Source organism: Cupressus sempervirens, chromosome 4 (genome assembly GCF_028749045.1).
Source record: "Cupressus sempervirens isolate cs-2001-9-10 chromosome 4, ASM2874904v1, whole genome shotgun sequence".
NCBI lineage: Eukaryota > Viridiplantae > Streptophyta > Pinopsida > Cupressales > Cupressaceae > Cupressus > Cupressus sempervirens.
This window is the reverse complement of record NC_143121.1, coordinates 121,563,548-121,635,636: the sequence shown is the minus strand read 5'-3', so window position 1 is coordinate 121,635,636 and position 72,089 is coordinate 121,563,548. Positions and strand designations below refer to the sequence as shown.

Below are 72,089 nucleotides of genomic sequence, written 5' to 3'. Positions count from 1 at the left end.
TAGGAGAAAATTCATAATTAATTATTCATTTGGAATAAAAATACCCAAAAATGTGTGTCACATTCGAGAATGAGTCTACGTCTTATATCTAGAATCTTATTAAAAAATATTGTCTTTTGATTTTGATTAAGGTGGTCAAACATACACCTACTTATTTTTGTCCTGAAATTTGTTTGCTATTGCATTAAAATTCAAATTTTGACCAATAAATTTTTTCTTTCTTTAGATAAGGACTAGTAGTTCAAAAACTAAATTCAATTTCCTATAGATTCTTTTCTTATAAATTTTTAATTGAAAGTTCATAACAAGTTTAAAATTTCACATCAAGTTGACATAACCCTAATTTTCTAATTTGCCACTTAAGGGCATAGTTTGGTTGACCATGATACTGCACATACTCTACAATCACTAAGAACAATCAAGAGACCTTGGTGACACATATTGTAAACTCTTTGAAGAGAAATTGAGAGATTAAAAAAGTATATTTACAACATTGGTCACTTCTAGAGAAGCATGATGATGCATCTGTTGGATACAATTGTCTAATTGTGTGTTGTCTTTGATGTTACACAAATGTCATATTAGTTGTTAGTCAGTGCTTATTGAGCTTACTTGGTCAGCAAGACAGTTTTCCTTGTCTACCGAGCATTCCTAAAGATTACTTTGTGGAAACAATGTTAATCGAGTTCTCATGGTTAGCATAGGAAATTGGACAAAGTCATTGTTCACTCAATTGCCAAAGGATTTTGCAAGTTTGCAGTGATAAACAAGTTGTTGTTGGTTAGCACAAGAAATCCTCTCAAAACCAGTGTTTATCGAGCAGGGTCGGCCAATGAAGGATCTTGTTGTTTTGACATAAAAAGCTTAATTATTTTAAGTATTGTTTCTAGCCAACTATGGTAATGATTATTGGTTATTGTAATTTGTAATTGAGCCAACTTGACAGTCTAGATGGTATAAATGAAAGGTCAAGTTGAGATTTTTTAAAGTGTGTGTGCTAATGTGCTGATTGAATTGAGAAAGAAAGAATAAGAGAAAAATTGAAGGATAAACAGGTATCCTTGTGGAGCAGAAAAGTGTTATACAATCAAGAAGGGTCAAGTATGAAGAAGAATAGAGATTTTTAATCAACAATTCAGTTACATCACAATCAAGTCATTTCATTGTTACTTTCTTAACATTGTAATAGTGATCCAAAATCTCTTAACAAAGTTGGTTTAATAGCTAGTTGTAAATCCTCTAACAATGTGACAATTCCATTGAATTGTTTTAAGACCTCTTGCAAGGCCACTCCTTACAAGGTGATTAAATCCTTTAACAAGGTCACACCTAACAGTGTGTTTTGTAACTTTTAACTAGGTCGGCTCCTAACAGGGCTCACTTCAGAAGAGTGAAATTAGTAACTAGTTACATTGGTGGTTTTCCCATATTGGGTTTCCATGTTAAATTTTGGTGTCTCATGTGTTCGTGCTATTTCTCTTATGTTTGCAAATTAATAATTGTTAATGTTTTAAGACCAGCTAAAAGTAAATCACACTCTGTATTTACCAAGTTACATCACTTTCTATGTGCTTACTGAATAACAATAGCAATCAATTTTATTTGACATCTAAGGGATCTGAGATATATTTTAGTGGTAACTAATTCACCCCTCCCCTCTCAGTTACTCCTATATTTCCAACAATTGGTATCATAGCTTTTGGTGGTTACAGGAAAGGTTTCAAGGACCTAAGCCAAAGGTCAGGATGTCTTACAAGAGAGAGGTTCCAAAGCTTAACAGAGATAACTTTTTAGCATGGCAGAGACTCATGAGAGGTCATCTGGCTTCCATTAGTGATTCAGGCTTGAAATACCTTGATGAAGAATACACAACTCCCACTGGTACACTATCTGTTGGAGACATTGCTGAGAAAAAGAACCATAACACCATGATGATTGATATTGCATCTGCTCTTAGCTATGATGAATTTGATGATATCAAGGACTGCAAAACTGTGTTTGGCATGTGGAACAAGCTAAAGGACATCTATGGTGGTGATGAAAATGTAAGGAGAAGCAAAGTAGAAAGCCTTAGAGGATAGTTTGATCAAATGAGAATGAGAGAAGATGAAAATATTTCTAAATATGTAGAAATAATCAAAGCCAGTGTCAGTGCAATCAGAGCTTCTAGAGGAGCAATCAAGGAAGAAATTGTTGTAAGTAAAGTTCTCAGAACATTACTTCCTATCTATGAAATTAGGGCATCTACTATTCAAGAAAAGAGGTGTGAGACAAATCACAAGATAACTTTGGATACCTTAGTAGGAAGATTGATAGCTTTTGAGCTAGACAACTATGAAAATTATGTTCTAGCTTTCAAAAATATTGAATCTGCATTTGAGGCCAAAATTTCACTTAAGGAGAAAGGAAAGAAAATAAAGGATACCCAGTCAAAAAGTGAAGAAGAATCAGAAGAAAGTTCTGATAGTGATCTTGAAGTTGTTGAAGCTTTACTTGGAAGGAAATATTCTAGAGGCAGAGGAAAATACAAAGGTAAAGTTCCTCTAATCTATTTTTCATGTGAAGAAATTGGTCATATTGCTGCCAGGTGCCCAAACAAAGAAAACAAGAATGAGAAGAAAAGTCAGAAGTGCAATGGCAAGAAGGATTTCAAAAATACAAATCATTTAGGGACAAAGGTAAGAAGACTTGTTTTATGGCTAAAGATTCTGATAACAATGAATATGAGATAGTATACATTGTTGTGAAATATGAATTTGATGAAGAAGAAGATAAGATGGCACTTATCTCTCATGTCAATAAAAATGACATGTGGATCATAGATAGTGGATGTTCACATCGTATGACTGGAGACAAAACAAAGTTTGAACACTTTGAAGACTATGATGGTGGTAGTGTAATATTTGAGAATAATGAACCCTATTGTATAAAAGGGAAAGGCTGAATCTCATTAACCAAAGAACTTGTATGTGACAATGCCTATTGGGTTGAAGGACTAGAGCATAATCTACTGAGTGTAGCACAACTAATCAACATTGGGTTCAACGTGGAATTCATGCATGGCAAGGCAAGACTACTGGATAACAAAGGCAATCTAATTGGATCAGGCAAACAAACAAGAGGTAACCTATTTTATCTTGATCTTGGTGATTGTTCATGTTTTATTGCTCAAATGGAAGAAAGTTGGTTATGACACAAAAGATTATGTCATGTAAACTTTGATAATATGGTCAAGATAAGCAAATTCAAAAAAGTAAGAGGTATTCCTAGTTTGAAGAAACCAAATGTTGGTTTATGCAAGAATTGTTAGATTGGAAAAATGGAAAAGACTAGTTTTAAGAGTAAAGACTATTAGTTTGAAGATGTCTTGGAAATTGTGCATACTGACCTATGTGGACCCATTGGAATAGAAAGCTATAGTGGAGAAAAAATCTTTATTCTTTTTGTTGATGACTATTCAAGAATGATGACTATTATGTATCTTAGAGAAAAGTCAGAAGCATATGAGAAATTCAAATGGTATCTAACAAGAAGAGAAAAGGAAACAAGGAAAAGATTGAAATTATTAAGATTAGATAGAGGTAGTGAATTCATATCCAATGAATTCAATAACTTTTGCATTGAAAGAGGAATTAAAAGATAGGTATCAACCCCTGGTACTCCTGAGCATAATAGAATAGGTGAAAGAAGAAACAGATCTATCATGGATTGTGTAAGAACTCTAATGATTGAAAAGAAGGTTGCTATTAAATACTAGAAGGAAGCTATCAACATTGCAGTTCATACTTTGAACCAAGTACAGTTGAAAAAGGACTCATATAAAACTCCCTATGAATTATGGTATGGCTATAAACCCAATGTAAGCTACTTGAAAGTATTTGGAAGTAAATGTTATATCTTGAAAGAATCTAGAAAAGGAAAGTTTGATGTGAAAGGTGATGAAGGCATATTCTTAGGATATTCTTGCAGAAGCAAGGCATATAGATGGTTGAATTTGTCTACTCATATAATCATAGAAAGTGCACATGTGAGAATTGATGAGTTTGTTGAAAGGACTGAAGAAGAACGCAAAAAGAAACTAGAAGATTACAGGAGATTTTTTTACATTGAACCTAATATATTTCTAGACACTCCTATCAATAAGGAGACTTCAACTCTTGAGTCTTCCTTAGTTACCAAGTTGCAAGAAGTTCAAACCAAGTCACAAGGACCTGGGTCACATTCTGAAGCTATCGAGCCAATGCCTACCAAGTTTGAGCAACCAAAGCTAGAAGTTGAAATTCAAAATGAAGAAAGTGGAATTCATTCAAAAGGCAAAGAACTTGTATTGGCTAAATATGTTAGAAAACATCATGTACTTGATCAGATTATTGGAGATAAATTAGAAGGTACTATAACAAGAAGTAAGCTAAAAGGTACATGTTTACTTGCTAATTTTTAACCTAGAAATGTTAAAGACGCATTGGAAAATGAAATTTGGATTGAGGCCATGAATGAAGAAATAGAGTAAATAGAGAAAAACAAAACTTGGACCCTTATTCCTAGGCCTAAAGATAAAAATGTGATTGAACCAAAATGGGTATATAGAAATAAGCTGAATGAAGATGAACAAGTATCAAGAAACAAAGAAAGATTGGTGTGTAAAGGATATTCTAGAGAAGAAGGAATTGATTATGGTGAGGCTTTTGCTCTTGTTGCAAGATTAGAAGGTGTTAGGACTCTTCTTGTGTATACTACTCACAGAGAATTCAAAGTATATTAGATGGATGTTAAATCTACATTTCTCAATGGTATTATTGATGAAGAAGTCTATATTGAGCAACTGGAAGGTTTTGTTAATCCAGACAAAAGGGACATGGTTTGCAAATTACACAAAGCATTATATGGTCTAAAACAAGCTCCTAGAGCATGGTATGAGAGGTTGCACAACTACCTTATATAGATTGGTTTTCAGAGAATTAATGATAATAATAGTTTGTACATCAAGGAAGGACCAGATAACAAGATTGTATTGGTAGAAATATTTGTGGATGACACTCTATTTATAGGGAATGATGATCTATGCAAAGAATTTTCAGATTAAATGAACAAAGAGCTTGAAATGTCCATGTTTGGTGAGATAACATTTTTTGTTGAACTTTAGATATAAAAAAGCAAGAATGGTATCTACATTACTCAATTTAAGTATATCAAAGAGATACTTAAGAAATTTGGAATGGAAGATTCAAAACCAGTTGGAACCCTCATGTGTACTGGACTAAAGCTTACCAAAGATGATGATTCAAAAGAGGTAGATCAGACCTTATACAAATCAATGATTGAAAAATTATAGCATGTAGTTCATACAAGGCTTGATCTTGCTTTAGTAGTTGGAATAGTGGCAAGATTCTCAGCTAAACCTAGAGAAAATCATATGATGGCAATCAAAAGAATTTTGAGATATCTGAAGGTACTGAAGACTATGGCTTATGGTATAAACTTGGAGGAAACTTAGATCTAAAGGTATTCACTGATGCTTATTGGGCAGGAAATCTTGATGACATAAAGAGTACAAGTGGTGGAGCATTCTTTCTTGGTAAAAGGTTGGTATCTTGGAGAAGCAAAAAGCAAAATTGCACATCCCAATATATAGTAGAAGCAAAATAAGTTGCAATAATAGTGAACTATTCTGATATTGTTTGGTTTAAATAGTTGTTGGAAGGCATGAAAGTTAAGATCAAAGAACCAATTGTCATGTATTTTGATAACACCAGTGCAATTAACATATCAAAAAACCTAGTGATGCATTCCAAAACTAAGCACATTTCTATAAAATATCATTTTGTCAAAAAATTGGTGCAAGATAAAGAAATTAGATTGAAATATGTTCATACAAAAGAATAGATTGCAAATATATTCACCAAGCCATTACCTAAAGATGCATTCCTGTATCTAAGAGGTAAGCTAGGGGTCATTCCCCTATCTAAAGCTCACTAAATAAAGTTTTAGTGATGCATCAACAAGAACCAAGTAGAACATCAATCAGTTGATGCAACATAAGAAAATATTGCATATGAATCAATACTCAAGGTACATTGATACTAATTTGGTATGTGTTGTCTTTGGCATGTGTTGTCAAAGAGGGAGAAGTTTACTTTCATATCTATTTGAAATTTGTTTTGAGAGAGAAGTACACTATCTTAGAAGTTATGTAATTCCTTCGTAGAGGGAGATTACTGCATAAAAGAGAAGAAGTTTTTTGTAAAAATCTAAGAGGAGAAAACTTTCTATTAGAGAAAGTCTCGTTTTGAAATTTCATTGTGCTATGACATGTTGTGTTGCCATCAATGCCAAAGAAGGAGATTGTTGGATACAATTGTCTAATTGTGTGTTTTCTTTGATGTTACACAAATGTCATATCAGTTGTCTGTTAGTGCTTATTGAGCTTACTTGGTAAGCAAGACAATTTTCTTTGTCTACCGAGCATTCCTAAAGATTACTCTACGAAAATAGTGTTAATCAAGTTCTCATGGTTAGTGAAGGAAATTGGATAGAGTTAGTGTTCACCGAGTTCACTTGGTTGCCAAAGGATTTTACAAGTGCGTAGTGTTAACCAAGCTTATGTTGGTTAACACAAGAAATCGTCTCAAAACTAGTATTTACTAAGTAGGATCGACCAATGAAAGATCTTATTGTTTTGACATAGGAAGCTTAATTATTTTAAGTATTATTTCTAGCCAACTATGGTAATGATTATTGGTTATTGTAATTTGTAATTGAGCTGATTTGACAATCTGGATGGTATAAATGAAAGGTCAAGTTGAGATTTTTTTAAGTGTGTGTGTGAATGTGCTGATTGAATTGAAAAAGAAAGAATAAGAGCAAAATTGAAGGATAAGTAGGTATCCTTGTGGACCAGAAAAGTGTTATACAATCAAGAAGGGTCAAGTATGAAGTAGAATAGAGATCTGTAATAAGAAATTTAGTTGCATCACAATTAGGTCATTTCATTGTTACTTTCTTACCATTGTAACAGTGATCCAAAATCTCTTAACAGAGTTGGTTTAATAGCTAGTTGTAAATCCTCTAACAAGGTGACAGTTCCATTGAATTATTTTAAGATCTCTTGCAAGGAAACTCCTTACAGGGTGATTAAATCCTCTAACAAGGTCACACCTAACAATGTGTTTTGTAAGTTTTAACTGGGTTGGCTCCTAACAGGGCTCACTTCAAAAGAGTGAAAATAGTAACTAGTTACATTGGTGGTTTTTTCCATATTGGGTTTCCATGTTAAATCCTGATGCCTCATGTGTTCATGTTATTTTTCTTATGTTTGCAAATTAATCACTGTTAATATTTTAAGATTAGTTAAAAGTAAATCACACTTTGCATTTATCGAGCTACAACATTTTCTGTGTGTTTACCAAATAACAACAACAATCAGTTTCATTTGAGATATAAGGGATCTGAGATATATTTTAGTGATAACTAATTCATCCCTCCCCTCTTAGTTACTCCTTCTATATTTCTAATAGCATCGAGGGATGATTTAGAAGTGAATGTGTTGCTCCTTAATAAGAAACTTTGTAATAAGTTTAGTTGTGCTTCATTTGTAATGTAGCCAACGTATCTACATTAAAAGAAATTCAGAGTTGATTCTTTTTGTGGATATTTTTGACAAAATTAGAAGCATTTTAAATAAAATATAATTAAATTTATAATATATTATGTTTTTTATTTTCTTTACCTCATTTCAGTTCTATAATAGACAATAGTCAGATCGATTACATGTCCCTGCATGGAAAAAAGAGTCCATCTCTATCAAGCTTCTACAATATACAACTACCATGTGTAAAACAATAGAGTATGCATGATAGATTAACATGTAAGAGAAGGGATGAGAGTATGGATGATAGATTGATGCATTGTAAGCACATAATCTCCCTTTTGACATAGTGATTACCCAATTGAGATTTATGATGCAGGAGCATCCAGAGGTATAAGGGCAATCCTGTGTCACCCAAAAAAATGTACTTAGACTTAGTTTCTATTTCATGTGTTTTCATTTTTGGACACCCATTTGGGTCAAATAAAGGTTCCAACTCTCACAGTTCCACTATCAGTGTGCTAGTAAATTCCAAAAAAATAGGAGTATGTAATTAGGCCATCATTTTGGTAAACTAGAAGGTGTGAATTTGCCAGATGAATGTAATTGTGATTTAGAGCATTTCAGAAAAAGAATTAGGTCAAAAGGCCCCACAGTTTGAAAGTTATTGCAGTTTTTTGAGTTTTGGAGACCTCCTAAGAATGCTTCAAAGTCAGGTTAGAGGGATTAAATGACCTCGAAAAGGGCCAAAAAATGGGGGATGAATGAGGCTGGTCCATAGGGCTATAGAGCGCTTTGAGAGCTTTTCGAAAATGTAAACGGTTCGTCAATCGGAGCTACGATTCAAAAGTTATGCCTCCCGAAAGTTGGTTACCATTTTTGGATTCTTCTAGATTTGCGCCAACTTCTAACGCAACTTCTGGAGCCTTCTATTTGGTCGGTGGATGCCTACTAGCACTTTTGAGAATGTATTCCTAGTCCGTAACCCTATGGGGTCTATTTAAGGAGATTCTTGGCATTGTAAAAGGCAGTTCAGAGTGGAGTCTGAGAGGAGAAATTATCTCCACATTTATGCTATTGTAAGCCCTTAGGGAATGTTTTGAAGTTTATTTTCTCTATACTGAATGTACTAGCTTATTTTTTAGTTAATACAATTTTTTTTTTTTCTGTTGTGTCCATTCTATTCTTGGTTGTGTCCCCATCAAGTGGTATCAGAGCTGGTTTTCCTGAGTGTGTAGATAGAGCGCCGACTGTGAGGTAGTTTGCACTAGGACTGTGTGGTTGTGGGTTCGAGTTAGAAGATGCCTCCATGAAGAGAGCATGGAAGAAGGGCCAGAGCTATTAATCTTGAGGAGGTTAGAGCCTTCTAAAGGCAGGTACAGGTATTGCAAGAGGAGCTCCGTAGAGGAGCAAATGTTGCCGTAGGTGACGACAGTGAGGATGACAATGAAGAAGAAGAAATGGGACAAGAAGGGGAATTTGACAAGGAAGTTCTGAATCATGCAGAGGAAAGGATTTTTAGGGCCATTACTAAGTTTGGGAAAAGACCTACAATTGAAGTGGGTGTATTTTCAGGAAATCTGAAACCAGATGAGTTGATTGATTGGATCAATGAACTGGAAGAATACTTTGAGTATGAGGATATCAGGGACCTAGATAGGGTTAAGTTTGCAAAGGCCAAACTGAAAGGCCATGCCAAAATCTAGTGGCAAGAGGTTCAATTAGAAAGAAATAGAAGAGGAAAGGAGAAGATCACAAGATGGGATCGCATGGTGGACAAATTGAAGAAGCAGTTCATTCCTGTGGACTACGAGCTTGATTTGTTTAAGAAGATGCATGGGTTAAAGCAAGAAGGAAGATCAGTCCAAGAATATATAGAGGAATTTTACCAACTCTTGATTAGAGCGGGGCATGCAGAAGAAAATAAGGAGAAGGTTGCTCGTTATATTAGTGGGTTGCGACCTAGGATCCAGGAGGAATTAAGTTTGGTAAGAATGACCAGCATTGAAGAGGCATACCAGTTTGGCCTACAAGTTGAAGAGAAGTTGAATAAAAGGTTTGAAGGAAGACAAAGAGGGTGTGGTCAAGGAGGAAGGGGAAGCGATAGATCATTTGGAGGCCACAATGAAACCCAAAAGAAAAATGAAGATGTGGGTACTAGCAGGAACTAGAGGAATGAGAGTTTCAACCGCTCCCATGATCAAGACTTTGGAAATCAGAGAGGAAGAGGTAGAGGACGTCGACAAGGAAGAGGAGGCTTCTGTGGTACCTGTTTCCATTGCAATGAAGAAGGTATTGTGCCTTTGAATGTCCTCAACAACAAGGAAGGACAAATAGGAGAGCTGAGGGCTAAGCTAGGGTTGCTCATGTGGATGAGGATGCACAATCATCACATTCAGAGGATGTAGAAAGAGGAGAGACCTTGGTAAATGAAAGAGTCCTACTAAGTGGTGAGATTGAACCAGGACAATAGAGGAGTTTGTTCTATACCAGATGCAAGTGTGAGGATAAATGTTCTGACATGATCATTGGTGGTGGTAGCACTGATAACTTGGTATCAGAAGAGATGGTCTCTAAGTTGAAGCTCAAGAGGGAGAAACATCCCCAGCCCTATCAGATTGCTTGGGTAAAAGATGATCATAAGGTCCTGGTAAGTGAACAATGTTTAGTGAAATTCAAAATTGGGAGTTACCATGATGAAGTTCTCTGTGATGTTATTCCGATGGATGTTTGCCATCTATTGTTGGGTAGACCATGGCAGTTTGATAGACATGCAATACATGATGGACATGCAATACATGATGGACATGCAAACACATACTCTCTGACAAAGGATGAAGTTCACCACAAATTGAAGCCCATGAAAAAGGAAGGTGAAAAGGTATGTAATAGTGCTAGGATTTGTCTTGTTGATGGAAGGAAGTTTTTAGATGGCATGAAACATCAGCATATGTGCTATGCTTTGATTCCTAGGAAAGATAAAGAAGGTTGTAGTGAAATACCACTTGAAGTTTCAGATTTACTAGGGGAGTTTGGAGATATTATTTCTGATAATGTTCTAGATGGATTGCCACCAGTAAGGCAAATCAGTCATCAGATAGATCTGATTCCAGGAGCTAGTTTGCCTAACAAGGCTGCTCACAGGATGACTCCTACTGAAACAGAGGAACTAAATAGATAGGTTTAGGAGCTGTTGAGGAAGGGCTTGATTTGAGAGAGCCCGAGTCCATGTGCAGTACCTGTAGTACTCGCACCAAAGAAGGATGGAGAGTGGAGGATGTGTACAGATTCTCAAGCTATAAATAGGATAACCATCAAGTACCGATTTCCTTTGCCAAGGATGGATGATCTTATGGACTGGTTGAGTGGAGCTCAGTACTTCACAAAGATAGATCTCAAGAGTGGCTATCATCAGATACAGATTCAAGAAGGAGATGAGTGGAAAATAGCCTTCAAGACCAAGGAGGGTCTTTATGAGTGGTTAGTCATGCCCTTTGGATTGACGAACGCCCCAAGCACCTTCATGCGGCTCATGAATGAGGTACTTAAGAAGTTCTTGGGAAAATTTGTTATTATTTATTTGGATGATATTTTAATTTTCAGCAAGACTTTGGAAGAACATTTATTGCATATTCATAGTGTCCTTGAAAGGCTAAGGGAAGAGAAACTGTTAATTAATCTGAAGAAGTGTATCTTTGCAAAAAGGGAGTTAGTCTATTTGGGGTTTGTTATATCACCTGAAGGTCTCAAAATGGATCCAGAGAAGGTAAAAGCCATCTTGGAATGGCCTACTCCAAGGTCTGCTACTGAGGTAAGATCATTTCATGGTTTGGTTAGTTTTTATAGGAAGTTTATTAAGAATTTCAGTGGCATATGTGCACCCCTAAATGATACAATAAGAGGGGATAGAAAAGAGTTCAAATGGACTGCAACAGCTGTGAGAAGTTTTGAATTGCTGAAGAAGAAGGTAATAGAACAACCTGTGTTGGCACTTCCAGATTTTAGAAAGGTTTTCCAGGTGGATTGCGATGCCAGCGGTAGCACTATTGGGGTTGTATTAAGCCAAGAAGGTAAGCCTATTGCATATCTTAGTGAAAAATTGAATGATGCAAAGAAGAAGTATTCTGCTTATGCTCAAGAGTTCTATGCAATAGTTCAGGCCTTAAAGAAATGGAGGCATTATTTATTGCCAAAGGAATCTGTTTTGTATACTGATCATCAGGCATTATAGTACCTAAATAGCCAAGGTAAATTGAATCAGAGGCATATGAAGTGGGTAGAGTTCTTGCAGAGTTATACATTTGTGTTGAAGCATAGAAGTGGAAAATCTAACAGGGTTGCAGATGCACTAAGTAGGAGACAATTGTTGTTTACAGTAATGCAGGTTGAAGTAGTTGGGTTTGATGAACTCAAGAATTTGTACCCCGAGGATCCTGATTTTGCTGAAGCATGGAAAGCTTGTAAAGCACTTGTTGCTATAGATAGAACCAAGTGGTTAGACTATTTGATTTAGGATGGCATGTTGTTCAAGGGTAGTCAATTGTGCATTCCAAGGAGTTCCATGAGGGAAAATCTGATTAAGAGAAACATAGTGGACGGATGATAGGACATTTTGGTCAAGATAAGACCATTTCCATTCTTAGAGAACATTATTTTTGGCCTCAAATTTCACAGGATGTGAAGAAGTTTGTACAGAGTTGCCAGGTTTGTTAAGCTGCCAAGGGGTTTAGTCACAATACTGGCTTATATCAGCCATTCCCTGTTCCATCAAGGCCATGGGAGGACATAAGTATGGATTTTGTTCTTGGATTGCCAAGGACACAAAGGGGTAATGATTTAGTATTCATGGTGGTTGATAGGTTCTCCAAAATGGCACATTTCATTCCATGCCACAAAACTCATGATGTTGTCCATATTGCAGACTTGTTTTTCAAAGAGGTGGTAAGACTACATGGTCTTCCAAGGAGTATAGTTTCTGATAGAGATACTAAATTTGTGGGGTATTTCTGGAGGACATTGTGGAAAAAGTTGAGAACAGACTTGAAATTCAGTTCCATGCATCACCCACAAACTGACGACCAAATAGAAGTGGTAAACAGAAGTTTGGGCAATTTGCTAAGATGTTTAGTTGGGGATAAGCCCAAGGGATGGGATTTGATTCTACCACAAGAAGAGTTTGCTTACAATAACTCTATAAATAGGAGTACTGGAAAATCACCATTCCAAATTGTATTTGGGAATAGCCCAAGGACTGCACCAGAATTGAAGAAGATAGAGCAAGGGGAGAGGACAAGTGCTGAAGCAGAAGAATTTGCTGAACATATCAAGCGTCTACATGAGGAGGTTCAGGCACACATTACCAAGATGAATCAAGAGTATAAAGCTAGGGCTGATCAAAGGAGAAGACATAAGGAATTCCAAGTAGGGGATCTAGTCATGGTGCACTTACGAAAAGAAAGATTTCCAGCCGGTACTTACAACAAGCTAAAAATGAAGAAATTTGGCCCCTGCAAAATTTTGAAGAAACATGACTCAGGAAATGCATATGAGGTGGAGCTGCCAGATGGTATTCACATTTCTCCCATTTTCAACATTGCAGATTTAACAGAGTATCATGATGATGGTGCAGATGAGGAGCTGGTGTTAAAGCCATGTTCGATTCCTACTTCTAAGAAGGAGGAGATAGAAGACATTCTAGATCATCGTGTGGGTAGGATTACCAAAAATAGGCAGTATGAAGAGCATTTGGTCAAATGGAAAGGACGATCGATCGAGGACTCAACTTGGATTTCAGCAGCTGAGGTTTCCCATTTGGGATTTCCTCTACCATTCATAAAGTGACAGGGTCACTTTTCAATCTACCCTGGGTGTCTGATGCAGGAGCATCCAAAGGTATAAGGGAAATCCTATGTCACCCAAAAAAATGTACTTAGACTTAGTTTCTGTTTCATGTGTTTTCATTTTTGGACACCCATTTGGGTCAAATAAAGGTTCCAACTCTCACAGTTCTACTATCAGTGTGCTAGTAAATCCCAAAAAATAGGAGTATGTAATTGGACCATCATTTTGGTAAACTAGAAGGTGTGAATTGGCCAGATGAATGTAAGTGTGATTTAGAGCATTTCAGAAAAAGAATCAGGTCAAAAGGCCCCACGGTTTGAAAGTTATTGCAGTTTTTCGAGTTTTGGAGACCTCCTAAGAATGCTTCAAAGTTAGGTTAGGGGCATTAAATAACCTCGAAAAGGGCTGAAAAATGGGGGACGAGTGAAGCTGGTCCATAGGGCTATAGAGCACTTCGAGAGCTTTCTAGAAATGTAAATGGTTCGTCAATTGGAGTTGCGGTTCAAAAGTTATGCCTCCCAAAAGTTCGGTTACCATTTCTAGATTCTTCTAGATTTGCACCGACTTCTAACGCAGCTTCTGGAGCCTTCTATTTGGTCGGTGGATGCCTACTAGCACTTTCGAGAATGTATTCCTAGTCCTTAACCTGCTGGGGTCTATTTAAGGAGATTCCTGGCATTGTAAAAGGCAGTTCGGAGTGGAGTCTGAGAGGAGGTACTAAAAGGAGAAATTATCTCCACATTTATGCTATTGTAAGCCCTTAGGGCATGTTTTGAAGTTTATTTTCTCTATACTAAATGTACTAGCTTATTTTTCAATTAATACAATTTCCCTTTTTCTGTTGTGTCCCCATCAATTTAGAAGTTTGAATGAAATTGCAATCAGAAAATAAAGTAATGGTCATTTCAAGGAAGCTATTTACAAATCTCTAGTGGGCAATAGATATGATGGTGAGATTCTGCAATTCTTCAGTTTCACCTTTGCATGTGTGATGTGTGAGCTTATCTATTTTTTTAATGTTTTGTTTTAAGATGATGACACAATGAGACCACAATTGTGTAATGATGGTGAAGAGATTCATGGTCAATCCATTCCTAGTGCCCTAGTTATGAATATGGGAACATAGAAGAGGTAATTACAATGAACTTTCTATTGGAAATATAAGGTAGGCTAGCTTACTAAGATAGGAGGGGTGAATCAAGAACCAATAAAACTTTATCTTATTTCACCAATTAATCCTGCATATATTATTATGATCTAATTACATGCATGAAAGAATGAAAGAAATAAAACATTCATAACACTTTGACACAAGATATGGTGACCCAAAAACCTTCCAATTAGAAAGTAAAATTGAGGTGGGGATGATACCGACAAGCTTTAGTACTGCAGTATAAAGTTAACCTATTAAGGCTTACAATTGACCACTTCTGGTGATCTACCCTATTAGGAGCAATAAGGACTATGAGGTCCACCTTTTTAAAGGATTTACAAACATACAATGAAGTATGCACTCTGTTAGGAGATTTAGTAGAACACTATTAACTCTACCCTATTAAAAGATTTGACTAATGCACCTGTTAGGATGAATTAGTGACTGATCTCTGATATGCAAATCTACTTTGTTGAATGAGATTCCTTGTATTACAATCATCACCTAGCTATGATAGATAAATCTCTACTCTCCCTTATACTGCTTGTAGGCTTCTTCAATTCATACTCATATACTCCTTATTCTTCTTCACATTGTTATTTGGATATGATACAATGCATTATATATATACCAGTCCAATTCACTACCGTTTGGAGTCGACTACAATACCAAAGTCATCATAATTCACAAAGTCGGCCCAACTTTTGCAACTTAGGTTTTGAAGAAAAACTTTGTGATGTTCTAATACACAGAAAACACTATCAACACTCAACAAACTCTGGCACTTAGTTGAAGTTGAAGCTCAGTCCACCAAAGTCGGCCCAACTTTTGCAACTTAGGTTTTGAAGAAAAACTCTGTGATGTTCTAATACACAGAAAACACTATCAACACTCAACAAACTCTGGCACTTAGTTGAAGTTGAAGCTCAGTCCACACTGATCACTTTTGAGTAGCTCGAACTTGGTTGGAATTGTGGGACTCGATGAACACTGAGAAACTTAGTAGTTGTTGAATCACTCAGTTGACACTGCATGACTCGATCAACACTAGATTCACGAACTTAACATTGTGAGCTCAATAGACACTGTAGAGCTTGGTTAACACTGGAGTCTTCATCACATTCACTACATAGCTTGATAGACATTGCTACACTCGGGCTATACTGAAAACTATCTCTGATGCTAAGTACATGCTATGTAGCTTAGCATGAACTTCAAACTGTGTATTTAGCTTGGTAGCAACTGAGACACTTGATTAACTCTGTTTGATGAATGAAAAGCTCGGTAGCATCTGTAGAGCTTGGTAGAAAAGTAACCAACTGACTAAGTGTTGAGTCACTAATAAAAAAATTGATCTTAATGTCAACTTTGAACTTGCTCAATATGGGGTGAGGTTAATTGGTTAGGAACTAGGTTATTGAGATTGACACTGCTGCTATTATTAGATCAAGAAGACCATTCAAACTTCTAATCAAACAATTAATGAGGATTTAGTTTACTAATTCATGCATATATTCATAGGAGTTTTAATAAAAATTATAATCGCAAACTCATCCATTTCTACACATTTCATTAGTTTACTCCATTTCCAAATTCTAAATAATAATACCAGTTTTATGTCATTGAAGGTGAACAATTATACTTTTGTTAGCCTTTTCCTTTACAAAAGGGTGACACAGGTTTGTGCTTTTACTACTTAATCAATTTAAGGATTTAATCTGTGGACTCAGTGGAAAAATAAATAGATTAAATGTAATTTGTATTCAGTTTTTACAATTAGCCTATAATAAAATATACATATTCTTGAGATAGAGTTCTAAAATATTCCAAGATTTATTTAATTAAAATAGAGCATCCTTTTTTTTCACTATTGGAGCTTTCTTTTTTTCATGTTTGTTGCTGATTCATTTTTACATCTATAGTTTGGCCAGGCAAAATACCTACATTCTATATGATTTTTGGGATTTCAATTTGAGTGAGTGGTCAATACTGTAATTTATCACTTTACTAAACAATTGGAGGAGCTACAAGCCTTGCCTAAGATATCTTTTTAGCACATTAATTTCATACCAGAACAAAACAAAATCCAACATGCCATCATAATTGGAATAAAAACTAGCATTCTAGAACATGGCCACAACGATCTACCTTCATCATGAAATATTAGGAAAACAAAAATGAAATTAACTAAATTGCAAAAAATATTTTCATAATCTAACTTAAATAAAAATTCACCATTTGAGAAGTATGTCTTTAAATGAATGAAGGAAAAGAGAGTGAAAGCACCATCTTTAAATGAAGGTAGAGTGAATGAGCTCTAAAAAATAGATTTTTTAAGCAGCACAAATTTGTTAACCTGTAAAATATAAAGTACTCAGATTCAACACTGCTTTTAGAAAAGATTCATTTACCTGAATTTTATTCAAGACCTCAAAATTTCCATTAAAAAGTCCCACATATAGGTGGAAAGTCTAGAATTTTCTAAAGCTCAATGCTAAGTGTTCCACACAAAAATCTATAATTTTCTTAAAGTACAATGCTAAATGTTCTCCACAAAAATATGAAAAATCTAGAATTTTCTTAACTTGTTCTCTCCTTCAAAAGAACATATATTTAATGCAATAACTTTCCATTAATGTAATAATTTCTATTATGAAGGATATTTAATTCAATAACCTTCCATTACATTGGCTTTTAAAGAATTGGATCACTTTTTTTTCAAATTTTCTTATCTAAATTTTTTCTATTCGAACCAATAAAACATTAGATAAATGCATTTTTTTACCTATTAAAAATAGATTCAAAATTTAAACTTTGGACTTCAATTTCATTGGACAATAAAAAGTTGTTAATAGCTTTTATAGAATTTAATGATTCCATAATTTTTCCTGGCAACAATGGGAACTAAAAAAATATCTTCAATGAAACTATTAATATTTAAATAAAACACACTTAACCAAATTACTATTTAATGAAATTTAATTACTATTTAATGACATTTCGGTAATGATTTTTTTTAATAAGAAGTTGATATGAATTTTATAAAAATGAACCACCATAACCTTTATAAATAACAAATTTCCTATCTCAAAATTTGAGTGTCTCATGTTTCAAAATTTTGTGCGCTTTACAACTTTCCTGATCTTTTGGTGTTTGAATTTCAATAAGTTGGGGTGGCCCCCTTTAGGAGGGCCAAATCCCTAGGATTTTCCCTAACCTACAACTAGTTTTGAACTCAAGTGGGAGAACCTAGGTAGTGGTGGATCTTGAGTTCTCTATAGGTGGGGACCCTGTTATGTTATATCTTCTCTCTAGGGATCTTTTGGAGAAAACTATGGCAAGCTCACCCCCCAAGGTCCAAGCTTGGAAGGATGTGGTCCTCAGGGAGAAATCGATGCAACACTCCTTGGAAGTCCCCAAGGTGATCAGTGGAGTTGAGGGGTTGGAGATTGTTGTCCCTAATAGCTTGGTTGATAATTTGTTAGCTAACCTAAGGTTGTGTCTAGTGGGACATTTTGTGGCCTTCTTCCCATCGATTGAGATGATTAGGAAATGGGTGAGTTAGAAGTGGAAGGTAAGAGGGAGCATGGTAGTTTTAGTGATGCTTGGGGGTCTCTTTTGCTTCAAGTTTACAGTGGCAGAAGATATGAAAATGGTTCTGGCTGGGTCTTCCAGTACTATGGTAAATATAACCTTATGGTGGCTAAATGGCACCTTGTCTTGGACCCAACGAAGGAGCTGAATAGATTGGTTCTAGTCTAGGTCAGGCTCCTAGGCCTCCCCTTAGAGTTTTGGAATGAAAGGGTACTCAAGTCGATTGGGATTTCCTTTGGGCATTTTGTTGTTGCAGATTTGGTTACCATTCAAAAGTCTAGGATAGTTTTTGTGATATTTAGTATGAATGTAGCAATTGGTGCTACACTATCTGAGTCCATCATGTTGATTTATAAGTGGGGGAAGAAGATTTAGCCTATAGTTTATGAGAATGTGGGGTTGTTCTACCAGAATTGCTCAATGTTTGGACATGTGATTGTGGACTATATAAGGAATAGTAATCCTTCTGAAATTGGAGGAGAATTTGAGGGAGAAAGAAGTAGTGGACCCACCTAATGAGAAGGTGTAAGAGGAAGTTGGTGGGAGGGTAAAAAAGGACTCTGCAACTCCAGAGATTAACATGAACAAATTTCCACAATTAGTCATTTTTCTCCTCTAGCTCTTTACATCTTGATGATGGACCACAAAGTGTGATTCGAAAAATCAATGCAAAAATATGGCACATAATAGAATCTAGAATATGCATCTCTCAACTTTGGAGATCCTAGATATGGGTAATGAGGAGGTGGAAATGTTGCTCACTAGTTCTCATGGGGATGGGCTATGGGTTGAGGAGCCCTTTATGCTCATTGAGAGTCCTCTAGAGGTGGGAGAGTCTTTAGGTGTGGTGGAGGAAGGAGAGATTGTTGACATTGATGGGGGTGATCCTTTCCCCTTCCTGCAAGGAATACATTATCTTCTAAAAATCTGATGCGAAATAAGGTGATTGAGGAGGTTTGTGGGGAGTTAGAGGGAATGTGCAAGGAGATTAAGGAAGACAAGGGGATTGAGTTGGTAGACAAAGAGGTGGTCCATATTCTTAGTTGGAATGAGGAATCCCCCCTTGAAGCCAAGCAGGTGGAATCAATGATAACTTCTACATTAGCCTTTGACTCCCCTCTGGGAATATATGAAGGAATATGACAAACCTCAGAAGACAGACTAGAGTGTCAAAGAAACTAGAGGTGGGGAAGGCAATGAAACTGGATGTAAGCAAGATGACGAAGCAAAATATAAGGACAAAGAAGATGGCAAGGGAGGTGGCTAGTGGCAGGCAACCAACCCTAGAGGCTATGATAAAGTGTAGGAAATGATTGTCATTTCATGGAATATGAGGGGTTGAATATTCCTCAGAAGTAGTTTGCGCTTAAATAAAAAATAGCTAATACTAGGATAGATATCCTATTGATTCAAGAAGTTAAAATATCCTTGGAAAATATGGATAATATTGTGGTTTATATTTGGTCAGAGGATAGTTATTGTTATAGTGAAGCAGAGGGAGCTTTGGGAGGAGTGGCCACCTTTTGGAACCCTAGTGTTGGGAAAGGGAGATTAATTCACAATTCTAAGTGCTACCTTATCACTGAGCATAAGAAGGATTAGGAGATCTGGAATTTCATTAATGTGTATGCCCCAAACTCAAGACAAGGAAGATGCCAACTCTGGGAGGAGTTGTTTGAATTCCTATCACATTCTAGGAACTCCTTTTGTATGGTCGACTTCAATTCTCCATTTTACCCCTTGGAGAAGTCTGGAGGAGTAGTTAATTTTACTAATAGTATGAAGGATTTGGCCAAATTTATAAATACAAATGACTTGATGGATTTGGAGTTGAGAGGGTTCAATCTTACATGGTCAAATAATAGGAAGGGGGAAGACCTCATTTATGTCAAATTTTATAAACTCCTTGTTCTGGTTGGTTGGAATGGGCTGACTTCTTCCACTCTCATAGGACTGCCTAGGACAGTCTCAAATCACACCCCTATCTTTCTCAATTGGAGAGAGGAGGTGCAGGGGAGCCCAATGCCTTTTAGGTATGAAATAATGTGGCAGTATCACCCAGACTTTAGAAAATGTGTAGAGGAGTGGTGGAAATATATATATATATATATATATATATATAGCGAGAGAGAGAGAGAGGGTACTGCAATGTTCAGGCTCTCAACTAAATTGGATAATGTGAAAAGGAATGTTTGACCTTGGAATAAGAGATACTTTGGTGATATATTTAAGATCAAGGGGGTGGTTAGCAAGATAATCTCCAAAAGATGATGGGGGATGGTTCAGCCTCAAAAGTTATGATTATTGAAGAGGAAAAATGAAGGAGGATGTGGAAAGACACAATGAATAGGGAGGAAATGTTCTAGAAACAAAGATTGAGAATCCTGTGGCTAAAGTTGGGGGATAGGAATACAACATTCTTCCATAGGTTTGCCTCTAATCATAAAAGGAGAAACATGATTGACTCTGTGATGGATTACCACAAAAAAAAATTGATAATGATGGAGGAGATTGGTAACTGGGTGAGTAGTTAGTTCCAAAATTCTTATAAGGAGGAGCATAGGGTATACAATAGGGAGGATATGAAGTGGTTAATTGACTCCATACGTAATGTGATATTGATGAAGGAGAATATTATATCTTTCTCAATAGGTCACAGAGGAGGAAGTGCATAGGTCTATTTTCTCCATGAAGGCATATAAATCTCTAGGCCCTAATGGATTCCCCCTAGGACTTGTGTATTAGAGCACAATCTAGTTGGGGAGAGAGTGCACAACTCTTATTGTGATGAGAATGTTGGAAATGGAAAGGAGTAACTAAGAGAGGCGAGGTGAATCAGTTACCACAAAAACAGATCCAAAAGTCTCTTTAAGATGTCAACATAATATAAAACCAATAACTTGTAACTTGGTTAACATTGCATATTCTATTATAACCTGGTTAACACTGAATATATTACTATCACTTGGTTAGCATTGAACATGCAAATATTAAGATATTTCAATGTGATTAACCTTACTTAACTTAGTTGCAGAAACATAAAAAAAATAACATGAACACATGAGACACCTAGATTTAACATGGAAACCCAATTTGGGAAAACCATCAATTGTAGCTAGTTACTATTTTTCACTCTTCTAAAGTGAGGCTTGTTAGGAGCCAACCCAGTTAAAGGTTCTAAAAACACGTTGTTAGGTGTGACCCTACTAAAGGATTTAATTCACCTTGTTAGCAGTGGCCTTGTTAGAGGTCTTTAGACACTTCAATCTAGAAATGCCACCTTGTTAGAGGATTTGGAAAATAGTTTTTAGGCTAACTCTGTTAGAATATTTGATTCATTACTACAATTATTAGAGAGTAACAATGAATTTACCTTGTTGTTGATGAAACTATCTTTTCTGATTTTAGATCTCTATTCTAGCTTGAATACTTGATCCTCTTTTATTAGAATGTTCTTTGCATCTTGGTCAACTTGGATACTCTGATATCCATCTAATTCGCTTCCTTAATTTATCTTCTTCAATTCCATGCTTCACACTCTTCAATCCTCAACTTGACCTTATACTTATATGAATAGACTTGTCAAGTCAGCTTGAATATACTTTTGAACAAGCAATTTTCATCCCTTAGGTTGGCTAGCATTAACTAATAAATTAATCAAACTCAATATGCTATCAGCTAGCTAACATTGTCATGCCTGACCACTACTTTGGTTTTACTGCATATTAGGAATTTGTGGTTATAATTTTTTCTCTGATATTATGTTCTTTTTATCTGTTGAACTTGGTGATAATGTCCTTGGGACATGTGTTTTATGTCTGAATATTCAGCTTGTCTCAGGATTCTATATTTGAATTCTCTGATTTTACGATGCACAATATTTTGGATTAATATTAGAAAGTTTTACTTCAGTTGTTTTGGCGAAACTAATTTGTAAACATTGCGAGTTATTTATTGGCCAATGTTAAATTTAGGATATGCTATATGAATTTTCTTTTCCTAGGTATAATTGTTTATAAAACAGTTCTATTTGATGTTATCAGCTTAAGGAAATATATACACTTATTCATTTTTCTCTTTTACTACTGAGCAGTCATTCATTTAATTATGCTTGGGGATTATAACCTTGGGTTTAAATTTATTGGTGACTTATGCAATAGGTAGGGGTATTCTTCTTAATATGTTTTGTAATCTTATATTAGTAGATTACCTTGCATATATATATATATATATACATTCTTTTGTTTTTATAAGGGTTTTTAAAATATGGCATCAATATGTTTTATGTTGTGTTTTTGAATGGGGCTTAAACCCATGGCTATTACCATACTCTAGTGGATTAGGACATATCAAATTGTTTTATTGATGTTATGAAATGAGGTTTAAATAACATAAAACCTAATGGGTTTTGCATGCATTAATATCAAAGGGATATTTGCTTTGAACATAGCCAAAACATGGCGGAGGTAGTGGAATTGCTGTATACTTGGCTTTGTGATGAGTAACAGTGCATTGAATGCATGTTAATGAGGATTTAAGGCACTTAAGTCTTTATCGGCCAATTTGGTTGTGAGTTGAGTTTTGTTGTTGAATTTGGGCCAAAATATTGGCCGCATTGCTCTGTTTGGTTTAACATCTGTGACCCTTGTTGCAGGGGTATCGACATTATGAAGGGTTTTGTTGAAAGTGAATTCGTGCTTATGAGGCTGAGCATCATTTAGTTGCTCACAACCAGTCTATTTGTTACATTTCATTTGGATTTTGTTGTTGATTATCATATCCTCTATTGCAAGCCAATATTTGGGTCTCTGCATTTTGGAAGTGTGGTATTTAAATTGGGTTTTGGCTCTCACGACGAGTTGCTGAAGTTCTTGGTGCTGAGCATATACCCTCTACTATCTCTCAAGTAGGGGCAATTTCTTACCCTATTCTCCCTCTCTTTATAATTGCATTTGTATTTTAGTATTTTTTTTATACACGGTTATTAGTGATATGTAGAGTATCTAACACTTAAGCATGGGTATATGCAAAGCTGGGCTCTATGTATCTCACAGCTCTGTATATATCCATACTTAAATGTGAGGTATGGTGATATATTATGGGATTTTCTATATGCATATTTCTACTGTATACTTGTGACTGTACATCATTGCATGGACCGAGGGTTAAGTCATAATGTTAAATGGTTATCTACAAAAACCTAGGAACAGTCATTACATCAAATAGTTTGCATGAATTAAAGTTTAGATGTTAAATAGACTTTGTTGGCTTAGTAGATATAGGGAAATTTGGGCTCAACCATTAAATGGATTGCAGTCAATACTTTTGGGATGAGAAATCTGTATAGTATCGATTTCAGTACAAGAATATTTAAGAATGTTGACAATCAGTAGTAAATGTTGACATCGACATTTTGGTAAACAGTTAGCATGAACTTGCAATTTCATGAATTTTTGAATGAACAGTCGGGTCTTAATTGATATGTGATGTTTAAAAAATGAGTTGCAGCTTATCATCGATTTAGGGGAGATGTGTTTTGGTTGTGGTAGCTAATAAGGAATTATAGACATTGAAATGTTTTGAATTTATTATCGTAAAGTTGAAACAACATGCTTTCGAAATATCCATGTTCTTGGTAGCAAGATTTATTAGATAACAGCCGTATATTTCCTGATTTGAATAAGTTATAAAACTGTACATATCCAATTTTAACAGTCGCATTAAAATGTGGAAACTTTAGTTATCTATGGTTATCAAATGTCAATTAGTAAGATTTTGGTTAATCAGTTTATTTAGAATTAATAATAAGCTATGCTTGTTTGACAATAACCGACTCCTTGGATATTTTTAATTCACTCTTTTATATTTAGTAAATTGATTAGTTATTATAAGGCAAAAGAAAAAGAAAAATAAAAGAAGTTGGTCTTTGTAATATGAAAATGTTAAATGATGTCGATTGATGATGTTGTAAGTTTTAAAAGGGAATGTTTTCATATGGGGAAAACATAGTTCCAGATGTTAGTTACCTTGTGTAATGATTTTGTTGTTAAGGTTTTGTAAACCCGAAAATTTGATTGTGATTAGAACTGAAATCACAGTAGTTTAGATGTATAGTTAACATGAGTGGCAACAATTGTTATTGACCCTTTTGTTCAATCAAGGATTGAATTTGATTATGTAGAAAATTGTTTGTGGTGATAAGAATTTGTTACGAAGTATTCTAATTCAGTTAAAGATTGAAATGAATTGAAATTCTCTTACTTTAAAAGTTATACTCTATTATTTATTGGGTATCAGAACTGTTCTCCGGTTACTATTGATATGGAAAGTTGATTTCAAATTAAGTTTCGATTATGATATATGTTGATGAAATTCATTTTAAAAAAAAAAAAAACAAGAATATTAGCTGTACTTTGATCTTACTATCTTGCTATTTCAAAGGATAGATATAGATTGTTATGACAACATGGTTAAATAGTATAGTACTAAGATCAATAAATATCATTAAATTTATGTGTCAGTTTAATTGTATTTACGAGTTCTTACTATTATAGTATTTGTTTCTGTTGTTATAGTAGTCTACATATACCTTGGAAATAGGCAAAGTTAAGATGTGTTCGAATAGATTAAAGGATGTAGTATCATGTTGAATACTGAGTTATATCTATAGCATGAACATTCTTAGAAAATTTGTTTGATGTGTATTTTAAGAATAGCTGTGATGAACATATATCGGGGTGGCTGAATTTGGTTTATCCTATTCAGTTAATTAATTTAGTGATAATTATAAAATGAATTGGGTGGGTTAATTACATATAAAAGATAGTTGGCCTTACCTATGACTTAAACCTATATGGTTAAGTACGGAGAACAAGGCATATCTCTATTCTGTCTTTGACAAGTATAATAGAGAAACCCATTATGTGTTGACTATGAGCATACCATACATGGATGCAGTATCTTAGTGCCATAACGATGACACCTCAGTATATATATGTTTCATTTACGTGTTATTCTTAGTGCGAGTTTAATTTTGCACTGTTAAGTAAATGTTTACTTCTTGCATATTAATTTTGAAACTGCACTATGTTAAGTGGATCATATATCTACATTATGGATATATATATGTTTATTCTAACATGTATGCAGGTGGATTACACTTTTCAACTCAGTGTGTACTGAGCCCCTTTTTGTGTTGTGTTGTATTTCTGTGTGTTTTACAGGAGTTTCAAGTTGTTTAGCAAGTAGCTAAAGATAACTGTTGAAGTTACTTCTTAAATCAGTATTTAGAGTCCCTATATTGGACGTAGGTGATTAGAAATGAAATTGTACTTCATTATTGTACTAAATTCTTTATGTATTCACATTATAATGGATATGTTCTTGGATGATATCATCTTTCATTTTGAGGTTTTCAGAATGAGACTGATTCAATCTGTGTATTTGTTCTTGTATTAAGTGGAATTAAATTAAAAAAATATGTTACGTTTATGGTTCTTGTTCTTTGTTTTTAAGTTTTTGGTTTATGCTTAGTGTAGCATTACAAACATAGAATTGAGTGCTTAGTCAACTCAAAGAAACTCTTCATTAACCGATCCAATTTGGTCAATATTGATTCTAAATTGACTTTTGTTTGGTAATCGAGTGAACTTGGTCAACTCAAGACCCATGCCAACTTTCCTTTGTTAATTGAGTGAAATTGGTTAACACATCATCTTCCTTCAAAATCTTACACTCCCATTCCATCATAGTGTTCCAAGTGCTCAAATTTAGATTTATCACCAGTCATGTGGTGAGAATAACCACTATCAATAATCCATGTGTCATTCTTGCTAATATGAGAAATGAGGGCCATATTATCATTTTCATCATCTGATTCATCTTTTACAACAATTTAAACCATTTCATCTTCATCACTACTATCAGAATCCTTAGCCATGTAACAAGATTTCTTACCTTTCTCCTTGTAGTCTTTATAGCTTTAGATTTCTTTCTTTCCTTTGTACTTATCATGCTTCTTTTCTTAATTGCCTTCTTTGTTTGGACACCTTGTAACAATGTGACCAACTTCTTCACAAGAAAAAAAGATTAGAGGTATTTTACCTTTGTACTTTCCTTTGCCTTTAGGGAATCTTCTTGCAAGTAGGGCTTTAGTGACTTCAATTTCATCATCAAAATTGTCTTCATCTTCAGTGTCAGACTTTTTTCTTTTAGATTTTCCACCTTTCTTCTTGAGTGATAGCTTAGCTTGAAATGCAAACTCAATGCTCCTAGATTTAGGAACATAATTATCAAAGTTATCTAACTTAGAGATTGTCAACCTTTCCACTAGTCATCCAAAGTTATATCATTTTTAGGATCACATCTCATCTCTTAAAAAGTTGAGATTATAATTGCATAAATAGGAAGTAGAGTTCTATGTACCATGTTGACTACTATCACATCATCTATTTTCCCTCTCGAGGCTCTAATTGAACTTACACTTGCATTGATTCTTTCACTATATTGTGCACTATTTTTATCTTCTCTCATCTTCGTCTAATCAAATTGACCTCTTAGACTTTCAGCCCTAGCTCTCCTCACATTATCATCTCCTCCATAGATATCCTTCAACTTGTTCCACATTTCATGAGCAATAGAACAATCTTTGACTTCATCAAATTCAACATAATTGAGAGTAGAGGCAATGTCAATCATCATTATGTTATGAGTCTTGTTTTTCACAATTTGATCCATAGACAAAGGTCTAGTAGGTTCCACATAGTTGTTATCCAAATATTTCAGGCATGTGTCTCCAATGGTTTCCAAATGTAGCTACATGAGTTCCTACCATGCTTGGAAGTTATCTACATTCAACTTAGGAGTCTCCCTTCTATAAGCCATCTTGATCTTTAGCTTAGGTCCTTGAAACATTATCTACAAGCACCAAATGCTTTGATACCAATTGTTGGAAATGGAAATGAGTAACTAAGAGGGGAGGGGTGAATTAGTTACCATAAAAGCAAATCCAAAAGTCCTTTTAAGATGTCAACACAACATAAAACCAATAAATTGTTGTAACTCGATTAACACTACATATTCTATTGTAACTCGGTTAACAATGAATATATTACTGTCACTCGGTTAACACTGAACATGAAGATCTTAAGATATTTAAATGTGATTAGCCTTACTTAACTTAGTTGCAAAAACATAAAGAAAATAACATGAATACATGAGACACCAAGATTTAATGTGGAAACCCAATTTGGGAAAACCACCAATTGCAACTAGTTACTATTTTTCACTCTTCTGAAGTGAACCCTATTAGGAGCGAAGCTTGGTTAAAGGTTACAAAATATACTGTTAGATGTGACCCTGTTAAAGGATTTAATTCACCCTTTTAGGAATGGCCTTGTTAGAGGTCTTTAGACACTTCAATCTAGAAATGCCACCTTGTTAGAAGATTTGGCAAATAGTTGTTAGGCTAACTCTGTTAGGAGATTTGATTCACTTCTACAATTATTAGAGAGTAACAATGACTTGACCTGATTGTCGATGTGACTATCTTTTCTGATTTTAAATCTCTATTCTAGCTTGAATAATTGATCCTCTTTGATCAGAATGTTCTTTGCAGCTCGGTCAACTTGGATACTCTAATATCCTTCCAATTCACTTCCTTAATTTATCATCTTCAATCCTCAACTTGACCTTATACTTATATGAATAAAATTTTCAAGCCATCTTGAATTTACTTTTGAACAAACAATTTTTATCCCTTAAGTCAGCTAGCATTAACCAATAATTCAATCAAACTCAATATGCTATCAGTTGGCTAACATAGAATTGAATACTCAGTCAACTAAGAGAAACTCTTAGTTAACTAACCCAACTCAGTCATTATTGATTTTGAACTAACTTTCCTTTGGTAACCGAGTGAACTCAGTCAACTTAGGATCCATGCCAACTTTCCTTTAGTAACCGAGTGAACTTGGTTGACACAAGATCTTCCTTTGATACAAGAATGAGATCAATTAGAACTAACTCTGAACTTGGTTATGACTAGAATGCTTGGCATACATAGGAAATTGTATTCAATGCTCGAGTGAGCTCAACAATCTCTAACTTGCTTGGTAAGGCTTGACTTTTGTGTAACATCAAAGACAAAATAAAATTGCATAATTATTTTCAATAGAGAAGTCTTCAAAAATTAAGTCAATTTGATTGATATTATCTTAACATTGAGAAGATCAATGACCAAATAAATGTATGTTCACATGGACTTTGATTAGATTATCAGTAATTATCTTTCATTTCTAGAATCCATATAGAGTAGAACCCCAGGGTTCCATAAGACATTGCTTTTCTAAGTCCAAAAGAGCACAAGTTTTAATGGAGAAATGTGGTTTCTCAAAAGGTCTTAGGTCATGTTTTATAAAGTTACCTACTTGGTTTTCTAATGTCACAACTACCTCCAAATCTATGAGTTCTAGCAGAGATCAAGTTAGTGAAAACTAGAAAGAGACAAGCTAAATACAATTAGTAGAAGGATCAAATGTAGAGCACAACGAAGAGAATGAAGACCAAAGTCTATCATAAACTAGTTTTTGTGACTATGAATTAGATCCTTCTCTATCTTATATGAAAAAATCATAATGGAAAAACCTTTCGTATTGTCATCATAGGATACTTTATTAAACTTTGACCAAGAAACATAACACCATTCAAGAAGATTTGAAATACAAGGTCCAATTCCAAAAATTACATATTAGTGCTCTATTAGAGAACTTTGAGACTTGGGACAAAAGGATCTTTTTGGGAAATGTTAATCTCAAACTACCATTCTCTACAACTAGCCTAATATTTTAGTAAATGACACTTTTGATGGACCACTACCCAATCGATGAGTATTTTTATTGGAAGAAGTATTTTCACTGCTTACTCTTCTTTTGTGATGATGATGCTTCTTGGGAATCTTCCTAGATGTTTTGTTGAAAATTGAATGGCCACTAAACATCATAGCATCCTTGGGGAGAGGCAAAGTATCATGAAACTCTCTCACATGAGGCACTTTCCATGAAACATGGATACTTAAAGATTTCCCAGCACTAGGTATTCGATGGGCCTCCCATTTAAGAAAAAATTTATTTGGAAAGGATAGAAAGACACAAAAAAATCGAGGGAAAAAAGGAGGAGCACCCAACACATTTGGTGTAGAAGAAAAATGATGAGAAACCTCTAAGACAGACCTCCCCTAAATGGGATCTCTAGAAATCCCTGGTGCTCCTTTTAGTCTATAGACATTTATTGATTTCTTAATTTGAAACACAAATTGAGGGAGCTATGTCTCATATTGAATCCTTGCATCTAGATGTTTTGCATGTTCATGAAATCAAAATTTGAATTGTGGTTGCAAACCTTGCTAAAATAGAGATTTCCATAAGTACTTCTCTGATACTGCTTAGGGTATCCAAACTTGGTTATATTAAGGGTACTCTCTAGTGCTCACACATTGTTTGTTAAAAAAAAAAAATCTTGCAATAAGGTCAAAGTTGATTCTTAACATGAGAATGTATTATATTTTTTAAAACAATAATAACAAAGACATGATAAATTAAAATTATCACTAGATAAGAAAAAAGAGATCACATAAATTGGACTTGTAGAACTTAAGTCAATGTTTACAGGAAAAAAATCAAATTCAAACTCAAATCACACGATGTTAACTTAGCCTATGTTAAGTATTAGGATCCACTTGATAAAAGCTTTTGTCAAAATTTGTTTATTTCAATCTTTAAGCTTGTGGACTATAGGATTTTTTGTTATCAAAAGACAACTTTTCACTCAAAGATAGCGTTGTATAAAATATGTATATTTCAAGCCTTTCATTTTTATATTAACAAAGCTAAATAATTCATATATTGTGAAGTTTGGTTTTTGAAAACAAAAAGGGATCTAGTGAGCTGAATATGAATTATTATTTGATTAATTTAAAATTTTGTAGTTCTAGAAAATTACACCTTTTGAAGGTAATGAATCAACTTTATAGAACATTATGAATGGTTTTGCATGGAATATTGTCCAATAATTTAGGGGATTTATGATTTGAAAGTTCATAATCTAGGAACTCAAGATTTTAAACTAAGGAGCTACACTCTACCAAGGGTTTTGAGAAAGCTTGAAGGTGTGTACTTAATTCAAGATATTTATGTAAGGAAATGTAAAAAATATGTATTTGATTGTGTCAATTAGTATACTTTGTATGTGAAATGTAAATTGAAAAATAGACAGAAATATTATGATTCACATTGACAGAATTACCGTAATGCTTTTTAATTTAATAATTAATTATTATTTTTTTTGTTGAAGGTTCAACCTTATGGCTAGGCTCTTCATTTAAGAATCAAGGATTGAGGGGTATCCATTCTGCCAAATTCGTCAGGGGCAAGATCCTGGCCTCATCCCTTTTGATGTTGGGGGCCTTGCACTCAACAAGACTTAATCCCTCAAGGGTTCTTTTTGAGTCATTCAACTTCACTAGTAGACCAAGGGCCCTTTGACAATTAATTATATTTTCATAAGATGATACTAGAGAATTTTTTTTTTGAATCTCTATATCATAGTGTTATTGTTATCCAGATTCAACTGTGTAGTTTTTTAGTCAAACTCATTGACCTGTGTTTGATAAGTAGTGATTCACAATAATCCGTCTCTCATGAGAACATGAGAATTAATGGAATACTTTGAGTGTATGTAGGTGATGCTCACAAAGACACTTAAGAGGTCACTTTTTTCAGAACTACCCCAACTAAAACACATTTAACTATAGAATTTTCTCCAAGATTAATCCCACTTAATTTGCAAAACATTGTACAAGTGTTCCATCTTATGAACTATTTACTATAGAGTCCATTTAGACTTTGTAAAAGTCAAATTGAAATACATTTCTACTTCTTGTTGGTCAATTTTGTCATATTTGAATTAATTATATTATATATTTGAATCAATTGTATATTAGTTCTCAAACCTATAATAAAAAAAAATTTCCATACATAATTTATTCCAACTTTATTCAACAAGTGTCATATAATGGCTTAGTACTTGTCTATAAATTTTAGTTATATATATATATATATATATATATATATATAGATCGGTAAATGCCGAAGCCTAGCTTAATTATCATTTGTTGGAATTAATTATTATTAAATGTTAAGTGAAGGTAGATTCGAACCCAAGACCTCCCACATGAGAGGCTCGCAAGTTACCATTGCCTTGTAGGCTTTTGCCTAAAGATTGTATAACATTAGTATATATAATATTTTTAATTAAATGGAAAAAGTTAATTTGTAAAATATAATATTAAAAATACAATATTAAAAATCTTTAAAAGTATCAAAGTTAAAATGATATGTCACATTATTAAAAATATAACTCCGGAAAACTATAATGTTTTACAATTATAAGAATTAAAATTGTAAAAGTATTTTATAGAAATTATTAAGTAAAAAATCTTGCACCTAACTATGAACAATGTATTATTTTATAATTAAATTTAAAATTGATAAATTTAAACTATTTGAAAAGAAAAGTTTTTAATTAGTATCACAAGATTACTTAGAGCAAGTAATAATTAGGAGAAAAATTATTCACTGGGATCAGCAAACTGAGAATAAGAAAACCTTTATCATTCATAATAATATCTTCTACTTTGCTTCCAAAGCAGTTTTCCGATTACATGAGCCATTTAAGCCGATACAAAACTTATTTGGCAGTCCTTTTAGACTTTTGAAGTCATGTTTCTTATTCGAAACTGTACATACTCAGTAGAAATCTAGCATTTGGGAAGATCATTCGGGGGAGGCAATATGGATTGATTGGGTCCCTTCCCATTCTCTACCACAAAAGCCATCTTCAATCCCCAAGTCGTGTGTACTTCCAGATGACAATGCATAAACCACACCCCTGCAAAAATACACCAATTCATCCATCAGATGACAGAATTATATGCAAAATGTGAAGGAGATAAGGGCAAAATGAAAGAATTCGGTGCATACCCACCTGGATTATCAGCTGTAAATCTTATGGCGCTCCAACCACCTGTTGGAACAGCCACTGTATTACGCTCCGGAGGATCCACCAAATTAAAGCTCGCTGGGTCTTTAATGGGGTCATAATTGCCAAACCCCGATCCAACAATGAAGAAATTGAAGCCATGGAGATGAATCGGATGGTTTTCTGTCGTCAAAACGCTGGTGTCCTGAAGAATCAACTGCACCGTTGAATTGTATGATAATCGAGCGAGTCTTGTTCCTTTGGATGCAATCAGATTCTTCGGCGAGCTGCCCGTGTAATTGAAGGGCACGGGAGGTTTGTCTGGGAAATCTGTGGTAAAAACCCCATTGATGTTGTTATAATGTGCTTGCAGAAGGGCAATTTTGGGCATCACAAAGCTCACATTGTTGATTGCTGCAGAAATGCGGCTGCCATTAGCACAAGTTGAGCATGAATCCATTGCAAGACCGACTGTGAAGAACAGAGTGCGGTTTACTTTGCGAGGCACCTTTGCTGGGAATTGGGGGGAATTGAGGCTTCTGATGGCTTTGCTGAATTTGGTGGCGGATGAGGTGTCGTTTGGGAAGGGGATTTGGGGCATTTCAATGGAGTTGGAGGAGAGAGATGAATTGGGTGTGTTGATGTATTGGAGGATTGCAGTGGCCATTCTGTTGTCTGTGGGAACAGGGGCGTCCATGTAGGTGCGAGCCGCCATGAAATACCTCCCTGGTTTCTGGTTTGCTTGGAGTAGAACGTTTGTGGTCTGTCCCGGAGCAATTACTACGGATGTTGTGTCGAATGGTTTGGTGTAGGTGGCGTCTACCTCCACTACTGTGAGTTTGTGACTGGCAACATCAAAGAAGAGCTCGTCGTTCAGGGCAGCATTGATTATTCTTAGCAAGTAGGTCTTTCCCTGCTGCACCGGAAGCACAAAAGTATCTGCATATGACAAGAGTGTTTTTGGTTATATAACCCACTTCATGTGCATTGTTGTCAAAATTTATCTATGGTTGAGGTGAGGGACATGAGTTTATAGCATTTCAAAATGTAAGAGCAATACAAGACATATATATAATTTATATTCATATATATTCTTTTTGGTGTAGAATTTGAACTTGGGATTCTTTCCAAGAATTTGACATCTCCGTCATTAGATCAATTAAAATACTTATCAAAGAATGTTGAGTTATATTATATTTATCGGATTGTTATCAAAACTTATTTATGGTTGAGGGGAAGGATATGAAATAACCCAACATGCATTGTTAAAACATATCTATGGTTGAGGGGAAGGATATAAAGTCTTTTTATCATAATTGGCGACCTGTTTTGGGGTTTTACATTGAGTTTATAGTATTTGTGAAGGTATCTAATTGTGCTTCTAATACTAGACATATATATTCTTCTTCTTGTAAACTTTGACCTTATTTCTTTTTGAAAAAATTGACTTCTCTATCATCAGAGCAATCAAATATCTTGAATTATCGAATGATGGTTTATGTATAGGATTGTGTCTTATAATGAATGCCTCATATTCTATTGGAAGCCGGCTTGAGATGGAAGTTAGCTCACATACAAACAATTATAATAGATATTTTATACATGCTCATTTACTGCAGTCAAAGCTTATCTGTTTTTGAGGGGTGGAGAGGAATCTCTTTGTAGTCTATTGTATTGGGCAATCTGTTTTTGGGTCCACAGATGGTTTGTAGAATATGAGACTAACCCATACTTTTTGTATGTAGGGATACTTGTGCTTCTAATATGAGACATACATGTTGTACCCCTTGTAGGACTTGAACATATGACATTACTTTCAAGTGTTAAAGATCTATATCATTATACCAATGGAAGAGCTAACAATCTAGTGATGGTTCATGTACAAAATTGAGCACTATAGTGAGTGTGCAATGCTCTCTTGGAGGCCTTGTTGTGGTGGAAATTACATACTATGCATATAATTACAACGTAATTACACATGTTTTGTACATATGTACTACCATGCACACATACACTCACACACTATTGTTCAAATTGCACTATTTGTTTTATGGACAAATTTAGATGATTGCTTATCACATTTTCTCATATGGATGAGGTGATGGGGGACTCCTTGAGCTAGTGCATATTTTTAGTATAGGTTTTATGCTCTCACTTTTCAAATGATTGACTATTTTACTATTAAACCATGTGCACAACAATAATTATATTGATATTGTAAAATATATTATTATTTTTAGATGATACTATTCTCATGTCACACAAAGTGGTAGTTTTCTCATATCATATAGATATATTGAGTTCATTTCAAATGTGATACTTTTGGTTTATAATTGAATTCGAGTAGAATTATGATGATGATTTGTAATATAATTATGTAAGAAGCATCCAACTAATCTTGTTTCTAAATAAGATCTAGTTATAGTGGTTACTATTGTAATTATGTTTGCATATCTTTCATGGGGCCTCCCTTGAATATTCATCTTCTTGTTAAAGAGAGATTATAAAAGGTTTACATTGCACTTAATCTTCTTGAGAGGATTTTCATGTCACCAATAATATTGTATAGTTGTGAGATTTGGGAACTTGAATTTCATTGTATCGGTTGGACTAAGTTGATAGTTCTCATTTCTATGATATCAAAATGCTTGTGTGCAAAACAAATGGATGTCACATGCAATTAGGAAGAAATGGATGAATTTCATCTTCTTTATATGTAGTTTTTTTTTATGTAGTGATGTGTCACTAATTAAGATGTATGCCATATAGAACACTCAGGTATAATAGATATTCAATAAAGGTTCTTTAACTATTTATGAAGTTATATATGCAAGGGATGAAGAACACTTGTTATAACAAATGTATGATTTCTTGCAAGGAATTGCTCTTAATGTCAATTGTTTAAATCTTGTAATTCATTTTCCATCAATGTTGAGTTCTTGTTAACAAGAGATAATCATAATGTTAGTAACAAGACAATTGTCATAAAAAAATATAATACTATTTGAAAATTTGTATTCATATAGGAGATGTGCATATTTTAGATGCACTCTCATCAACTTTGTATAAAATAAAATACTTCAAAAAATCAATACATATACGCTCTATAGTGATGAATCAAAATCATATGACAATTTTTATCTCTAACTTTTTATTATATTATGAAATTAGCAATAAGGTTTACTACCTCTTTAGAGAAAATTAAAGATCTCCCCAAAATCTTATTTATTATGTTTACGAAAGATATATAGCTCTATTCTTACCTTTGGTAGGACATGTGAAGGTGCCTAATGGCCCTGGTTTTCCATTGATGGTGTGAGTATCAGACACATTGGGAGCTCCTCCTGATTGAAGTGCTTCATTTATAACACCCTCCACATCCGAGTTCCACCATTCACCTGCACTCAAGACAAATCACAGCTCAGAATTGCTCCATCACAGAAAGCCCACATGTTGTAGTTAATGTAGCTGGAACTTAAGCCTTTCCCAACAGAAACCATAACTCGGTACCAATACTATTGCCTTGAGTAATCATGAGATTAGATCAAATCTATTTCAATAGTAGATTAGACTTTCGCTCACCTAGAATCACTGTGAATTCTTTGTGGGGTTTTGGGAATGGATAAGACACATTTACTTTGGGCAAAATAACAACCGCTCCATAAACAGTTGCTCTCAACCATAGAATATGGGCATGCCAGAAGAGAGTCCCTCTTTGTCCAGTGATAGTAAAGTTGTAAGTATAAGACTGCCCAGTTTGAATAGGGCATTGAGTGATATAAGCGGGCCCATCAGCCCATCCAGTCCTCAGCTGCCTTATACCGTGCCTTCAATAACAACTCCAATCATAATTAATACCCATCACAAAGCATACACAAATATCAAACAATAGTAATAACATAGAGTTCATACCAGTGTATGGACATATTGTACTTCACATGATTGGTGACATTGATGAGCACTGTGTCACCCTCTCTTGCATATATAGTTGGACCAGGGAATTGCCCATTCGCTGTCACAATGGACTTTGTATGACAAAGTCTACTAACATTCTTCAATTGTATCTGCAAAACCAATCCAAATCCACTCAATGTTTCATAAAATCAACACAAATTTCAAGCCTCCCAAACAAATCCAATACAATAACATGCAACTCTACACAATTTTAAAGCCTCCTGAACAAACCCACTTCAAAACATGCAACTTTACACAATTTTCAAGCCTCCTGAACAAACCCAATATGAAAACATGCAACTCCAAACAGACCCAATACAAAGAGTTGCAACTTTAGACAAACCCATTGCAATTTTACACAAACCCAATCCAAAAGCATTCAACTCTAGACAAACCCAATACAAGAACATGCAACTCTAGACAAACCCAATACAAAAACATGCAAGAAAGATCAAACCCACGTCGAATTTGTAAGTCTTGGTTTTCCCCTCTGCAATTGAAGTTGTGACCAGCAGAAGTACCACCACAAAGATAGAACCAGAAGCCAACATTGCTCTTCTCCAAATGATTGCAGAGAATGTATGACCTGCCACCTGTCTTTGCTTCTCGTTGTGTCTCTGCTAGGTACTTGAGTTTCTCTCATTTTGTACCCTTCTCCTCATACAAAACTTACACCACCAAGCGACGTAATACACAATACTTGATCTCTAAGCCCCATGCATAGCCACTCCGCCAAGCCGTAGGTTTTATAGTTTGTCACTTACTCTAAGCTTTCACTTCTTCGAGGTGATTTACTATTTAAAATTTATTATTTATTCTAAGTTTTGATTTTGATTTTGATTTTTTACTATTTAAAATTTATTCTTTGTTCTAAGTTTTGATTTTTTTATCAGTAAGAGGCTAAAGCTAAGATTAATTATTATTATTATTTTTTGAGCGCGAGTATATTCAAATCTATGACTTCTCCGATAAGAGGCTCACAATTTACCATTGTGTTGTAGGCTCTTGCCTAATTCTAAGTTTTGATTTGTTAAGGTGGTTCATTTGAAATTGTATTGGTTCATTGCTGTATCGTAAGATTTATCTACTAACATGATATTGAAATGAGTCTTCTATACTATCCATTTACTAACATAATAATGAAATGAGTCATCGATACAAATCAAAGTTTTGCTATCATTCCAATTGCTTTGGAATCTTTTAAATGGAGGGTCAGCATTCCACTCACAACTAGCCTGATTGTTTGTTTAGAACTCATAGATAGCAAACGATGTAATATCCAAATCTTGATGTCTAAGCTCCATACATAACCAGTGTCATTAGCTGAGGGTTTTATGGGACAGCTTAAATATCATACACTAAGACTTGATTCCTTGGATAAAAGTATTAAATAATCAAAGTCACATATTTTTTCTAAGCTCCATTTTTCCCTTTGTGTATGATATTTAAAAGGCTCGATTATATAGCTTATAACTTTCCTTATTTTATAACACTCCGTATAAACTTTTGTTTTAATAATTCTTACGAAATGTATTAACCTTTTTCATAAAACACATCTACAATGTGATTTTAAATAAACCATCTAAATGTATCAAAACTTAAAATGTATCATATAGATCAAATCCATTTGCTACCATTTTCCTTAAAAAGGACAAGCATTCCCCCACAAGTTAAAACAACTAATGTATAGAACATCACTGTAGTCTAAGAAGAGAATCTACAACTCATTCCTAAGGCTTAAAGCAAAAGATTTTCTCTCCACCACTTTGGCGTATCCATTTGACGTTTCTTCACTTTTCTATGAAGTTTTATCATTTTGCCCTGTCATTTTCATGCTTCGCTTGAATCTCTTGTTTGCTTCCAATATTAAATACTTAGAAACACACTTCTCGTACCTTCAGTTGTGTTTATAGGTAGAAGATGACATTGTTAATCAAAGTAATTTCATATGCATCTCCTCCTGTACCAGAAAAATTCAACAACATTTTATTTCTTTTTTCTCCTGAAAAGGATTGTATTTTAACTTAGTTTCGTTAGAATCTGATTTCCTTTTCAATCATCTGGTTGCTGATTTTGATTTTGATGTTGATGCTGATGCTCCATTTTCTAGAATGGAAAAGCGGAGCCTACGCACTTTTCCTTGTGCCCTATATTTATTTTTAATTTTGTTGATAATTATGTTATCATACTACGATAAATATGTCATTGAGTATATAATTTCGTTTTCTTATTTTGAGTGGTACAAACATATTTGTAATTTTGATGTTTTTTTATTAGAATACAAAGTTGGAAGGTTCAATAGGCACAATAATCTCAATCTGTTTGGGGCACCCTCTTCAATATATAGGGGACCTAAAAATAAAAAGAAGTATCATTATCTAAAGTTGAAATATAAAGATAGCAAGGACCATATTCATATAGTTTTACAAAGTCATAATATTAGTTGTTAAACTATGTAGGCATTAACCAAAACAATCACAAGTAAAATATACATATTCAACTATACTATTTTAATAATAATAATTGAAATGTATAAACAACCCAACTCAAAGCAAGTCTAGAAACTACCTATTGGCTAGCCCTTACATAAAATCATAATTTAGGCTTTGAACACCCCAAAAAATACAATTGCATTTATCACACAAAACAAATTTACCACGTGAAACCATCAATATCATCTTATTTGAGATTTCAATTTTACATAACTCATAAAAACATCAACATTGTGTCCATAACTAGTCACCTTCAAACCCTTTGCACTTTCCTCCATAGAATGGGACCAACATTGTTGTCTTTTCTTAGTTGCATTAAATAATCAAGTAAGAACAAGTAGATTTCCACAATTAATGAGATATTTGCAGCTTGTTGTTTCTACATTCGATTGCGTAAAAGTTTTTGCATCAACTTTTTTTATCACACTCTGTGACCCATCATCAAGACGAACATGAAAGCCCAAAAACTACAATTACATTTATCGCATAAAATGATTTACCATGTGAAACCACTAGTATCATCTTATTTGAGACTCCATTATTACATAACTTGTAAAAGCATCAAAATCATGTCCAGAACTAGTCACCTTCAAACCGTTTGCACTTTCCTCCATAGAATAGGACAAACATTGCTGTGTTTTCTTAGTTGCATGTAAATAATCAAGTAAGAACAGGTAGATTTCTATAATCCATGAGATATTTATAGATTTTTATTTCTAGATTCGATTGTGTAAAAGTTCTTGCAAAAATATTTTGGATCACACTTTGTGATCCACCATTGAGATGAACATGCAAGACAACATCATTGGGATCACATCCCTTATGCTCTCTTTCATGTTCATCCTAATGATGGATCATAGAGTGTGATCTAAAACATTGATGCAAAAACTTTTACACAATCAAATCCAAAATAATATGCTGCAAATAATCAAGCGGGCAATTAAAATATACCTCATATTGACAAGCAACTCCTCTATCTTGTAAATCTAGAGGAAATGAAAAAAATGATAGAAATGAGCCACAAGAGAAAGTCTAAGCCATGTAAAAAATATTCCCCATTCCTGAAGTATACATGGCTTCAACTTGAGGATTCATCATAGCTAGATTAGTCTCCACACTTGATGCCCTATCCATGTCTTTGGTGAGACTCAAAATTCCATCCACATAGTGATCACTGACTAAGCTTAGGGTATCTAATCATCTCCTTCAACATAAACACCATGAAGTCCACAAACATTTCTTCCCCACGTATAAAACCCTTTTTCTTATCTTTGCAACTTTCTCCATCCCCTTATTCCTTCTTTATTTCCTCCTCACCTTGCACAAATAATCTCCTTTAAATTCCATTTATAATAAAATCATAGAACATTGACCAAAAAAATCAGTTTTCTATGTTGTAAGCCATTTAATTATAGGAACAATTGTTGCCTTCACAACTTGATAGACACCACCTTAAAAAATTTATAGCTCCCTATCCTTTCAATCTTAAAACATAATTAAAATATTATTTAGGGGGAAAAGGGAGACACTTTAATAGGATTGTAGATCTCCACTTTTTCAATCTACTAAGCCATTCAAATATATATGTGAGTAAAAGAGGGAAGTTTCCAAATATAGCTTCTATTTATAACCCAAGTTATATTAACCAGGACCCAAAGAAGAAAGGGAGTGAATTCCAAATTTGAATTACAAAGGAGAATGCAATACGAGGAAACACTCTTTGACCCTTATAGGATAATGTGTGTGTCAAATTGAACCAATAGCTTGAATAATGTAAATCTAGATGCTAAATGTATACAATCAACCCAATTAAGATATAAGTCTCGGCTAAGGAAATAAAATATAAAAGACTTTCCTTAAAATATGTAATAGAAGATGTATTTTAGCTCTGAGAGTCATAGATCCGAGCTATTGGATACAATTGTTCAATTGTGTGTTGTCTTTGATGTCACACAAATGTCATATCAGTCATCAGATAGTGTCTACTGAACTCAAAAGGTCAACAAGGTAAAGGACAGTGTCTACCGAGCTTAGAAGGTCAGCAAGGCAATAAATAGTGTCTACCGAGCCCAAAAGGTTAGCAAAGATAGTTTGCAGTGTCTATCGAGCAAACAGTTGGTTATCCAGCTTTCAAGGTAATCAAAGAAATTTAGTTCTTACTGAGCTCACTCAGTAATCAAAGAAAATATGATAGAAATAGTTCTTACCGAGTTCACTCGGTCATCAAAGGTAATTTGAAGAAAACAGTTCTTACCGAGTTCACTCGGTCATCAAAGGTAATTTGAAAGAAGCAGTTCTTACCAAGCAAACTCAACAGCCAAAGGATTTCAAGAATATTGTAATGTTAACCAAGTCAAGAAGGTTAACTCTAGAAATTCCTGGAAGCAGTATTTATCGAGCAGGGTCGGCCAGTAAAGGCTTTCATTGTCTTGTGAAATAACGTTTATTTGTTTAAGAGTAATATCTGTAACCAACTGATGAATGGTTTACTGGTGAATGTAACATGTAAATGGGCTGACTTGACAATCTGAATGGTATAAGTAAGAGGTCAAGTTGGGAATTCAAAGTAATACAGTAAGAGAAGTTAATGTGATATGAAGACTCATTATTGTGGAAGTGAATTTGAAGGATGATCAGAGATCATTGAGGAGCAGCAGAGTCATATTTGATCAAGGAGGATCTAATGATGCTGAACAGAGACCTGTATCCAACAAATTCAGTTGCATCTTGTTCAGGTCAATTCATTGTTGCTTTCTAACCATTATAGCAGTGATTTCAAATCTCTTAACAGAGTTGGTTTAATAGCCATTTTGTAAATCCTCTAACAAGGTGACAGTTCAGTTGAATTGTTCTAAAGACCTCTAGCAAAGCCACTCCTAACAGGGTGATTAAATCCTCTAACAGGGTCACACCTAACAGTGTGTATTGTAACCTTTAACTGGGTTGGCTACTAATAGGGCTCACTTCAGAAGAGTGAAAAATTGGTGACTAGTTACTTGGTGGTTTTTCCCATATTGGGTTTCTACGTTAAATTTGGTGTCTCTTGTGTTCACTTTATTTTTAGTTACATGCATGAATGCTTGAAAAGAAAGTAATAGTTTAATTTACCGAGTTACAACATTTGTTTACCGAGTACAAGCAGTAACTAGATCTTTAAGACATCTAAGGGATTTGTGAATTAATTTTTGTGAGTAACTGATTCAACCCCCCCCCCCCCCCCCCCCTCTCAATTACTCTATCTTTAATTCTAACAATTGGTATCAGAGCATTTGATGCTTACAAGAAAAGATTTCAAGGATCTAAGCTAAAGATCAAGATGTCTTACAAAAGGGAAATCCCAAGACTTAACAGGGATAACTTCTCAGTATGGCAAGGATTGATGAGGCTTCATCTGGCTTCCATTGGTGATACAGGGCTGCAGTACCTTGATAAAAAATATGAAGAACCTTTTGGTACATTATCTGTCAATGATATTGCTGAAAAGAAGACTCACAATAACATGATGATAGATATAACATCCACTCTGAGTTATGAAGAGTTTTATGACATCAAGGATTGCAAAACTGCCTTTGAAATGTGGAACAAGCTGAAAGAAATCTATGGAGGAGATGATAATGTGAGAAGAGCCAAAGCAAAAAGTTTGAGAGGGCAATTTGATCAAATGAGGATGAGAGAGGATGAAAACATTGCAAAGTATGTTAAAAGAGTTAAAGCATGTGTTAGTGCAATCAAAGCATCTGGAGGAGATATCAATGAGGAGACAGTTATAAGTAAATTTCTTAGAACCCTACTTCCTATTTATGTAATCAAAGTCTCTGCAATTCAAGAAAGCAGATGTGAGGCAAATCATAAAATAAATTTAGAGGCCATAGTTGGAAGATTGACTACATTTGAGCTAGACAACTATGACAACTATGTTCCAGCTGCCAAGAATGTTGAATCAACATTTGAAGCCAAGCTTTCACTCAAAGAAAAAGGGAAAAAGATGAAGGAACCACAATTAGAAAGTGATGAAGAATCAGAACAAAGTTCAGACAGTGATATTGAAGTGGTTGAAGCTCTACTAGCAAGAAAATATTCAATAGGCAAAGGAAAATACAAAGGTAAAGTTCCTCTAATCTGTTTCTCTTGTGAAGAAATTGACAATATTACTGCTAGGTGCCCAAATAAGCAGAACAAAGATGAGAAGAAAGGTCACAAGTACAATGGCAAGAAAGACTTCAAATCATTTAAGAATAAAGGTAAGAAAACATGTTTTATGGCAAAAGATTCTAATGATTCTGATGATGAAGAAGAAGATGAAATTGTCTACATTGTTGTAAAAGATGAATCTGATAATGATGAGAAAATGACACTAATTTCTCATATGAGCAAAAATGATACATGGATCATAGATAGTGGTTGTTCTCATCACATGACTGGTGATAAAACTAAGTTTGAATATTTTGAAGACTATGCTGGTGGCAGTGTAAGATTTGGTAACAATGAACCTTGTTGTATAAGAGAAAAAGGAAGAATCTCGCTAACCAAGCAACTTGTATGTGATAATGCATATTGAGTAGAAGGACTAAAGCATAATTTGTTGAGTGTGGCACAACTACTCAATAATAGATTCAAAGTAGAATTTATGCATGGAAAAGAAAAGTTGCTGGATGGCAAAGGAAAGCTAATTGGATCTGACACTCAAACAAAAGGTAACTTATTTTATCTTGAACTTGGTGAATGTTCATGTTTCATTGCTCAAATTGAAGAAAGTTAGTTATGGCATAGGAGGTTGTGTCATGTAAAATTTGACAACTTAATAAAGATCAATAAATTCAAGAAAGTAAGAGCTATTCCTGACATAAAGAAACCTGAGGTTGGTCTATGCAAGAATTGTCAAATTAGTAAAATGGCAAAAACTAGTTTTAAAAGCAAGAACTATCAGACTGAAGAAGTTCTAGAAATTGTGCATACTGATTTGTGTGGACCTATTGGCATTGAAAGTTATACTGGTGAAAAATTCTTCATTATGTTTGTTGATGATTATTCAAGAATGATGACTGTTATGTACCTTAGAGAGAAATCAGAAGCATTTGAAAAGTTCAAATTGTAACTGGCCAGAGTAGAAAAGGAAACTGGCAAAAGACTAAAATGCCTAAGGTCTGACAGAGGTGGTGAATTTATTTCACATGAGTTCAATAACTTTTGCATTGAAAGAGGAATTAAAAGACATGTTTCGGCACCTAGAACTCCTAAACAAAATGAAATAGCAGAAAGAAGGAATGGATCTATAATGGATTGTGCAAGAACCTTAATAATTGAGAAAGACATTGCTATCAAATGCTGGAAGGAAGCTATCAACACTATAGTTCATACGTTGAACCGAGTATAGCTGAAAAAAGACTCATTCAAAACACCCTATGAATTGTGGTATGGCTACAAAGCCAATGTAAGTTATCTAAAAGTATTTGGAAGCAAATGTTACATTTTGAAAGAATCTAGAAAAGGTAAATTTGATGTAAAAAGTGATAAAGGAATATTTTTGGGATACTCTAGCAAAAGCAAAGCTTATAGATGTTTGAACTTATCTACTCACAAAGTTATAGAAAGTGCACATGTGAAAGTTGATGAGTTTGTAGAAAGAACAGAAGAAGAAAGCAAAAAGGAACCTAAAGACTATAGAAGATTGGTTTACATTGAACCTGATACAATGCCAAGTATACCCATTATTCAAGAATCCTCAACTCCAGAATCTTTAGTTACCGAGACACAGGAAGTTCAAACCAAGCTAATGCCTCCCGAGCTACAAGAACTCGAGTTGCAAATAGAAGCTACCGAGTTAGCATCTACCGAGCCCGAGCAACTAGAACCAAAAGTTGAGAGACAAAAGGATAACAAGGCAAGCCATTCAAAAGGCAAGGAGCCTGTGTTAGCCAAATATGTCAGAAAGCATCATGCACCAGATTAGATCATTGGTGATAAATCAGAAGGAACAATGACAAGAAGTAAGTTGAAAGGCACTTGTTTACATGTTGATTTTGAACCTAGAAATGTCAAAGATGCACTAGACAATGAAAGTTGGATTGAAGCTATGAATGAAGAGATAGAATAGATAGAGAAAAATAAAACATGGACTCTTGTACCTAGACCCAAAGACAAGAATGTGATTGGAACAAAGTGGATATTTAGAAACAAACTAAATGAAGATGGTAAGGTATAAAGGAACAAAGCTAGACTAGTATGCAAAGGATACTCTCAAGAAGAAGGTGTAGATTATGGAGAAACTTTTGCTCTTGTTGCAAGATTGGAAGGTGTCAGAACCTTACTTACATATGCTGCATTTAAAGGATACAAAGTTTATCAGATGGATGTCAAGTCAGCATTTCTCAATGACATATTGGAGGAAGAGGTCTACATTGAGCAGCCTGAAGGTTTTGTTGATCCAGACAAGAAGGACATGGTCTGCAAATAGCATAAAACATTATATGGTCTAAAACAAGCTCCTAGAGCATGGTATGAAAGATTGCATAACTATCTTATTCAGATTGGTTTTCAAAGAACTAATGACATCAACAGTTTGCACATAAAGGAAGGACCAAATAATAAGATTGTTTTGGCAGAAATATTTGTAGATGATACTTTGTTCATAGGAAATGATGATCTTTGCAAAGATTTTTTAGAACAAATGAACAAGGAATTTGAAATGGCAATGTTTGGTGAGATAAAATTCTTTGTTGGTCTTCAAATTCAATAGAATAAGAATGGCATTTACATCACTCAATCTAAATACATCAAGGAGATACTGAAAAAGTTTGGTATGGAAGACTGCAAACTAGTTGGGACTCCTATGTGTACTAGATTAAAACTCACCAAGGATGATGAATCAAAGGAAGTGGAACAAACATTGTATAGATCTATGATTAGAAAGTTGCAATATGTAGTGTACACAAGACCAAACATTGCCCTTGCAGTAGGAATTGTAGCAAGATTCTCAGCAAAACCAAAAGAAAATCACATGATGGCAATAAAAAGAATCATGAGATACTTAAAAGGAACTGAAGAATATGGATTATGGTATAAAATTGGAGGAAAACTGGACTTAAAGGTGTTCACTGATGCAGATTGGGCAGGAAATATTGATGACAAAAAGAGCAAAAGTGGAGGAGCGTTCTTTCTCAAAAAAAGGTTGGTTTCTTGGACAAGCAAAAAGCAGAATTGTACATTTCAATCCACAACAGAGGTTGAATATGTTGCAGCAACAGTAAATTGCTCAAACATTGTGTGGTTTAAACAATTATTGAAAGATATAAAGCAAGAAATTATAGAACCAATTGTTATGTTTTGTGATAATACAAGTGCAATTAACATCTCCAAGAATCCAGTGATGCATTCAAAAACCAAGCATATTTCCATAAAAATATCACTTTGTTAGAGAATTGGTGCAAGAAAAAGAAATAAGATTGGAATATGTGCATACAAAGGAACAAATTGCTAACATATTCACAAAGCCTTTACCTAAGGATGCATTCTTGTATCTCAAAGGTAAGTTAGGGGTCATTCCCCTATCTAAAGCTCACTTAAATACAGTTTTAGTGATGCGTCAACAAGAACATAATTGAAGATCTATCAGTTGATGCAGCAAACCAATAAAGACATTGCATATGAATCAGTACATCAGGTACAATGCTATTTAGTTGTTTTGAGTTGTCTTTGGCATGTGTTGTCAAAGAGGGAGAATATACTGTCATATCTTTCTAAAATTTGGAAAATAATAAGAGTTTGTGTAAGAGGGAGAGATTATTATGAAAGAGGGAGTTTTGTATTCTATCATTAAAAGACTTTTTTTTCAAATTTTATTCTGCTATGACATGTTGTGTTGCCTTCAATGCCAAAGAGGGAGATTGTTGGATACAATTGTTCAATTGTGTGTTATCTTTGATGTCACACAAATGTCATATCATTCATTAGATTGTGTCTACTGAACTTAGAAGGTCAGCAAGGCAAAGGACAGTGTCTACCAAGCTTAGAAGGTCAGCAAGGCAATAAATAGTGTCTACCAAGCCCAAAAGGTTAGCAAAGATAGTTTGCAGTGTCTACCGAGTAGACAGTTGGTTATCGAGCTTTCAAGGTAATCAAAGAAATTTAGTTCTTACTGAGCTCACTCGGTAATCAAAGAAAATATGACAGAAATAGTTCTTATCGAGTTCACTCGGTCATCAAAGGTAATTTGAAGAAAACAGTTCTTACCGAGTTCACTCGGTCATCAAAGGTAATTTGAAAGAAGCAGTTCTTACTGAGGGATTCAATTCTTATCAAGCAAACTCGACAGCTAAAGGATTTCAAGAATATTGTAATGTTAACCGAGTCAAGAAGGTTAACTCTGGAAATTCTTGGACGTAGTATTTACTGAGCAGGGTCGGCCAGTAAAGGATTTCATTATCTTATGAAATAAAATTTATTTGTTTAAGAGTAATATATGTAGCCAACTGATGAATGGTTTACTGGTAAATGTAACATGTAAATGGGCCGACTTAACAATCTAAATGGTATAAGTAAGAGATCAAGTTGGGAATTCAAAGTAATACAGTATGAGAAGTTAATGTGATATGAAGACTCATTATTGTGGAAGCGAATTTGAAGGATGATCAGAGATCATTGAGGAGTAGTAGAGTCATATTTGATCAAGGAGGATCTAATGATGTTGAACAGAGACCTGTATCCAGCAAATTCAGTTGCATCTTGTTTAGGTAAAGTCATTGTTGCTTTCTAACCATTGTAGAAATGATTTCAAATCTCTTAATAGAGTTGGTTTAACAGCCATTTTGTAAATCCTCTAACAAGGTGACAGTTCAGTTGAATTGTTCTAAAGAACTCTAGCAAGGCCACTCCTAACAGGGTCACACCTAGCAGTGTGTATTGTAACCTTTAACTGGGTTGGTTCCTAACAGGGCTCACTTCAGAAGAGTGAAAAATTGGTGACTAGTTACTTGGTAGTTTTTCCTATATTGGGTTTCCATGTTAAATCTGGTGTCTCTTGTGTTCACTTTATTTTTTAGTTACATGCATGAATGCTTGGAAAGAAAGTAATAGTTTAATTTATTGAGTTACAACATTTGTTTATCAAGTACAAGTAGTAACTAGATCTTTAAGAAATATAAGGGATTTGTGGATTAATTTTTGTGAGTAACTAATTCACCCCCCCTCTCAGTTACTCTATCTTTAATTCCAACACCGAGCATGTTTTTGAATATTCAACTGTGAATTCCCAAATGAAATGACAAAAGAACAAAACCTAGAAATTGTTCGTCTAGAAAAGCAACAGGTTCCAGGTCAACTTGGAGGGTCATATTCTCACAAGGTTGACATGGTCCAGGGGCACTATAGCGATGTTAAACCAACTTCTCCAAGAAGGTGTTGAGGAGTTATTTCCAAATCCACATGCAAAATTCTACTATCATACTCCTACACACAGAAAATGAAGGGTTTTTGTTATTTGTTAGGTGAGGAATTTCCTTTGTCAAGCCCTAGATTGAGGAATCAAGCTTGTAAATGATAAATATAAATGTAAATGAGTGAAAATAAGATAAATTTTAGGATTCACCTTGCTAATAACCCTTGTTAATAAGGATTTTGTTTTGTAGTGTGTTGTAGATCTTGATTTAGGTATAGGAATGTAGAGTATCTCCATAATTTGCAATGGATCTACCATAATCCCATCATGGTGCTATGGATATAAGTGTGCATCAATGTAGAAGGTGATGAATGATTCAATGTAGATCTCCTCCCTTGATGGCCAACAATAAGCTAGATCTTGAAGAGGAAATTCCCACAAAGGATCATTCATTGCTTGTTGGAAATCTCCCTTGCTTGAATGCTTGATCACCTTAAATAGCTTGCTTATCTTCAAAAGGATGTGAATTATTGATCTTGAGAGATGAAGTTAGATTGCATGTTATGTTATGAAAATTAAAGAAGCCTCCTTATATATGATTTTTCAGGTGGCAAAACAATACAAGCCAAATCGAGAGTGAGATTAAACTCATTAAAACCTTGAGGATTTTTAGACCTCAAGCCTTGCAATCTTTGGGGACAATGTTGACCTTGGCTTGGACAAGGTGGATCTAGGTTGACCTAGTTTCAAAGAAGGGAGAGGGTCTTGGTAGAAATCTCAGGTGGATGCTAGAAGGAATATAGAAGAAGGTGAAAGGAAGCATGGAAAAGAGAGCACCAAGCACAAGTCTATCCATGGTCTAGAAAAGGCATTATGAAAAGGGTGCTTAAAGGTATTCAAAGAAAAGTGTATCCATTTTAAGATGGTACATTGAGACCCCACTTTAGCAAAAGTATGTGTTTCCTCAAACGCACAATAATGTAGATCAAGAGCAAAGAGTCTATCTTATCATAATATAGGAGATAAGAAAATTAAGCCCCAAAGAGACTTAAGTCTTTGTTACATCTGAAATCACAATAAGAGAGATAAGAACTACAAAGGGGTGTAGTTACTCATCTAATAAGGTTTTTGTGCCTTATTGTGAACCACACAAGGAAAAGGAAAAAAAAAGGAGGAAAGGTCATTGCAAAAGGGGATGGGATTGAACAGTCTAGAAAGTGTGTGTGTGGCATGCTTGTTAGTCCTTCAAAGGATCCAACATTAAGGTTAATCTGTGTCCCAAAAAGGAGAATTGAAAAATCAACCCATGCATAAGGATGTGTGTGTCCATAAGGGATTAAAACAAGACTAGGATTCCCAAACTATAAATAGTAAAAAAAAGGTTAAAAAAACTAGGATTGGGCCTCCTAAATTGTCAATAGTTTAGAGAGAGATCCAAAGAGTCCAAGCCCCCAAAATTGTCAATAGTTATAGGAAACTAAAAGGAGGTAGGGAGGAGAGAGAGAGAGAGAGAGAGAGAGAGAGAGAGAGAGAGAGAGAGAGAGGAACAAGAAAACATGAAGTGACATTGCATAGATTTGGGAATAAATTAGAAATCATACTAGGCACTTAAGGTTGAAGTACTCTAATCTATACATAGAATCTATATTTATAACTTCATGGTCAAAGGATGAGTAGAGTGTATGCCCCCACATTAAAGTGATTGCAAAGACCTTAACATGATTAGTAGCTTTAACAAAAGCGTACATGCATCCACTAAAATAATCTTTCCATGATGAGATGCCCCCAAGAAGAGAAACATATAAAGGGAAATGAGCACATAACAAAAGAAAGAATATGAATGGATCTACTATCTTTAGGGTCATTATAATCATATGATAATATGTAATAATATATCAAGTATGAAAGATTATCATTCCCCAAAGGAAGTAGAACTAGAACACAATAGAGGAAAAGACACCTAAGAGTTATGAACAAGAGTATTTTTGGACAACTAACATGGAGAAAAAAAAGAATCAATGCTACCATATCATAAGGAACTATGAATACTATACAAGATCACTAGTAAAAACAATAGCACATGTAGAACATAACATGTAACAACTTATAGAAGAAAAGAGATACAAAGAATTTATATGACAGAGAGATCACTCTATCCTCTTATGTTCAACAAAACAAATAGGATTGTCTAAAGAAATCAAATTGAAACATATAAAAAAATCACAACATGGGAGAAAATATAACACAAGAACAAAAAGACTACCTTGGTAGGTGAAGTCCACATCAAGCATTTCGTGTGCTCGATCAAAAATACTAGGAAGGATGGCGAATATCAAGAGGAATAAGATCCAACAAAGTAGAAATCACATCCAATTCTAAGTTAGGACTTTGAGAGTCACTATGTTCATTACTAGAAGTGATTTTAAGATGCATATAAAACATGTTATGCAAATCATTAACTATATCAATTAATTCATCATTAATACTAACATGTTCATCATCTAAAGTATCTTCCAAATCTAGATTAATAGAATCTAAACTATGAATAGAATCATCATGTGTAACTGATGTAGGAGCATCCTAGGTTGCCTTGTTATCCTACTCATTTTTGTTCATTCTGCAAGTTGGTGCCAAGTTATTGTAGCACTCAGTTGGTGCCAAGTTACTGTAGCACTTAGTTGGTGTTGAGTTACTATAGCATTCAATTGGTGTTGAGTTACTGTAGCACTCAGTTGGTGCTGTGTTACTATAGCACTTAGTTGGTGCCGAGTTACTCTAACACTTAGTTGGTGCTGAATTATTGTAGGACTTAGTTGGTGCTAAGTTATTGTAGCACTTAGTTGGTGCCGAGTTACTGTAGCACTTAGTGGATGCTAAGTTAGCCAGTGTATGTCGAGTGACTCTTCATGTGCCAAGTTACCCAATGTATGCTGAGTGACCCTTCATATGTCGAGTTTTCCTATTTATGCTAAGTGTCAGCATTTGGACGTGATTTCTATGAACGAACTTGTAGGATTTATTTTGATCACAATATTTATGTTAAGATCTTTTCTTGGGATGTGTCCATACCATTGTTGGGTTGGCCTTCCTCTTATGTAATGTTCTAGAATGATCTGTAAGTCATTTTGGCAAGTATATATAGAGTGTTTAGGCTTAGAGTTAGGCAAGTTTTTGGAAGAGGATTGGAGAGCAGAACTAAAAGTGCAAATTTGTAGTTGGATCTTTGAGTGTGAATGCATTTTTATTATTTGTAACCCAGAAGGTCTTATAGTTAGGCATGTATGAAGATATTTTGATGAGTTAATAAAAATATTTCACTCTTCTTCCTCCTTTGGTCGTCGTTCCTTATCTTTGCTTCCTTTGTGTTAACTCTTGTAGGGTGGTTTGGATAGTTGGGTGAACCTTTGGCCCTAGTTATTCTACCTTTGCTTGCATTAGTTGGTATCAAAGCTGAGGTTCATCCTTGTGGAAATTGGATTGTGTAGAACCCTGATTTAGATTTGCTTGTAGGGTGACAGATTTATGGATTTGACCTATAACTTGTAGAGGGTTATGATCTTGTAGGAACCTGATTTGTAAAGATGGTTCGTGGTAGAGGAAATAATGTTGATAATGCTATATTGGATTAGTTGAGACAAATTGCAGCCAGATTAGATGTTGTAGAGAGAGCCCAAAGGAGAGGAGCACATCTTGATGATGTAAGTGATGATGAAGCAGTAACACCAAACCATAATCCAAAACTTGAAGGAGATCAAGATGAGGAAAGATTGTTGTGAGTGTTGTCTAGGGAAAATTCAAAGCCTGCTGTAGAAGTTGTTCCTTATGATGGAAAATTGGATACCAATGATATTGGATCTCTAATACGGAGAATTTCTTTGAGTATGAAAACACTCCTGATAATATAATGGTGAAGATTGCAGTCACTAGGTTGAAAGGTCATGCATAATTATGGTGGGAGCACTTACAAACTGATAGACAAAGGAGAGGAAAGGAGAAGATCAGAACTTGGCGAAAGATGGTGAACAAGGTAAATAACATATTCCTCCATGTTGATTACCAAGTTAGCTTTTTGAGAAAGATGCAAAATTTGAAACAAAAGGACATGACTATGAAAGAATATACCGAGGAATTCTATAGATTGGACATCAGATTTGAACATGTGGATGATGATTTTGAGAAAATTGCAAGGTATATTAATGGATTGAGATTTGGAATACAAGATGAAATAAGTTTTGTGAAGTTGGAAAGTGTTGAAGAAGCACATCAATATGCCTTGAAAGCTGAGGAGATCTTGACAAAGAAGCATGAACAAAGACAAAGAGGTAGAGGTAGTAGATTCCAAAGAGGCAGAGGTAGATCTTATGGTGAAGGTGGCAGATCTGATAATTTTGTGCAGGATAAAGACAAATCTAAATGGAAGAATTATGAAAAAGGCAAGACCAAATGGAAAAGTGGTAATTCTTACCGAGGAGGTTCTAATTCTTACTGAGGAAGAAGTAATTCTTATTTTAGAGGTGGATTTCATGGTAATTGTTTCAGATGTGGTAAAGAGGGACATAGATCTTTTGAATGTAGATCCTTTGAAAGTAGGCAAGCTAACAGAAATGTTGTGATTCAAGGAGATGATGAGGGTTCACCGAGTGGACCTGAGATTGGAGAAAATTTGATGGTGAGAAGAACCTTATGTAATAAAGGAAGTGACGAGGAACCTATTTTAAGGAGAAATCTTTTCAAGACAAGATGTAAGATGGCTAGAAAATGCTACAAAGTGATCATTGATAGTGGAAGTTCTACAAATCTAACATCAGAAGAACTGGTTACCAAGTTGCAGTTGCAGAGGCTGAAATATCCCAAACCTTATCATTTTTCATGGATCAAAGATGAGCATAAGATATTGGTAAGTGAGCAATGCCTTATGAAGTTCAAAATTGGACATTACTTTGATGAAGTTTTGTGTGATATTATGTCCATGGATTGTTGTCATATTTTGTTGGGTAGACCTTGGAAATATGATAGTGGTATAGAAGCACCCAAATAAAGAATGTACATATGCCAATTAGTCACTACCGAGCGTAAGTTCTATGCGAGCCAATTGTTATGAAACAATCTATAAGCCATTTTGGTCTCGTAGGGTAAGTTTTCCTATGTAATAATCTAGAATGTTTCATAGACCATCCTAGCAAGTATAAATAGAGTTTTTAGGTTTAGGTTTAGGGTGAGTTTTTGGATACAAAGTTACGGGGAGAAGAAATTTGTAGGAGAGAAAGTGTAAATACTATTCATATGATGAATTAATTAGAAGACTATTATTATCTATCTCTTTGTGGTGCTGGTTTCTTTTGTTTTTGCTTCCATTGAGTTTATCTCTACATCATTTTTTGTATCAGAGCTTGGGGAAATCTCCTAAGGTGCTTGGGAAAGCTTTCAACTTCTAAGATGAATTAGATTTTGTGACAGGTTGAGGAGAGAACCTGTAAGTGTGGCCAATAGACTAGGTTGAGTGGAGAGAATGTAGATAGGAGACAATGGTCACAAGAGGAGATTTATCTCATGATCAGAAGATACTATTCGATGCATGGGTTTCATATTGGGATTTTCAAAACAAGAAGAAGTAAGAAGCAAGGAAAAGAGTGGAAGAGAAAAGGAAGAAAATAGAAGAGGAAGCTAGAATAGATCAAGAGATAAAAGAAAAAATGGAATTCTTAATGCAGGAACTAAGAAAGAACGAAAAAAATTTAATGCGACTAAAAGAGGAATTGTATACAAATATGGAAAAAGAAAATACAGATCTAGAGCATCAACCAATTCAAATTACAAAAGCCTGTACTGAGACATTGGAAGAGAAGAGTTATTTGTTGAAAGAACAACCTGATCACATTGATGCTGATATACTAGATAAACATATCAATCCTGACATACCAAATGAACACAATGATGTAGATATACAAGGTGAGCAACAACATGTTTTTTGATGAAACTTATGATATAAAATTTCTTGAAGATGGAAAAGAGGTTGAAATGGTTGATGAGCATTGTGATAAAATGGTTCATGAAGAGCAGGATGTGATGGTCCTTAATGCAACCAAGAAATGGCATTTGAAGTTAAGAAAGAAGGTGATTTTCCATATCAAAAGGATACTTGCAGCAAGGAAGAAGACTTGTGGTGAAGCTAAGAGGATAGAGGAGGCTCCAATAGTGATGAATTTGTCTCCAAGCATGGAGATATTGCAGCATAAAGACATCACAACAAAGGATGTAGTAGTTCCTATAGTAACCCAAATTGGTGAAGTCATATTTAATGAGGTTCCATCTAATCCATTTATTGTAGGTTTTCAAGAGTTCTATCTAAATATGGAAAAAGTTTACACACATATGATAGTTGATTTGGATACTAGACAAAAATACAAACAAAAAATATCAAAGAATTGGAAGGCATGAAAGTGGAAGGCCAATCCAAGGTACTTGGATTCTATTGTCCCTAGGAGTATGGTGCAGAAGCACCCAAATAAAGAATGTACATATGCCAATTAATCATTACCAAGTGTCAGTTTTGTGCGAGCTGATTGTTCTGGAACAATCTATAAGCTGTTTTGGTCTCGTAAGGTCAGTTTTCCTATGCAATAATGTAGAATATTCTGTAGACCATCCTGGCAAGTATAAATAGAGTTTTTAGGTTTAGGTTTAGGGCAAGTTTTTGGATTTGAAATTATAGGGAGAAGAAATCTATAGGAGAGCAAGTGTAAATACTATTCAAATGATGAAGTAATTAGAAGAATATTATTATCTATCTCTTTGTGGTGCTGGTTCCTTTTTTTTTTGCTTCCATTGAGTTTATCTCTGCATCAGATAGATATGTTGTGCATGATGGAAGATTGAATCAATACACTCTTTGGGTGAATGGGAAGAAATAAATATTGCTGCGTTTGATTGAAAGTCTAGATGAGGTCAGCTTTACTACAATTAAAGTTTACAAGGTTAATGGAAAGCAATTCGAAAATGAAGTAAAGAAGAATCATGTTTTTTTTGCTATAGTTCCTAGAGGACCAAGTGTTGGTAGTAATGACCGAGCAACAGAAGCTAGTAATGGCTGAGTGACAAAAGATAATGATAGTTCAGTACCAGTAGAAATAAAAAAATTACTAAATGAGTATAAATACATTATTGCTGATGATATTCCTAATGGTTTACCTCCAATAAGAAGTATAAGTCATTGTATGGATATGATTCCTGGAGCTAGTTTGCCAAACAAAGCACCATATAGATTGACACCTACAGAGAATGAAGAACTTAACAGACAAGTGCATGAGTTGTTACAGAAAGGTTTGATAAGAGAAAGCTTGATTCCATGTGCTATACCTATTGTATTAGCACCTAAAAGGAATGGAGAATGGAGAATGTGTACTGATTCTAGAGCTATTAACAAAATCACAGTGAAATATAGGTTTCCTATGCCGAGGATGGATGACATAATGGATTGTTTGAGTGGAGCAAAGTATTTTACCAAGATTGATTTGAAGAGTGGCTATCATCAGATTAGAATTAGAGAAGGTGATGAATGGAAGACTACTTTCAAGAAAAAAGATGGTTTGTATGAATGGTTGGTTATGCCTTTTGGTTTGACTAATGCACCTAGTACTTTCATGAGGTTGATGAATGAAGTTCTGAAAATTTTTTTTGGGTAAGTTTTTGATTGTTTATTTGGATGATATTCTGATATTCAGTAAGACTAAGGAAGAACATCTTGAGCATATTAGACAAGTATTGTAGAGGTTGAAAGAGGAAAAGTTGTTGATTAATCTGAAAAAGAGTTCTTTTATGCAAGAGCAGATTGTGTATTTGGGATTTGTGATTTCAGTTGATGGATTGAAGATGGATCCTAAGAAGGTTAAAGCAATTTTTGAATGGCCTACACCTAAGAATATGGGTGAGGTAAGATCATTTCATGGTTTGGCTAGTTTTTACAAAAAGTTTATAAAGAATTTCAGTGTTGTTTGTAATGCTATGACTGAGAAAATGAGGGGAGATAAAAAGGAATTCAAGTGGACACATGGAGCTATCTAATAAGAGTTTTGAGACTTTGAAACAAAAGGTTGTTGAATTACCTATATTGGCTTTGCCTGATTTCAACAAAGTATTTCAAGTTGAATGTGATGTGAGTGATAATGCAATGGGAGTTGTATTAATTCAAGAAGGTAAGCCTATTGCTTTCTTTAGAAAAAATTTGAATGATGCTAAAAGGAAGTATTTTGTGTATGATCAAGAGTTTTATGCTATTGTTCAAGCATTGAAGAAGTGGAGACATTATTTGAGTCCTAAGGATTTTGTGTTGTATATTGATTATAAAGCTTTACAATACTTGGGAAGTCAACATAAATTAAATCAAAGACATATGAAGTGGATTGAGTACTTGCAGAGTTTCACATTTGTTATTAAGCATAAGAGTGGATTTACTAACAAAGTTGCAGATGCATTGAGTAGAAGACGTTCTTTGTTGACTGAAATGAAGGTTGAAGTTCTTGGTTTTAATGAAATGAAAGAGTTGTATGATGTTGATCCTGATTTTTCTAAGGCATTGAGAGAGTGCAGAGCACCAAATTTGATAGATCACATAAGTAAGTATGATGAGTATTTCATTCAAGAAGGTATGTTGTTCAAAGGTGTTCAGTTGTGTATTCCTAAAAGTTCTATGAGGTTGAATCTAATTAAGGAAAAGCACAGTGGTGGATTAGCTGGACATTTTGGAATTGATAGGACATTGAGTTTGCTGAAAGAGAATTATTATTGGCCCAAATGTATAAGGATGTTCAAAAATTTGTAAAGAGTTGTGGAGTTTGTCAAGTTGAATAAAGAGTGAGTCAAAATACTAGTTTTTATACACCTGTTACTATTCTTGAGAAACCTTGGATTGACATCAATATGGATTTTATTCTTGGATTACCTAAGATAGTGAAGGTGTATGATTCCATATTTTTTGTAGTGGACATATTTTCTAAGATGGCTTATTTTATACCATGTAAGAAGACATCGGATGTTGAGCATGTCGCTGAACTTTTCTTTAAAGAGATTGTGAGATTGCATGGATTACCAAGAAGCATTATTTCTGATAGAGATAGTAATTTTGTTGGTTATTTTTGGAAGACTTTGTGGAAGAAGATGGGTACTGAATTGAAGTTTAGCTCTACATTCCATCCACAAACAAATGGATAGATAGAGGTTGTGAATAGAAGTTTGGGTAATTTGCTGAGATGTTTAGTTGGAAATAAGCCAAGTAATTGGGAGATGGTATTGGCATAAGCTGAATTTGCATATCATAATTCTATGAATAAGAGTATAGGGAAGACACCTTTCGAAATTTTTACTGGAATGAAGCCTCAAGGAGTATCAAATTTGAGAGATGTTGCTAGTGAAGAAAAGAGAAGTGTTGTAGGAGAAGACTTTGCTAATTTTATGGAGTCTTTACATAAGGAAGTGAAGTTGAGGTTGTAACAAACTAATTAGAAGTATAAGAAGAATGTTGATAAGTCTAGAAGACATCATGATTTTGAAGTTGGTGATGAGGTGATGGTTCATTTAAAGAAAGAAAGATTTCCTATTGGAACATTCAGTAAGATGAAGATGAAGAAATTTGGACCTTTTAAGATCTTGAAGAAGTTTGATAGTGGTAATGCTTATGAAGTTGAGTTACCTGATGACATGGATGTATCTCTTATATTCAATATTGTTGATTTGTATAAGTATCATGAGTCAGATGATGAAGTTATTGTATCAAAAAATTATCCTAAGTAGCAAATTGAAGAAGTTGAACATATATTGGATCAGAGAGTTGGCAAGAGCACAAGAGGAAAAGATTACTATGAATATTTAGTAAAGTGGAAAATTAAGCCTATTGAAGATGCTCCATGGATTTATCAATTTGAGTTAGATTCAACTCAGATGGTGACATATCAATAATTAAGGAGAATCATTTCTTTCAACCCCAGCTGTTTGATGTAGGAGCATCCTGGGTTGCCTTGTTATCTTGCTCATTTTTGTTCATTCTGTAAGTTGGTGTCAAGTTACTATAGCACATAGTTGGTGCTGAGTTACTGAAGCACTTAGTTTGTGCTGAGTTACTATAGCACTTGGTGCCGAGTTACTATAGCACTTGGTGCCAAGTTACTATAACACTCAGTTGGTGCTAAGTTACTATAGCACTCAGTTGGTGTCGAGTTACTATAGTACTCAGTTGGTGCCGAGTTACTGTAGCACTTATTTGGTGCCAAGTTACTGTAGCACTTAGTTGGTGTTGAGTTACTATAGCACTTAGTGGATGCCGAGTTACCCAGTGTATGCCAAGTGACTCTTCATGTACCGAGTTATCCAGTGTAGCCCGAGTGACCCTTTATGTGTTGAGTTTTCCTATTTATGCTGAGTGTCAGCATTTGGACATGATTTCTATGAGCTAACTTGTGGGATTTATTTTGATCACGATATTTATGTTAAGATCTTTTCTTGGGATGTGTCTAGACCATTGTTGGGTTGACCTTCCTCTTATGTAATTTTCTAGAATGATCTATAAGCCATTTTGGAAAGTATATATAAAGTGTTTAGGCTTAGAGTTAGGCAAGTTTTTGGAAGAGGATTGGAGAGCAGAACTAAAAGTGCCAATTTGCAGTTGGATCTTTGAATGTGAATGCAATTTTAATTTGTTGTAACCTAGAAGGCCTTATAGATGGACATGTATGAAGATATTTTGATGAATCAATAAAAATATTTCACTCTTCTTCCTCCTTTGGTTGTTGTTTCTTGTGTTTGCTTCCATTGTGTTAACCCTTGCAGGGTGGTTTGGATAGTTGGGTGAGCCTTTGGCCCTAGTTATTCTCCCTTTGCCTGCATCAGTAACCATATGCATAGTATTTCCTTGTTTAGATTCCTGCAAAGACTCACACATGGTTTGATCAAAGGAAGGTAAAGGTTGTGATGAATATGTGGGTTGAGAAGCAAGAGAATGAACCTTAGCCTTGGATTTAGCTTGATGGATCTTGTGATGCTGATAGTGTTAGAAACAATAGTCCACCAAAATAATAGGGGGGGAATCAGTTATCCAATAATTAAAATATTTGTCCACCTTAAATAAACTTAACCATTTAACCTAAGTAAACAATAACCACATAGACAATTACACCAAATATGTTAACTAAGGGAACCCTTGATTAGAGGGAAAACCCTGGTGGGAATGATGCCCACAAGATGATGTACTAATATAAATATTTCTTGTTAGAGGATGGATTCTATTAGGAGTCTATTGAAACATTTAGTACATATAAGTTCCTGTTAGGAGACTTTGAATCCTTGTTAGAAGATTCTGACCCTATTAGGAGTTGTAGAAGACAAAATGACCCACTATCCAAATAGCTTCTGGGGAAAGACCACTGAACTCACTATCCAATTGATCTCTCAACTATTCCTTGTAGAATAACTGTATGTATTATAGTTTAACTTCTTTCCTCTATCCTATCAACTAAACCAACCACTTTCTAACCTTGTAGACTAGATCATGAACCTTAGATCCAAGTGTCCAACTTCAGATCAAACAATAAAACCTCAGCATTGAAGTTTCCTTCACCTTCCCTTTTCTCTTCTTAACTTCACATTCCATTCTATGTGTTGCTTACAATCATTCTTATTCCTCCATACATCCATCATACATGATAAAGGAAAATGTCCTTCCTTTATACCAAATCCATAAAACAATTCCTTGAGTCAACTAGTATACCTTCTCAGTTAATTATTATAGGACTATATTAAAAACACATTACAATTAGCGATAACATTAATCTTCCACCTTGTAACTTGAATATCCTTTTGTACACATAAAATTATGATGATCAAGCTTAGCCACATCATCACCAACATGTCTTATTTACATATTTAACTTCATCTTCTTAGAATAACAAATCTCAAAGAGATATAACAAGTTTACTTGAACATACCTCTATAAACTCTATCTCAGAATAGTCTTCACCAAAACTTGCATAACTTCTTCCAAACTTAATATATTATGCTTCTAAGGTTAGCTACATATACTAGACACTTAGTAATACCTCCCTTTAACCTTTCTATTGAAAGTACTCAATGATCTATCTATACCAACTTGATCTTTATTGTTGTTCTTCTATCAGATAACACAGAACACTTCAATGGTTATATTAATAAAAAACATAGTCATGAATGTAATGTATCATCATGATAATGATCTAATCATGTTTCTATAATACTCCCCCATAGGAATATCATTAGTATTCACACTTCCAATAATCTCCCCCTTTGGCATTGATTGCAACATAGATGAAAAACATCTAGTTCCAAGAATACCAAAGACTATTAACCTTTCTTTTCAAATCCTCTTCATCAGCCATACTTCCATGATGTAATTTCTTACTATTTTCAAACTATTTTTCATGCTAAACTTCTCCCCCATTGACATCAATGTCAAAGGTTTCAGCAATCAACAATCTCAAGAGCAACTTTCTCTGACCTACTCAAGTGTCTAAAGACACTGTTAAAACAACATCCAACAAGAGTCCTAGATGACTCTGTCCATCATAGATACTCCCCCATATAGGAAGCATCAACATTCAATGTAAACACATAATAGTGCTTTGTTACACTAGATTGATGCACTCTTGCATCATCTACTTTGATGTAGGAAGGGGCATAACCCCTAGCATACCTCGCAAATATTCAAAAGTCTCTTTGGGAAGAGGCTTAGTGAAAATAGATACAATCTTGTCTTTGGTATTTACATATTCCAATCTAATTTCCTTTTCTACAACTTTCTCTCTCAACATATGATATTTGATAGAAATATGCTTGGTCTTAGAATGCAACATTGGATTCTTAGACAAAGGTTCATTGAATTGTATCCTCATATCCTTCAACATCTGCTTCATCCAAACAACTTGATTATAGTTGTTTGTTGCCCCAACATATTATTATTCTACTATACTTTTTCAGGTATAATATACCTCTTTCTTAGCCAAGAAACTAATCTTCCTCCAAGAAAGAAGGCTCCACCACTAGTGCTCTTTCTCTCATCCATACTATCAGCCCAATCAACATGAGTATAAGCATATAGAGTGAAATCGTTAGATCTATCATACCACAATCTAAAATTTGGTGTTCCTTTCAAGTATCTAAATATCCTTTTGACTACTTCAAAATTTGCTAACTTGGGATTAGCTTGGAATCTTGCAACAATTCCAACTGCATTTGCTACTTCAGCCTTTTGTGAGTCAAATATTGCAATCCTCCGATCATAGATATGTACTTCTTCTGCTCAACAATAGGTGTCTCATCCTTTGTAGATAACTTGTGTTTAGTTACCATAGGTGTTCTAATAGGTTTGCATGTTTCCAAACGAAACCTTTTTAGTAAATCTTTCAAATACGTAGTCTAAGAAATAAAGATTCCTTTTTTGTCCTGCACAATTTGTAATCCTAGAAAATTTTTCATTTCTCCTATCATGCTCATTTCAAATTCCTTCTTCATTTCTTCTACAAACTTGTCACTTTCATCATCATTTCCTCCAAATATGATATCATCAAAAAATATTACCAAATCATCAATTTCTTTTCAAAAGAGATTACTATCTATCATATCTTTGCTATATCCAAGCTTTGTCAAATGCTTGTCCAACTTTGTATACCAGGTTCTGGGTGCTTGCTTCAAGCCATACAATGCTTTCTTTAATCTGCATACTATGTCCTTATCACATGTTAAAGAAAAACCTTTAGGTTGTTCTATGTATACCTCTTCTTCAATTTCTCCATTCATAAATGCTAAATTAACATCCATCTAATATACTTTGAATTTCTTATATGCTGCATATGCTAAGAATAACCTTACTGCTTCAATTCTTACCATAGGAGCATAGGTTTCATCATACTCTATTCCTTCTTGCTGTGAGTAACCTTTACATACCAATCTTTCCTTGTTCCTTACTACTTCACCTATTCATTCATCTTGTTTCTGAATACCCATTTAGTTCCTATCACATTTTTATCTGCTAGTCTAGGATCTAGTTCCCATGTCTCATTCTTTACTATCTAATCCAATTCCTCTTTGATAGCTTGTTTCTGATAGACATCTTTACATGCTTCATATAAATTCTTAGATTCAACTTGAGATATCAAACATAGTTTTTCATTGATTCCACTTCTTTTTATCACACCTTTATCTCAATTTCCAATGATCTGCTTAGGTGGATGATTTTTTGTCATGTATTCTTACCTGAAGTGGGAGTTGTTATCTCAACTCTTAGCTCTATTTAAGGTTCTAAGCTTTGTTCCTACCTTGGCTCTCCTTCATTCTGCAAATCATTGTTAGTCTCCAAGAATACTTGATCATTCCTTGATTTAGTAGCAACATCATCATCTGAATTGTAATTAACTACTCTTTCTTGTATCCTAAATTTCTCATCAGCTCTTACATTTTCACTTTTCATAATAGTCTTAGTTCTCAGATTATAACATCTATAAGCCTTTATTTTCAATGAATAACCAAGAAAGATACCTTTAGCACTTGTAGCATCAAACTTACAAATATCATCATCTCTTTTGATATAACACTTACTGCCAAATTTTTTGAAATACTTAACTCTAGGCAAGTGACTAAATCATAGTTCATAAGGGGTCTTGTTTGTGTCTTTCTTGACTTGCACTCTATTCATAGTGTAGACTATTTTATTCATAGCTTCTCTTCAAAATATCTTGGATACATCATTCTCAGCTAACATAGCTCTTGTTGCTTCTATTACTGACCTATTTCTTCTCTCTACTATACCATTATGTTTAGGGGTTCTTCGAGTTGATAACTATCTTTTAATTCCATTAGCTTCACAAAAGATGTTAAGCTCATTTGAAGTAAACTCTCCCCCTCTATCTGACCTTAAACATTTAATCTTCATGATTGATTCATTCTCAACTCTATTCTTGAATATCTTGAACTTATCAAATGCCTCAATTTTTTTTTTAAGAAATGCAACCCACATCATTCTAGAAAAGTCATCAACTAAAATCATGAAATACCTTTCACCGGAGAATCCTTTAGTCTTCATAGGATTACTGACATCTATATGTACAATCTCTAATTTTTTTGTAATAGTAAACTTCTTGGTGGGAAAAGAAGTTATGTTATGCTTTGCCAATACACACTACTTGCAAATTGTGTTAGTAGGCTTTACAATCTTAGGCAAATCTCTAACTACAAACATACTACTAGTCTTCACAATGCTCTCAAAGTTTATATGAAAAAATCTCTTATGCCATAACCAACTATCATCTACCTTTACAACCAAACATATCATTTAGTAGGATTCATCTAAAATACATTACCTCTTGATTTGGTTCCTATTCTAGTTACCTTTCCATATTTGTCTCTAATCATGCATGTCTTCTCTATGAACCACAACTGATAACCTTTATCCTCTAGTTGTCCAACACTCAAATGATTGTGCTTCAAACCATCAAAAAAATATACATCCTCGGTGTTAGTCTTACCATCAAGAGTTATAGATCCAATACCTTTAAGATGGCATGTTGCATTCTTTCCAACTTTGACAATACCTCCATCATGACTTTTGAAGTCAAAAAACTTGTTCATATCACTAGTCATATGATGTGAACAACCACTGTCAATTATCTAATCAGATTTCTTTTCAACCTATGATACCAAAGCTATTTTCTCTAGACTTTCTTCTTTAATTTCTACAAATCCTATTTCATCATCACTAGCACTTACTACTTGTTCATTAGAATAATCTTCTTCATTTGCATATAAACATTCTCTATCTCTTCTAGGTTTGAAATTACCTCTATTATTTTTCTCTCTTTTAGGACACTTAGATGCATGATGACCAAATTCATTGCAAGTCCAACATTTAAAGATTTTTTTACCATCCTTTTCTCTTTTTACTAGAAGGGCTACTCCTTCTCCAATATTTCTGTCCTCATCAGATCTATTGCTACTAGAAAAGTCCCCTCTAGCACTTGTGCTCCTTGATAAACTAGGTCGAATATTCAAGGCACTAAAATTAGTTTCTATTCTGGTCAATTCCTCGAACTATCTAAGCTCATTCTCATTTGCTTCAAGTCTCCCAAGCAATGTCTCCTTTTTAAAATCTTTGGTACAATATATCAACAACTATATCATTTGAACTGCTAACTTAAATGGTGGTGTTAAGCTCTTAAATATCTTCCATATAACCTCATTATCTTCTTTGGTTCCTCCTTTGATCTAATTCTTGTAGTAATTTTTGATATCCTACCTACATATATCCTTATAGATTCATCTTCCATCATTTTAGCATCTTGAAATGCACAAATCCATCTTTGTAACCTCAATTTCTTAGAATTTTTGTCACCTTCAAAACTATTTTCCAAAGCTTTCCAAATCATATGAGAAGTAACAAGTGACTTTACTTGGTTGTACTCAATTTCAAGAAGTGCAGACAATAGTGCTTCTATAGCTCTCATGTCACACATAAAAAGATCTCTCTCTTCCTCAATACAAATTTCCAAATCTTTTTCAGCAATGACTATCTTTTCTGATTTTGTCAAAATCCAATATCTTAAACCCATACACAGTAGATGTGTCTTCATCTTTTCCTTCTAACTATAATAATTTTTTACATCGAACTTTAGACTATCTTTCCTGAACATATTCACCATTGATCTCCTAAAGTTGTTAAACTTTATCTTCAAAGACCTGATGCTCTGATACCAATTGTTAGATACAATAGTCCACCAAAATAACTAAGAGGAGGGTGGGGGGGGGTGAATTAGTTATCCAATAATTAAAATATTTATCCACCTTAAATAAACTCAACCATTCAACCAAAGTAAAAAAGAAACCATAACAAGATGCACATAGACAATTACACCAGATATGTTAACTAGGGAAACCCTTGATCCAAGGGAAAACCCTACTGGGAATGATACCCACAAGATGATGTATTAATATAAATATTCCTTGTTAGAGGATGGGCCCTGTTAGGAGTCTATTACAACATTTAGTACATATGAGTCCCTGTTAGGAGACTTCAAATCCTTGTTAGAAGACTCCAACCCTATTAAGAGTTGTGCCAACCCTCTTAGGAGTTGTAGAAGATAGAAGGACCCACTATCCAAATAGCTTCTAGGACAAGACCACTGAAATCACTATCCAACTAATCTCTCAACAATTCCTTGCAGAACAATTGTATGTATTGTCCTTTGACTTCTTTCCTTTGTCCTATCAACTAGACCAATCACTGTCTAACCTTGTAGACTAGGTTACGAACCTCAGATCACACAATAAAATCTCAACAAAAAAATTTCCTTCACCTTTTCTTTGCTTTTCTTGACTTTGCATTCTGCTCTTTGTGCTACTTACAATAATTTTGTATTCCTCCATACATCCATCATACATGATAAAGGAAAATGTACTTCCTTTATACTGAATCCATAAAATAATTCCTTGAGTTGATTGTTACACCTTCTCAATTAATTATTATAGGACCACATTAAGAATGTGTTACACTTATTGATCACATTAATCTTCTGCCTTGTAACTTGAATATATTTTTTTACACGTAACATTATGACAAGTGAGCTTAGCTGTGTCATCACCAAGATGTCTTCTTTACATATTTAACTTTGGCTTCTCAAGATAACAACTCTGCTAAGAGATATAACAAGTTTACCGGAACATGCCTCTATAAACTCTATCTCAGAACAATCTTCACTGAAACTTGGATAACTTCTTCTAGACTTAATATATTATGTTTTCAAGGTTACCACATATACTAGACACTTATTAGTATCTCCGTTTAACCTCACTATTTAAATTACTCAATTATTTGTCTGTACCAATTTGATCTTTACCACAATTCTTATCTCAAATACCATAGAAAATTTCTATGTTGGTTAGAAATAGTTTTACAAGAAAAACTAGAAGGACTAGGATCAACTACCATAGTTTCTAAAGAAGGAAAAAAAATAGGTTCATGTATAGTAGCTAAAGGATTAGATATAGAAGGAAAAATAGATTTATAATTTGAAGGACAGATAAAGTAGGCAAGATAGGTGTAAGGGAATAATTCTTAGGAAGACTAAGCTCCATGATATTGGATATCTTATATTTCTGATAGTTTTTATAAATATGAACAAGACGAGTAGGTGGTTTTTTAGTACAAGATTTCCAATAAAAATAAATCACTATACAATCTCTAGGATGAAATAACTTATAAAGGGAATGATTAATAGTGACAATTTCTCCATTACGATGAAATTTAATGCACTTATGAATAGGATAATCTATAACTTGCATGGACGAAAGCCATGAAGTGCCAAGCTTAACTTAAAATTGATTAGAAGTAGGAATAACAACAAAGTTAGTATTAAAAAACCTTCCCTGAAAGAGTAACAAGTATAGTGATAGCACCTTGAGGATGATAAAGAAAACCATTAAAACTTTGAATCCATATAGGAGTTTTATTATAGGTATCTCTATGCATCCCTTTATTAAAGAGGTAATCTCCAATGATAACATTCATAGTGGAAGAAGGATAACTAAATTACCATGAGAAGGAATATGAGAAACTCTAGTACTAAGATAAAAAGGACTATTAGTTGCCTTAAACATATTAGACTAAATAAAGCTAATATGAGGTGTTTGTTTAGGCTTAGATAGAGAAGAAATAAGAGGTTGAGGTTCTAACTAAAAATGATTAGCCATATGATTCTCTTATTCTATATTATTATCATACATAAGATGTTGGTTAGAAAAAGAAGGTTGGTGAATAACATTAATTGAGAGTGAAGGTAAAGGATTAGTGTAAGTTAGAAAATTGTGATTAGGTGGTGCAACATATTAATTCACATTATTAATTTAAGCATCAATAGATATAACATTGGGGTCAATAAGGTCTTGTATAGTATTCTAATAAGCATAACACCTTTGATTATCATGACTAGGTTGATGATGGTATTGATAGAAAGCATTTGAATCAAAAGACTTAGGCATCAATTTACTAGTATCAATAGGATAGATAGGAGGGATTTTAAGAATTCCAACATGAATCAATTTAGTCATCACCCCAAGAAAAGTTTCAGCTAATTGAGTGTACTTATTATTAGGATGATATACATATGAAAAATTAGTCATACCTTTAAATGTTGTAGACACTTGATCAACAACTATATTTGTTGACTTAATTTTGATGAAATTCTTAGGTTTAGAGAACTTGTTTGAATTTTTGGTGGCATCACTCTTATTAATAGAAATAGGAGCTATTAGAGTAGAGCTCTCAAGTTGGCTCACTTGTAACTAATAATGGTGAAGCACCACATAAATATGTGAAAGGAAGTATACTTAGTAAAGAGAATCTTATCTCTAATGTCTTTTAGTAAATTAAAAATAAAGTTGCATTGAATATAATGATCAAGAATAGGAGAATAAAGCTAAGCATACACAATTTTAAATCTACAAATGAAATTAGTAACTTTCTCTTTAAAAAAATTCTTATAGTGCATTAATAAGTTAAATAAATCTGAGGACTAGTATTATTATGAAATTGTTGAATGAAAACATTAGCAAGGGTTTGAAAGGAATAAATAGAACAAGGAGGTAGAGAGAAATACCATTGCAAGGCTCTATCCCTAAAAGTACATGGAAATAACTTATCTATAAACTTATAGTTGTGAGAAAAATCACTACATATAGTCTAGAAAATTTTAACATGAATCACAAGATCTCTCTTACCATATAAGTCTCAAGATGAGGTAGCTCAATAGGGTGTTGTATAAAAGCATGAAATATCCAAGGAAAGAGGAGTTGCAACATCTCAAGTATGAATCTTGTACTTAGATGGAGTTAGTTGATCCACTTTTTGTTGCAACGTGGAGATGGTTTGAACCAAGCTACTAACGATAGGATCATAAGATGTGATAGTAGGCATAGGTATGCTAGATGTGTTAGGAAAGTTGTAATAACTGGAAGGTATATGTAAGGACATCAATGGAGGATAAGAAGGAATGAGTAAAGGGTTCAAATAAGTAAAAGGAATTTCCTTATATGTGTTAGTGTAAATAATTATTGTTTACGCTTTACTTAAGTTTACTTAGGATAAATGCATAATTTTTTTATTTCTTAGGTTAGACACCTAAGAGTTTGCATACTCATATGAGCTATCATGTTGACAATATAGGAGTAAGCAACTCTATTTTAGCACATGGTGTCTACAACACTGGAGTAACTAAGTTTTCATGTAGACAACATAGTTGTTGACACTCTCAATTTAGCACATGGTTTCTACAACATCATTTTATGTGACACACCTTTGTAGGCTTATCCTCTCATCATCGCACTAACTCTTGTGCTTAATGGAGGATAACCCACTCTTGGTGGTCATGTGCTTAGTTGTGAGAATTATCATATTGCTAATTCCTAAACATTTTAGATGTATCTTAGAGACCTTCACATATAGGCACCTCTAGTGTACTATACATTAATCAATCACAATTAATTAAATATCATATTGTTATTTTGATCATACTCTATTGGTCTATTTGTGCTAGTTATTCTGCTTCTTGGTATTGGGTATTTTTGCTCTAAGGAAAATTCTTACATGGTATCAGAATGATAGGAGTGTCATTTCATAGCCATTGGAGACTGATCTTGCTTCACCTCTCTGAGGAAACCTCAATTCAGATTTGAAGTATCCACACATATTGGGAGTGTCTAGAGCCAGAGTGGACCTCACCATTACATCCAGAGAATTGATTCAGTGAAAATTGATTATAAATTTGCCTATATTGGGTAATAGTCAAATTTGAGGCAATTTTGTTTTGCAAACTTGCACCCGAAGCCCCAATTTACAAGTACAGTATAATCTATTAGATCTATATATTTATTTTGTTTCAGATCTACATTTATATTTCTTTGCCATTATTTTTGAATTTCTATTTTTGAAAAGAAAATTGCCCTACCAGGCTTGCAAAGAATTTTTTTTGTTGGAACCGAGTGTTGAAATCTCGACCCTTGCAAGTGGAATATTCCTAGCATAGTAGGAAATTTAATCCAACAAATTTTGGTATATTCCTAACCATTAACCATTGGAAAAGCCATAAATTCTAGTGGGCATATCACAAATTTTGACAAAGTTTACATACATCTGGTGACTACATGTTTCATCCTCTATGGCCTCTCTTTATTTACAATTGTGCGGCCTGTGGTATTTAACACCAATTTTGTGGACAGTAGGGTGCATGCGTGATAATTAACCCATAGCCCACCAAACCCTTATCCTGTCCACTGACATTCACTCCTCCCCATTGGGAACTTTTTCAGCCACCATGCCATAAATACTAGTCAGTGGCAATACAAAACTCAGCATCAGCCCATGATCATATTCAGTACTATGAAAAATTAAACCCTCACTGGTGATCAAAAAATAAATCGGCAATCATCTAACTCCTACCACCGATATTGTACCCTGATAGTTGGTAACAAATTTTTGGCACTATTGTTGTTGACTCAGCCATCACACGACATCAAGCACCACATCAGACTGATAAGAAAAATTTGTAATAGACTCAGCAGCTGACACACAACCCAAAAAATTCCTACCACATGTATTATCCATAGCCTAACATGTCAACTGGACCCATAGTCCACATTAGCCTATATGTCAACAAGGTCGTATAGGACACCCAACAATCTATACGGTCCATACGACAAGTCATCTACCATGTTAGCAAGGAGGATTTTTTCTACTAATGTCATCAAATTGATGTCTTAAATTTGATAGCCATCTAACCATCATCTAGAGGCTAAATAGAATGATTGCAACAATTGTTTGGATGTCAAATTTAACCTCATAGTTTGCTGCCAAGACCCCTCTCCAGATTTAATTTTGATTTGACAGTTTGACTTTGGGAGGCCATATCTTAGTCATCTAGGCTCCAAATTAGGTGCAATTTTTTTTTATTTTGGCTAGAATTTCCTAAAATTTTTAGTAGTGCTATTATTTTCTAGTTTTGATGCATGGATTTGTCAGAAATTTTCATTTTTGGTGACTATACCTATCCAATCCTACATTTTGCAACTTCAAATGCTCCATACAAGCTCATTTGGACACATAAACAAGTTTCATTTTATTTGAAATTGAATTATTTTTTGTCTACTTTCCAGATATGCAATTAGATTATAGGCTTATGTGGACAAAAATATCACTTTCAGAAATGGGTCATTTTTTGCATTGTATTGCTTCCAAATTATTGTATTTCTGAGCAACATTATAAAGTTCCAAATTTGAACTACAAGAGGAGGTTGTAAATAGAAAAATTAGAAGTCCACTAAGGTCAAAATTGACAAAGTGGCCTATTGTAATCACACTAGCTATAAAGTGCCATATCATACATTAGGGGGGGTTCTTTGCTTATTTTTGAATTTTGGGGGGTTCATTGATTGATCTCATGGAGTCTTGTCACATATGTTAGTCTGGTTTACGATCAAAGTTGACAACAAGGAACTATCCCAAATGGACTGCTTTGATGCTTGATCATCTAAGAGAACATTAGGAAGAGTTTCCTTATCTCTCCTCAAAGATATTGCCACCTAATCCTACTTGAGATATCTTTCTACACTTCTTTGCTTTCTATATCAGAGTATGAGTGTGGAAACTTTTTCTCCTCTTAGTATGGCAAGTTTTCCTCATGATGTTTGGATGGCTCTTTGGGAAGCATATGGAGATCCTCAAGTCCCTCCATTTCTAGAGGACATTCTACCTTCAATCACTCTAGTTATGGTACCTCCAACTCCAGATGAGATCCCATCTCCTACTGCTCATGTTGCTTCTACTGGTCTAGTTCCAGCCATAGATGCTCTTGATTTAGTGTAGTAGGTATTTCCATGTCTTCCTACTTTAGCTTCCATGGATGACTTCCTTATGGACATTGCATGGCTATTTGTGGAGTCTCACATTGAAGATGTGGGAGACACCATTGATGACATCAATCTTCTCTTTGTTGAGGAGACTTCTTCACTCATTATGAGGCCACACTCTGACCCTCAACTGCTTGATCATTCTAACATGATTGTGGATTCTTTCTAGCAAATGGAGAAGGACTCTTTCACTTATGAGGAGTCATATCTGTCTTTGGAGATTGTCTTCCAGTTTCTTTAGACATCATATTTTTTGAAGATTCTTCCTATCAGTTGGGGAGTGTTCTCTACTACACCTATGGTACCATTTCTTCCTATAAGGAGGAACATCATTCATCTTTCATGGTGTAGCTTCTTCAGTCATCAAGGAGCTTCTTTCATGGGTGTACATACATCATTGAGGGGAGGTGACATTGCTTCTCTTCCTACATCTTCCTATCAGGATGCTTCATCCTCTTTGGAGGTTGATTCAGTTTCATACATGGACATGTTACTTTGTTTTCCACCATCTTTTGCGCATCCAATAGATTGTTTCAGGGCATCTTCATTCATCAAGCACTTGTCGACATTTGAGTAGACTTTTGAGATAGTATCTACTGCATACTACATATGGATCCCTGATCTAGGTGGATCCAGAAAGGCTAAAAATTCCATTGTTTCAAATTTTTTTTAAAATGACATCATTGTGAAGAGCTTGGAATATTAAACCTAATGAACTTGACTGGGTGAAAAAGGAGCCCGTTTTATCAAGATATGCTTTGTCAAAGTTTGAGTCAAATTGGTGAACTAGGGGTGAAATTTAACTATCCTAAAAGTGTTCAACAATTGGTGTCAAATTAAATAGCTCATCAAGAGCTTTCCAATGGTCTTTGTTTCATCAAAATTGGAGTATGTATGTGAAAGTTATCATCGTTCAAAGTTTGGGGAAAAAAACAAGTATTGATAATGTCATCATTATGTCATTAGAAATTTTGGAGGAATTTTAAATTATATTGGGAAAACAATTCCAAATATAATTTAGAATTTGCATGAGAAGTTGTTTTATACAAAATCCCTCTTAAAATATTTTGTCATTATGTTCCCTATAATTATGGAGGT

At 34.4% G+C, this 72,089-nt stretch overlaps 1 protein-coding gene across 1 annotated transcript; it reads right to left on the bottom strand.

Annotated features, from left to right (window-relative positions):
- Nucleotides 1-31,810: 31,810 nt before the first annotated feature.
- Nucleotides 31,811-36,797, bottom strand: LOC149560228 (laccase-11-like). Its single transcript, XM_089824555.1, has 6 exons — nucleotides 36,623-36,797; nucleotides 36,120-36,271; nucleotides 35,790-36,034; nucleotides 35,471-35,605; nucleotides 32,214-33,146; nucleotides 31,811-32,117 (listed from the first exon to the last, which is right to left on the bottom strand). Exons 1-6 carry the CDS (start codon nucleotides 36,710-36,712, stop codon nucleotides 31,987-31,989), a joined length of 1,686 nt encoding a protein of 561 aa, XP_089680681.1. The 5' UTR covers nucleotides 36,713-36,797; the 3' UTR covers nucleotides 31,811-31,986.
- Between the last annotated feature and the right edge of the window lie 35,292 nt (nucleotides 36,798-72,089).

What these genes read in the sequence shown, in the direction of transcription:
- LOC149560228 (XM_089824555.1), bottom strand. Translation starts at nt 36,712, where the DNA reads ATGTTGGCTTCTGGTTCTATCTTTGTGGTGGTACTTCTGCTGGTCACA. An exon ending in CTTCACATGTCCTACCAAAG is followed by an intron (nt 33,147 to 35,470) that starts GTAAGAATAGAG and finishes TGTCATATGCAG; the next exon opens with ATACTTTTGTGCTTCCGGTG. An exon ending in ATTTACAGCTGATAATCCAG is followed by an intron (nt 32,118 to 32,213) that starts GTGGGTATGCAC and finishes GTATTTTTGCAG; the next exon opens with GGGTGTGGTTTATGCATTGT.